General features: G+C 36.7%; 1 protein-coding gene across 1 annotated transcript; it reads right to left on the reverse strand.

Annotated features, from left to right (window-relative positions):
- Positions 1 to 8,538: 8,538 nt before the first annotated feature.
- Positions 8,539 to 51,555, reverse strand: LOC126248213 (F-actin-capping protein subunit alpha). Its single transcript, XM_049949037.1, has 7 exons — positions 51,337 to 51,555; positions 47,269 to 47,332; positions 34,449 to 34,500; positions 30,073 to 30,244; positions 28,337 to 28,515; positions 23,659 to 23,809; positions 8,539 to 12,384 (listed from the first exon to the last, which is right to left on the reverse strand). Exons 1-7 carry the CDS (start codon positions 51,376 to 51,378, stop codon positions 12,181 to 12,183), a joined length of 864 nt encoding a protein of 287 aa, XP_049804994.1. The 5' UTR covers positions 51,379 to 51,555; the 3' UTR covers positions 8,539 to 12,180.
- Positions 51,556 to 72,089: the final 20,534 nt, after the last annotated feature.

The following is a 72,089-nucleotide window of genomic DNA, read 5'->3' on the forward strand; positions in this document are numbered from 1 at the left end:
TGTCTCTCAGAACTGCTGAAGACCAATACAAATCTGTATTTCAATGTGGGTGTTGTCAGATGGAGACTGTTTGAATATAAGAAAGGCTAGCAGCACCCATACAATGTTTACTTACTGACAAAGTTTAGTTTAAAAGGAGCCTAAAAGATTTATTGGTGGCTAACTACTTCTAAAATCCAATTAATACATGTATTGTTAATAATATCAAACATGAGTGTTATGTAAAGCCTGACTTTGGAGATCCTCAGTTAAGTAATCTGATCAATGTAAATGGGTGTCACAAACTGATTTTCTGTTTGATGATGAATGGCAGAATAACATAAAAATTATGCCTCTCAGCATATTGCACGTTTACGTTCTGTGGCAATTTTGTTGCTGTCCCTTAGATGAACATTTTTTTGAGTTAGTTCACATCCATTAGGACCATTTCATCAGAGATCTCTGTCTTGCATGTTACCCTGTCTTCCACCTCTAAGCTCTCAGGTTTTCAAATCTCGTCCAGTGCACCCCCAACAATGAGTCTTTCCTACTCATCCCATCTGGTAAGTCTCCCCGACCCGCAGTTCTGGGTGACTTTCTCAAAATCTACCCCTTTTCCTAGACCTCTCCAGTCCTTTTCCTTCACAACTCTTCCATTCCCTTCAACCCTTCTGCCTGAAGAAGGAGCCACTGGCTCTGAAAGCTTGCCTAATTATAACCTCCTTTTATATGTGTGTTCTGGTGCTGCTTGGTGAGTAAGTTTTTTATCTGTTCAATTATATTACTTTGTAAAAAATTTATTGATTTTGTTGTTATTTTACCATATCATCAAGCACATTCCCACATGAGCCACTAAAACTGACCAAATCCAATAGTGCAGGTGAGTGGCACATCATTCTGAGCAATGATATGGCTAATATCAATTACAAAAGAAATATTTTGTTTCATTCAAATAATGCGGTGCATTACTTTTGGGCAACACTCAGACATCTCTCATTCATGTTTTCAGTGGTACAAGGATTAAATCTGGACAATAGTCATCAATTTTCCTTTGTAAAGGAACGTTTAAAAACTGAGTTAAGCGTTTCAGCTTTTGCTTTGCTACCCTCAATTTCAGTTGCTGTCTCATTTGCTAGAGACTCGACACTAATTTTGGTGCCACTAACAGCCTTTACATATGACCAGAATTTCTTGGGTTCTGTGAAAGACCACTTGATAACATTCTACTACAGTAATCCCTGATGGCATCATGCATTGCTCTCGACAGCCAAACATGTTTCATTCAACATCTTTTTATCTACAGCTCTACACTTCATTTTATACATATTATGCAGTAATATCTGTATCTTTAGAAGTTTCTTTACAGTGACTATATACCACGGAGGTTGCCTCCCATTATGAACTGCATGGTCAACTATTCTTTTAAACTTCAGTGAGAGTGCCTCTACATGCTCTTGTCCTGTGCTGATAGTTTCAAGTTCCTCACTGAGATCTGACACTACTGACTTCTTATCTAGTTTACTGAACATATATATCTTTCTGCTTGTTTTAGTTTTCCTTTGTACTTTCGAAATCACTGTTGCCACAACTGTGTCATGGTCACTGACACCAGTTTCGATGTGGACATCCTCAAATAGGTAAGGTCTATTTGTTGCCATTAGATCCAATATATTTCCATCATGAGTGGGATTCCTATCTGTCTGTTCCAGGTAGTTTTCAGAGAATGCATTTAGTAAAGGTTCACTGGATGTCTTATCATGCCCATCACTAACAAAATTGTAATTTTCTCAATTAATTGTTGGATGATTAAAGTCTCCACCAATGATTACGGTATGATTGGGGAACTTATGTACAAGTGAACTGAGGTACTTACATTGCCTTCTAATTTGTGCCACTGAGAGAAAACATTCTGGAAGCTAATCACTTAAAAAGTGGGTAAAATATAAACCACCATATTAAACTTCAAATTTAATTCAGAAATAAATGTATAGAAACTGATAATACGTGACAATGTTGTAGACTCTCTTCAAGCAATCTTATAACTGTATGGGAGAATCATCACATCATGGTACATTACAGGAAGTAACAAGAATGCTGTAAATGTAAACAGAGAACTTGCAAATTAAAGTACCTGACACGATTAGGACCAGTGAATTGTGTACACCACTTCAAATAAACATTTACAGCTGCTATAACAATCGTAAAGAAGTTTGCTTTCTGTTTTCAGATTGTGATACAACCGTATTTATGTGTTGAGTAAGGCTACACAATTTACAACTGTATTGGCAGAAATTTAACTTTTATGGACATAACATGTGAGTTAATAATGAGATACACAAGCATTGGTGATGTTAGAAGTATATTTAATTAAAGATTTTGTATCACAACAGATTTTTCTCTCAGAGGTACCGAGGTCAGTGAGCTGATTATTAAAGAATATTGGGCACCAAAAAATGCTTCTGTATCCTAAAGGTTTTAAAATGCATCCAATTGTTATACTAGACTTCAACGAAATTAAGCTAAATATTGTGGACCATAGCAAGTGCTCCTTAGAAAAACAACATGTTCATATGTGAAAGAAATAAAGATTATCAGTAATACAAATGCATATTAACCAAGTCTCTAGCCCACTAAATGTTGCCAATGAACTTTACCAAAATATATGGCGTGGTTCCAGAAAGTTTTTCACTATTTCTTTACATATCTCAAATATAACTTTTCACACATATATCTCTGTACTTTGAAATAAATAAAATGTAGTGACATATATGACCCCTTTGTTTCAACAGCTGACATTAAAAAAAAGAATGCCGCAGCAGTTGATTAGATCTACAGAGGTTGGACAAAAATATCGAAACAGCATGAGAAATTCATACTTCAATATAAATCGAAATAATACTCAGCAAGATATAGCCACTTTGACTTGCACACAGCGAGCGTCAATTTCCGATGACTGAGCTGTTATATCTCGGGCAACGTTCGGTTAAAAGAAATGAAATTTTGCCATCTTGTACAACTTCAAGCATTCTCTAAAGAATAATAATGAATCGAATTTTGTGAGCCACATTCGGCTATAAAAGTTTGGACAAGATCAACTGAACAAATTTCAAAGCTTGGCTTCTTATATCTCGGAGACTAAAGGTATGATGAACATAAAACCTGACATGTAGTAACCTAACAACATTCTCAAATGTAAAGTTTAATTTATGTACTGCTTTCCACAACTTAAGTGCAAAGTTGAAGATTTTGAAGAACGATCAAAAATAGGTATTTTTGACCTGATTTTGCAAGAAACTAAGTTTTGTAAAACATTTCAAACTGGGCTCATTTGAAAGAACACCATTTTTAGTCACAAAAAATTTGTATTTGATTATCTAATGTGGAATGCTAGGTAATTTGAATCAAAGTTGGGCACAAGAATCATGGCAACAAAATTAAACAACTTCAGATTCTTATATTTCGTATAGTAAATGCTTGCTGAACATGAAACTTAATACACAATAGGTTGGTAGCACAAGAATGTGGAATAAATTTCATTCACCTACTACAGATTTGTCAAAAAGATGACAATTTCTGTGATAAGGTGAAAATAGGGTATGGTATATTTGACGCTTCTTTTAAAAATACTATCTTTTATTAAACGGCTTTAAACAAGTCTCATTCAGAACAACGTCTTTTAAGCCCCCCCCCCCCCCCCCCCGAGCAGTGCGTTTAATTTCCAACATGGACTAACGATGCTATGTAAATTGAAGCCAACTACATAAAAAAATCTTGTTTTGAATAAAATTTTACCTTCGGCTTCTTATCTCTCATTGATGGTGTGATAAACATGAACTTTTGGACAACAGCAGCTTAACAATATAAGGTTTTCCAATACAAAGTATCATTCACATATTGATTTTTAAATTTCTCTCAGACAATGTCAAGCTTCACAAATTCTACAAAATCAGTTCAAACTTTTCTTTTGTAGAAATTACAAAAACAGATCACATTCAATTTGCTTTTAGAAGATTGTTTTTCATAATTGATTTCAATCTAACGACAGTTGAAAATAGCACTTTTCAAGCACTCAGAGAATCACGTTTGATTTTCCAGTATGTCCTAACAATATCTGAAAATGATGGACAAATTTGTGGGAATGTTATATGGAACAGGATACACTGGAACAACCTTGCTGCATGTGGTTTTTATTTTTAAATCGACAAGTAATAGCTCACTATACTGCAATGGTCCATGGTGATATTGTCACTACCAGTTCGAGAACAGGAACTGCAACACCATCGCCATAGGGATCAGTCAGATAGTTGTGCAATACCAATCAAGGGTGTATTTCTTCATCCAGGTTCCCAAGGCTATAATTTCGTTTCTTAATTTAGGTTTCAAAGCTCTGTGCTCATACTTGTCTGCTTACAAAACCCTCTGCTAAGTACCTCATCTCTAATTATCAAAACTGCAGTCTATATTTTTCAAAGTTTTTGAGCCACTTGCAGTTCATTTTCTGAAAATTGATGCTCTTGGTCAGATGATAATACTGATTGAATATAGAGCATGGAAATAAGATGATGTTCCGGTACCCAACAAGCATCCTGTCTTTGGGGTCAGTAAAATAAATGGGCCAGACATTAAAGACGCATGTATTTTATCATTGCATCACTTTGTCCTGTTGATGTGTCGACAAAACTGCAATGCCGAGTAGTTTAAAATCAAAACTGATTACTTTTTGCTTAATGCCTAAGTGAGTTACTCCTACAGATTTGAGAATCGGAGAAAAGGTACTTAGCGAATGGCTTTGTAAGGAGATACGTACTGCTACAAAGCTTAATTAAAAAACCAAATTACAAGCTTGCGAACCAATGATGAAGAAACTCACTTTTAACTGGTACTGCACAGCTGTCTGGTGTGACCCCTATGGCGATGGTGTTACTGGTTCTTCTTGTACTGGTAGTGACAATGTAAACATGAACCAGACCAACACAATTTAGTGAGATATTACATGTCAATTTAGAAATAAAAACCACATGCAATGAAACACAGGTAACGGGTTGCTAAAATGTAGCCCGTTGTCATGGTACATTCCCCCAAATCTGTCTGTCATTTTCACTTACATGTAGCACACAATGCAAAATCAATCACGATTTTCTGAATACTTGAAAACAATCTATTTCAAACTGTGATTTGTTCAAAATTAATTATGGAAAATAGATTTTGTAACAGCAAATTGAATGTGATCTAGTTCGTCTTCTTTTTTTTAAAAAAAAAAAAAAAAAAAAAAAAAAAAAAAAAAAAAAAAAAAAAAAAAAAAGTTTGAACAGATTTCGTAGAAATTTAGATAGCAGTTCGTGAACAATATTTTATACTGGAAAACCTTCTGCTGGTAAGTTGTATCCAAAGTTTTATGTTTATCATGCCTTTAATCAACAATATATGCGCAACTAAAGTTAAAATTTTATTTGTAGTCTGATTTTTCTGTTTAGCTTGCTTCAATTTATGTAGCATTGTTAGCCCATGATGGAAATTAAATCCACTTTCGAGGTGGGTGGGGCTTAAAACACAATGTTTTAAATGAGACTTGTTTTGAAGCTTTAACATAAATTGGTATGTCAAATATACCATATCCTATTTTCACCTTTTCAACAAATTTGAAGATTACTGAGAAATAGTTGGTGAATGAAATTTTGTATTCCACAGTCTTGGTGCTATCAACCTGTTGTGTATTAACTCTCATGATCAGAAAGTGTTTACGAGATATAAGAATCTGAAGTTCACATTTTTCCATTCCATGACTTTGCACCCAACTTTGATTCAAATTATATAGCAATGTTTGTCTGCACTAGATAATCAATCCCACTTTTTTGGCAGTGAAAACCATGGTCTTTCTAATAAGCCCAGTTTGGAAAATTTTACAAAACTTTTTTTTTAAAAAATCTGGTCGAAAATACTGCATTTTTTATCTTTTTACACAATGTTCATATTTGTATATAATTTATTCAGTAGTGGAAAGTGCTACATAAATGAAACTTTACACCCCTGCATATAAGAAGCCAAAACCTGATTATTATTATTATTATTTTCAAGGCGAGTTTGTCTAAACTTCTATGGTTGAATATGGCTACTAAAATTCTTTTCATTGTTTTTCTTAAGAGAATGCACAAAGTTGTTACAAGATGGCCAAATTTAATTTCTTTCAATAAAATATAACCCAAGATATAACAGCTCTAAGTCAGCAGAAATACACTCTTGCTCTGTACCATGTCGCACATGCAATCAAACAAGTTACTATATCACAGCCAGTATTGCTTCGATGAACATTAAACTTTACCAACGTTAATTGGGGACATGGGTGATTGTGCACATAAAATCTCCTCATGATGGTCGAGCAGGAAAATGTTCCAAAATAAGGCAATTGGAAATGGAATGACCCAAATGCAAAACAAGCTGGCAGGTTGCACTGTTGCATTTGACCATTAACAGCATCAGTACAATGTCCTCAATACATTGCCAGCGTCAGTCTTGGTCCTAACAACGTCGTGTGTAATTGTGAGTGCATTGCGTTGGAGCTAACTGAATTTGAAAGCGGACAGATTGTTAGTGCTCCTGTGATGGGTGCATCCATTACCAATGGAGCTGAAGTGTTTGGTGTTTCAAGGGGCACTATATTGAAGACTTGTACTGCATACATGGAGAGCGGAGAAACGTCATTCACTAAGTCATAACACAAATGACGGAGTGTTGAGCGATTTTAACTGCCAGTCATTGAAGAGGATTGTGACAGAAAGTAAGAGGACAGCTGCAAAAGTCACTGCAGAACAGAATGCCACACTGATGAGCCGTGTCAACACTAAAAACAACACAAATGGAGCTCCAGAAGCAGGGAAAAATGGAATTCCAGAACCACTGATCACTGACGCAGAAGCCCCTAGCAGGAAAACACGGTGCCAAAGCCATAATACCTGGGCTATGGAAGAAAGTAGTTTGGTGTGATGAGTCACGTTTCGCACTGTTTACAGCTTTTGGACGAGTTCACATCCCAAGTGTGAAAGATGGTGGAGGTTCTGTGAAGATTTGGGCAGCACATTCCATTGGCCCCATGGTTAGTCTATAAGGGCACACTACTTTGTCTGATCAGGCCCATCCCATGGAACAATGCTCCCCAATGGTAATGCTGTGTACCAAGATTGATAAGACCCCTATTCACACAGCTTGCATCATCCGGGACTGGTATTGTGACCATGAGGAACTGTTCCACCTACCATGGCCACAACAGTCACCAGATCACAATATTACTGAACCTCTGAGGTCTGCTTTGGAGAGTAGGGCACACAGTTTCTGCCCACCTCCATCTTTGTTACCTGAACTTGCCTCTATATTGCACAGGAAGAATGGATACTGTTTATCCATTCTGAAATGAATGGAAATAGTTTTGAATGCCAACAGTTTCCTACACTGTATTAGAATGGTAATGTGTTTAAGGTTGAATAACAAGTAAACTCTTTTCAATTAACAAAAACAGTTTACTTGTTATTCAACCTTAAATATGTTGTAGCAGTATTGTGGAAAAGAAAGTTGTCACTCACCATATAGCGGAGATGCTGAGTCGCAGATAGGCACAACAAAATGACTATCAAAACTAAAGCTTTCGGCCATTAAGGCCTTTGTCAACAACAGATATCTCTCTCTCTCTCTCTCTCTCTCTCTCTCTCTCTCTCTCTCTCTCTCTCTCTCTCTCTCTCACACACACACACACACACACACACACACACACACACACACAGGTGAGTGTTTCAGTTGACTGAGACTGCAGTCACGTGTGTGTGTGTGTGTGTGTGTGTGTGTGTGTGTGTGCTGCTGACAAAGGCCTTAATGGCCGAAAGCTTTAATCGTGAGAATTTTTTTTGGTGTACCTATCTGCGACTCAGTATCTCCACTATATGGTGAGTGGTAACTTTCCTTTTCATAATATTGTTACATTCTATCCTGGATTTTCCATTCTTTAAGTATGTTCTACCAAGAAGTGACGGAAAAATCTATTAAAAAATGGTAATATTTTGTGTTTGTGATGTTTCAACACCCTGTGGTGTTTCTACTCCCTGTATTTAGGCCTTCGTTTTACATAAATTATAGATTTATTCTTTGGATCCTAAAGCAGAATGCTTTAAGTCTGGAAATGAAAAAACACAATTATATTATAGTCTTATGTTACATATCCAAATAGAAGAGTTTGAACAGTGTGTTTCAGATGAAACATGACCAAAATTTTAGGACAGAATAGACAAGTAAGGCTTACTGCATCTCAACAGATATATTCTATGAATTCATCAAAATTTCGCTCATACTTTTGCACAACAGTTCACTTGACTATTATCTAAATGAACAAAGGTGTTCCCAGAAAATACTGCAGTTTTTCTATCATTTAAATTTAGAGTGCTGCTCTCGGCCAAAGTATAAGTAATTACAACAAAACAATTCATTATTAACTTGACAGCCATGCTACAAATATTTACAGAACTGGAAGCCTGCAACCACGAGAAAATACATTAAAAGAAGTTAGTGACACAGTAGTTGTGTAAATGTGCTTTATTTACTTTCTATAGTTGCACATTTCATTTACTAAAATGTCTTACACAGATGAAATGAAAGGCCCATGTTTTAAGTGCTTACAAAACGTGGAGCTAACAACGATTTCAACTTATAACAATGCCAACATAATTCCATTATTCTGGAAAAATATTAAAATTTATGAAAAAAACAAGTTGTAAAATGTTAATGGATTTTTTAAACTAACTGATGTACTAAAAATAGTAAGAAATCTTCACATATAAACTGAAAAATAATCATTAAAAAGTAATCCACGAATACAAGATTACAACTAATCTTTTATTTCAGAATCTGTCCATTCACAGCAGTCACGCATTTTTGCCCATCACCACATAAAAGTGGCTATGAATACAACACACTTCCCATAAAAATATTCAACAAACTTCAGACAGCTTTTTTTACAAACATCAAAACATATATGCAGCTTCCTAAATGTCTGAATGATATAGTCATTAAAAATAAGAACAAATGTCGATCACAGAGACAGAACCTGGGACTAAGGCCAAATTTTAGCCTATCATTCCTGTGAATCCACAAAATACTTTATTCTGGGAAAAACCACTGCAACATTAATAATGTTTCACACAATCAGTGGAAGGAAAGCAAATTCAAATTGTGTTACCAACATGAAATGCAGCAGCAACCTACATGATTCAACAACAAAAATATATCTGATACTTAGCACAGTCTAATATTTACCTTCACTAAACACAATATTTCAATGCTGTGTCACAAACACATTTTAAACAAAATCAATGTGGCTGATGTTGGCAACAGTTTTAATATTTGACAACACATGCCACAAATACATTGGACATAATTCATGGATTTGTGTAGTTCTTAAATTTACAATTAAAAGCTTGTTTTGTTAAAAAGTGGATTACAATTAACAATTTCAAATAAAGCATGATCAAATGATGACAATAAATATGAAGCTTCATGAAGAAATATGTAATGATTGAGCGAGTGTACTAAGAAAAGGACATTTAGATGATAATATTCTTATAAATTCAACATAACTGTCAATACTGATGAAAAACTGATTAATAATGTTATTAAACAATACACATTACACTTAAATAACATTATCATATTGTTCAGTTACATTTTCTTACAATTAATTGCTCTAAGCTGCTGCATTGAAGGAAAAAAAGTAATGACACCAAGGACACAACTTCAGAACAGTGTGCTTTTTTGTACTAGTAACAACACAGTTGTGATTTACATGATCAGGCCCATATGTAGCAAAGTGACTCAGTTGAATTGGTGCTGAATGGCAGTTTAAAAAACAATGTGATCAGAAACCAAATGTAAATTTAGTTCATACAGTGACGAACTTTATGTCATTTACAAAACCAAATTGCAATGAAAGAGAATGACACACCTGTTAAGCTCATGTATCTCAATGCATACAACATATGAAGCCTGAACTTGCAGACAGTTTAAATAAATCTGTCTTTACCCCTATATTTTTGCATAGTTATAACAACAGCAAGTAAACAACAATATTCGATTTTGAACTGCATAGGCATCTAGGCATAAGCAACCATTTCAAATACTTCAATTGCCTATGCCAAGGGTACAGGTTCAGTAAGTCCGCCAGGGGGTACAACTTAAAACTTAAATAAAAGAAGAAATATAACCCATACTGCACATGGTATATTTGTATTTTACTTTTTTCTAAAGTAAAGCCTTAGTTGTTATTAATGGTATTTATCAACTAAGTACTGTATGCAAAAAGTTTCTGCCCAAGTGTAACATATATAACATTAACATGGCAGCAATACTGCACACATCACAACACAGTCCATGGGATGCAACTAAATGACTTCACCAATTTATCTCACTTACAGATCTACATGGGATCTTCTTCTTAATTTTAGAACACACATCTGCTTGGGAATGACTTACTACACTATGTTGCAAGTTCATATTAACTTCAATTCAGACAGTGTCTGGCAGAGAAAAATTTCAGTTTATTGTGTCCCTTCACCAGAGATACACCATGTGGAGAGAGAGCTGCTGCACACTGACTGTGCTCAAAGCAACAGATTTGCTTTTTTTTTAACACCATATTCAAGTAGTAGTCTAAGGAATTTCCTGTGTATTTTCAAAACTTGGATGTGTAAGCCAAATTATGCATGTTAGATGATGACCATAATAAACAAAGGAATTAACGAGTAGGTAGTGCAGATAGCAATTTTAAATTGCATTTAGATATGCGGTTACGAGTTTTGAATAGCAATCATCACAGGGTATACTTTTCTATTCCCAGATATGAGATGCTATTATATGTTTAACAAATCATGAGTATGTACCAGCATTTTCACTACCTGACAACATAATTCACTGCTTGAAATTTGTAATGGCACAAACAAATGCAATTTAAGGGGACTCTATTAATCATAATCAATTTCAGGTCAAGTACAATGGAATATCTGACCACTGATGCATTCACCTCCCCCCTCCCCACACACAAGTGTACAGCTTTACCTCCAAGAAAAACAATGGTCTAAGAAATGGAATGAATAAAGGACATTTGCAGTATTTACTCTGCCAGAAATAGCATACACAAGTGTTACATCATCCAGTCATGCAAACTGTGTAACAATGCAAACAAGAAGTGAGAAATACGTTCCACATACGTTCACAGATAATGAGGTCTCTGTTGGGTTTGGATGAGAATAAACTCCAAGAGCTTTGTTCTGGTATTGTAGGCCTTCACACCAGGATAAGTTATTTTCTTGTGAGATTTTGATGTAAGAGCTCATGGATTTGATCCAACTAGGATCAAGAACCATATGAGATTAGGCATCAAGTATAATGATTTGAGAACTTGCAACACAGTATCGGAATTTTAGAACCTCGAGGGGGTCTCACTTTAGATATCTATGAATGTCAAGATGTTTGTTTTCAATGAACAGGATATATTTCTTCTTTACTGAACCTCTTGCATTCATGAAAAATGCAGTTTGGTTCCACATTTAAATATAGGCCACTGTCTCTCCTCCCTCTTTTATTGTATGAAGTGTCAAGTTAGCTTTATTAGGTACTTTTTACACTTTGACATCATAGTGATTATGGTTCTTTGTATTAAGATGGCAGTCACTTGCCAGATGTCAAGACATAATGGAGGGCAATGGTAAATAATTGAAATGGTGCAGTCATCGTAAACGGAAGTTTCATTTCATGGTACATGAACACTTGGCATTTCAAACAATTCCATGTATGTACTCAGCAACAATAAAAATTTTTCAAAATAAAATTAGTTGCATATCATACATGGAATCATCTCCATGCTATGCTGTTATTTTCTTGCAAATTAAAGCAACCTTATATTGCTGTAATATGTTAAAGCTCAATAACACAAACTCTTTTCTTTTTTAGGAAACATCAGTAGAACATTTGAAGCCAAAGCTTCTTCAAAATCAATATATTATGAAAACAACTTGTATATATAATTTTATGATTTCACGCATTCATTCAAACATGGTGCACTGCAATGGCAAATCGGACGCCAGCTGATCTGCAAATAAATGCAGATTCAAATTTTTGCGAACACCAAAAAAGCTATCTTCTCTTTGTGTGAACTAGAAAGTAAAAACATCACTGCATTTTTAACTCCTTTCCAATACTATATGAAATGATTTTATTCCAGTCTATTTTTGTTCGTGTAACTGGCAACTGTCGGCGAAGTGCTTTAAACGTTGTGTCAGACATAGTCTGATAGTTTTCAGATATGGCTGCTTGATATTCATTTTCTGCGTCTTCCACAATGCGGATAAAATCCTTAGCTGTTTGTTGCTCAGTCTGAAAATATATTAAGAGTTGATGAGAATAGTTTGACAAGAGGGAGGAAAAGGGTGATAGCTAAACACTCTGAAAACATGAACATAATATTTATGGACACAAATGAACATATTTACTTATCAACAGGAGCCCATGTTGACAGATATTTGCAACAGTTAAAGACAAATAATCTTGAGATTTAAAATTCAGAATCCTTCAATAACTACTTAAGGCATAACATGATAAAAGTGGAAGAACAGAAAGGATTTCACAGGTCAAATGAACCAGGTAAAACACACACACACACACACACACACACACACACACACACACACACACAGAGAGAGAGAGAGAGAGAGAGAGAGAGAGAGAGAGTGTGTGTGTGTGTGTGTGTGTGTGTGTGTGTGTGTGTGTGTCTGAAGTTCTGTGTAAATGAAAAACAGAGCAACCAATTTCTTTTCTTGTCTCTACAAAGCCATAACCAACAAAACAACAAAGGTTTATATGAAAAGGTACAACTTCTGAAGATATGCAACAGTATTACATTTAAACTATTTATTTGTCTCTCATTACTAGCAGAGACAGCTGGATTTCACTTTTACTCTGTACGTAAGCTTTCCACGCCATATTTACAGTATCTTTTTTATTTATCTTTATTATATCATTTATTGTATCTTGAAAATATCAACATGGATTGCTTCTTGCATTATCACCATAATCCAAAGCTGCAAATAATTAAAAATTTGACACTGTCGAAGTAAGAAATACATTTGTGTTCTCAAAATCTGTGGCACAGGATGTAGTACACACAGGGTGATCCTGAGTTTAATTAGAAGTTAGTCTATTTATTGTTAGGTAATTCACTATTTGACTTGGAAAACAAGAAACTTCATAGAACACAGGAAACTGAGCGCTGGCCTATGCATAACACTTGTGTTTAGTGTTACAAGGATTCATTACAATGATATTCCATCTTCTCTCCTTTGAGCTGCAACCAATATAAGTAAAATAACATTGGTATTTGGTAAACATTGCAGCAATTGTTCCTGAAGACCTTGCATAGGAAGTTCAGCTCAAGGAGCAGATTATCAGGATTGATACAATTCTTGCACAATGTACCAATGTTTGTAGCACAACGCACTTCTGTGCTGGCTAATGATGGATTATGAGAAGCAAGTAGATTGTTGTGTGCAGGTTTTCTCAAAATGGAAACCATTTCGACTGTGGCAAATGACGACATTGAGGAACGGTAATGCTTCATCTTTTGCTACTTCCATGGTGAACTGGACTGTTACTGTTAAGTCGAAGACAATTTAGCTAAGTTTTTAGTATGGCGTTCACAGTAACCCCACATGTGGAATGAGGAAATTTGCCAGGTACTTCACCAGTGGCATCCCATCCTAGATCTTTGGTAGAGCACAAACAATAGGAAGTCTAGATGCACGAGGGAGAAGAATCGTGACCACTTTGTCTTTCAACCTAAGAACACTGAAGAAACTGAAGTGTCTTTGTTATTATTCTCGATTTTGGGTTGTGTGGGAGTTTCTGGTAAGTATCTTTCTCCAACAGCGTGCAGATCTCCATATCATAGTCTGCAAATTTCATAATTACTGCATGTTGCACTTGTGAACAGGAAGAGCCAGAATACTTCCATCACTGCACTTGGCCCTGGTCATGTTGGATGCTGGAAGCTTTGCTTTCGTGAGAATAGCACTAGTTTCACGCCATATTTTATCTGCTGTTTAACTGGGGAACTTGCAGACTAACTGTTCAATGCCACTTTTTATTTCATAGACAGGGATGTCTCATTGGGAAGCCATGAATTTAAGTCCTTTTTTTAAGTGCTGACACTGCAACCGAGTCTATGTCTCTCGTTGTCAAATTGACAACAGTTTGTTCTGAGGATCTGTGGTCTGCACAGTGTTGTTGTTGTTGTTGGGAAAGTCAGATGAACTTCCCTTTCTGCTTCTATGCAGTTCATTTCTGTGAGGTCACTTGTTGGGAAACTGTAGCCTTGTCAACCAAATCCCAGCGCAGAGCTGTAGCGTCCTAGATAGCTGCAGATGCAAGACCATAACTCATCAATTAATTCAGCTGCTGCCTCATGTTGTGTATCCTTTCTCACAATAGGGCAAAGATGGCATGACAAAATATCTTCCTTGAGGCAGTAGTGTTCATGTGGTGGGATGCTATAGCAAATCGTGGAATAGTCGTCTTGTCAGAGTAGCACACTACAAAGGCTAGCAAACTCAATAAATTAGACTTCTTGAATTGCAGCTTCCCCAGACATTCATGCTGCACCAGTGGGGTGAAATTTGCAGCTGTTTGCTAATGATGCTATAGTGTACGGGACAGTGTCATCTGTGAGTGATTATAAGGGAATAAAGGATGACTTAGACATAATTTCTATTTGGTGTGATACATGGCAGCTTGCTCTAAATGTGGTAAAATGTAAACTAATGCAGATGATGTTTGAACACAATATCTATTAAGTATCTAGGCATATCAATGCAAAGTGATACGAAATGGAATGAGTAAACACAGTCATGCGTAGGGAAGGTGAATGATTGACTTCAGTTTACTGGGAGAATTCAAAGTGTAGCTCATCTATGGATATGAAGTCCCATACTTCTTGACAAGAGTGTAGGGGAACGATGCGGGAGACCTGCACCGCTGTACCAGACAAGGTCCTAATGGGGGTGATATTCTTCACGGGTTTGCAGCCGGATTATGTCATCGTCCAGACACAATATTTCGGCGGACCAGCTGGCCACCATCTTCAGGTGAGTTAATGCTCGTGCACTGCCTCGCCGGAACTGAATTCCAGCCACGACAGAAACCTTTATACACCACGGACAGGGCACCGCGCGTGCGCGAGGTGATGGACCGCGCCTCCTGGTAGCAAGTAGACATGCAGCGCGCTGGTGGGATAAGACTGCAGAAACAATAAATCGCAACAGCACTAGGTGGAAGAATCCAATGATTGAAAAGGAGACCGTTGTTGTTTAATGTCGGACAAAACTCAGAATCCATATCTAACTTGGAGGAAAATCTTTATCCCTGTTAATAATATTACTTGATAATCTAATTTCATCGGATTCTTTAAGAATGCATTCCCAATAGCAAGAGGAGAGATCAATTGTGTCTTGTCATCTATCATCCTGTGTCCTTTGTTAAGGCAGTGTTCTGCCACTGCCAACTTCTCAGGCTTAAACAACTGAGTGTGCCGATGATGTTCCACACACCGGTCCTGAATAGTTCGAATAGTTTGACCTCGAATAGTTTGCCCAATATACTTCTTTCCACAGTGACACGGAATTTCATAAACCCCGTGCTTCCTCAAGCCCAAGAAGGGCTCTAGTCTTGGCCACCGGTGTAAAAACACTTATATCATCATATTTTCTTAAAATTCTTGAAATTTTGGATGATATACTTCCCGCAAAGGGTAAATAAGCCACAGCTTCAAAAGTATCCTCTATTGGCTCACGTGACGGACCAAACTGAATAGCACGGCATATTTGTTGTTCCGTATACCCATTCTGTTTAAAAACAATCTTCAAATGATAAAGTTCCTCTTTCAAATGTTCCTTGTCAGAAATGGCGTAAGCTCTTTTCACCAAAGTCTGTAAAACTCCACTACATTGGTGTGGTGGATGACAGCTCGTCGCACGAAGATAGCAGTATGAGTACGTTTGCGATACATACTGTGTCCAAAGGTCCCGTCGTCCTTTATTTGAACTAAAACATCAAGAAATTGAAGTTTACCATCACTTTCAATTTACACAGTAAATTGAATACTCAGGTGTCAACAATTAAAATGATCTAAAATGCGATTCAAAGCATCAAGTCCATGTGGCCAAACCATAAAAAATGTCATCAACGTATCTCAAAAAACACTTTGGTTTAAGAAACGAAGTTTTGAGTGCCATGTCCTCAAAGTCTTCCATAAAAAGGTTGGCGACTATGGGGGAGAGTGGACTCCCCAAAGCCACTCCATCAGTCTGCTCAAAATATACATCATTAAAAAGAAAATACATTGAAGTCAACACATGACGACATAACTTGGTGGTTTCTTCATGGAATTCGATTTTGTCCGACATTAAACAACAACGGTCTTCTTTAAGGTCACTGGATTCTTCCAACTTGTGCTGTTGCTGCGATTTATCGTTTCTACCGTCTTCTCCCACCAGCGCGCTGCGTGTCTACTTGCCACCAGGAGGCGCAGCCCATCATCTCGTGCACGCGTTGTGCTCCCAGCTGGTACGCCGAAATACTGTGTCTGGATGACGACATGATCTGGCTGCAAACATGTGAAGAATATCAGTAGCTACTACGCCAGGAAAGTCTATGAAATCACATCGTAATGGGTGTGGTTTTCCGTTGCCTTCCTCCGACCATGATGAGGATGGATGATGATGATGACAATGACGACGACGTCAACTATGGTGGTGGTGATGGCGGCGACGACGACTATGGTGATGACGGTATTATATTCCAACAATGTAATGTAAGGGCGGCATCTTGTCTGTGTTGTCCTTACCTGCCTCTATACACAGGGTGTAAAGACTGTTGCCCTGGTCAGTACGTCCTCCACATCTCTCACCCTTTGTAAACACCCGGTCATGTTCTGTCGAGAGACTCACATGTCGCCACTCGTCAGCTACCGTGATTGATAACCTACAAATTTAAACCTCTCTCTGCATACACACAGCGAGTAAAATTACATTATTTTCTAGTCTTCCTAGTGCTAGAACTTTAATGGCCAGTAGGCTATGTGCATATATTCTTATCGTGTCTTTGTGTAGTATACAAAATGAGTTAATTCCTTTTGTAATGACAAACAAATTATTCTTTGGCGACTTCACATCAATACCATCTAGGACTGTTAGTTTCTTTTCACTGAGGTTGTTTTTTCTGAAGAGGTTTCCTTCCTTTGCTCCTTGTTGCCGGGTTAGCTGAATGGACGGACTCCTTAACGCCCTATCATAAAATCCTAAGTTCTAATTTTTATTATTTTAATAGAAACTTAATGCCCTGGGTATACTCTGGCAACTTAGGTACTGACCGTTGAAAAAATAAAAACTGGCTTGTATCTGTTTCAGCACTGATATCTGTTTGGCCACTAGATAGCATCCAGTGCTACTTTTGTATCCTGGCTGTCATGTTTTGGTTGAGGTGGTTGCTATTAGATATCACTTTTACTGTATGCAGCTTTGGATACTAGACAACAAAGTGTGTGCTTTCATCCTCTGTTCTGTACTGTTGTTCAGGCAGTGCTTTCAATCTGACATTGCATTTAGCAGCTCAAAAAGTGAAGAAGAATGATGGTACTTCACTAGAGAATGGAAGAAATGACAGTTTGTCAATTGACTAACAAGTCCTCGCTAGTAGTATGAAGTAATTACATACATGCCTCCATATGAGTCCTAATTTCTCGTATCTTATCTTTGTGGTCCTTACACGCGATGTGTGTTGGCATCAGTGGAATCGTTTGGCAGTCAGCTTCAAATGCTGGTTCTCTGAATTTTCTCAATAAGTTTTCTCGAAAAGAACGCCACCTTCCCTCCAGGGATTACCATTTGAGTTTCTGAAGCATCTCTGTAACACTTACGTGTTGTGGGAAGCTACTGGTAACAAATCTAGCAGCCCGCCTATGAATTGCTTCTACGTCTTCCTACAATCTGACCTGGTACCACCAGTTATACACAATGTTCAAATTATTTAGCAACTTTCATAACAAAGACTTACATTACACTTATTTGACTTTTTAATGTACCAATTTTAATGTAGTTATTTAATTTTCTTGATAACTCTCCCACTGATCTGCAGTAACATTATCTCATAATCTTTTCTGGACAGATGATAAATTGCCATTCCATTGGATGCTATAAGATTATTTTTCCTTGTTTATTTTATCCAGTAAGTAGAATGTTTCATATACTCTCTTATGCATCATGTGTGTTACTTTAAACGCAAATCTGTCCCGAAAATAATAATATAATACTTTTGTCTCTTCATTTTCAAACTAACAGTTCTCCATTTTGCAACATCTTGTAATCAGAACAAAATGTTTGAAGTAGCATTTTCACTTTTCTAGCTACAAAAATTTTTACATGAATTCTTCAGTCAATAATCTGAAATGTACAGTGGCAATTGCCTAAAATCACCCGATAGCGTAACTTTTTTTTACCTTCACTTAATTGTGTCACATTACTGCATTGTGATTTCTGTTTATTATCCTTATATTTCTTCATTATAACTGTCTTACTGATAACAAATTTTAATGCTGTATATATTTCCTTTTTTACTGTTTACATATACAATTTATAGTGCATACATGGAAACTAAGAGGTTGCACAAATGAATCCCAATCATCAGACCATGACAATTTTGAATCTGCCTTTAATCCAGCCTTCACCTCTCAATGATATGAGGTGTCACATGGAATAGTTTGTATTTCACGTTGAACAGTATGTCCCCTTTTCCTGGTTGGGTAACTGGGGTAGATTAGGGACACAGAAGTCACTGAAGTGGCAAGTGGCATCCAATGATACCTGGCCATTGAGACACAAAATTATCACCATCATTAGTAATGATTGCTGCAGCTCCAATGTGTCCCGTCAATCATACGACCCAACTGCCCTTCAGTCGTATCTCGAAAACTGAGAAGTCCAGTCAGTACACACACTGGTCGGCATTAATTCTACTTGCTTGTTCTGCACACTTGGATTTACACATTTATTAACATAATGATCATATGTATCAACTTAGAAACATGTACTACATTGTATTACTAGGGACATGAAAAAATAGTTTTATTTTATGGCCAATTTTGCTGTTACGTTTTACCAATTTCGGTGTTATTTTCTGTCAAATTTAGTATTTTTTCCTCCAATTTTGGCATTCATTTTTGACAGCTTGTTTTTTAAGTAGTGTGCATTCCTAATTTTGTCTTAGTTTTTTCAGTAATACATTGAAAATGAAACTGTACCAATCAATTAGATTGTATTTATTGACATCACAAATCATATTTACATACATTGTTAAAAAAAGAAATCATTTATATTGAATCCATTACACTTTATCAATTACAGAAAGAAAGAGCTTTGCAACCATACACGGTCAAATCTTTTTAAAAGAAGGTATTGCAATAATGGCAAAGTTGTTTTCTGAAACTTTATGCCAAAGACCTGATAATACTTCATTACAAAGAAACAATTGCCAGGAATCTGAATTTGAACATGGAACACAAACTGCCCTCAGCACAACATCAGACATTTTGTGATAACCTCCATGTATCCTGCTGGCATGGCAAGTTGCTTTTCCACTAAATTATAAAGGACTTTGACCCCATCAGATTATCTTAACACAGCTGAAACCTGTCATTCTAGATACATGTAATAGACTCTTTGCCATGTCAGCATTAACACAGTTCAATTGTCCCATGGCTGAAATGAGAACCTAGAGTTGTGAACACAAACTTCAGATATACATCTGTGGCCATAAGGGTCGGTCAAATTTGAAGCTGCAAGCCAGTGTGTTTCAGTGTTTTCTTCACATCTGGCTGAAGAGTAAGTCCCTTTGTGTATCTCAAAACCTTACTGGTTTAATCATCAAAAATTCATTTTCCCACAGTGATACAGAAGCCTTCATTCTTAACTTGGAATACAAGGTGATGTTTACTTCAGGTATGTCAGATTTCACAATATTTGTGTGCACAAATAGTACCAAAAATGATGTGGTATGAAGAGATTTTTAACATCATGCATCAGTTAAACTTCATATTTTCATAGTATGCAAGCATCAGTATGAGACTCACCAAATACGGCACTTTAGTTTCATGAACATGCAAAGCAACATTGTGCCAAGCTCGGTTTGCTCCCATCAACCAATCACAGTATCGGACATGTGATTTAATGCAAACATGTTTCTGAAAGGGGGGGGGGACAAAAATAAAGATTATTTATTTCATTATCCATTCAATATTATTTTCACTGTTTTGTGATTAAAGTTTATGGTGACAACATGATCTGTTGCATAGGGTGGGGCCCGTATTAGGTTGAAAACAATCACCTATAACATTGATTTACAAGTTGGAAAACCATATTTGGCAATTCTTTATATTTATACTTTCTTATTCCAATCACCATCTTCTTCTGTTATTCCAGGGGTTACACCTAAAGACTGTTTCAGACTCACCATATTATCCTTTGTCTTCCCACATTTCTCTTGCTCCATTGTTTATAACGAATTGATAGTTCAAGATGTCTCTGTGCTTACATACAAAGTATATTTTCTCCCAATTTTTCTTTGTATTGGATTGCCTTTTGGGTCACTGGTTGCATACTTAATCTTCCCTTATTACTTCATTCCTAATTTTGTTGTCCTTAGTGCAGCCTTTCACAGATCTTAGAAATTTCATTTCTGATGCTTCTAATTGCCACAAATCTTTAGTTCTCAGCACCCAACTTTCAACCCTATATACGAGGGTCATTCAACAATTAAGAGAGACAAATTGGTCTGGGGAAGAAACTGTTAGTAGGGTAAGTTGGCATCACTGGGCTGAGCCCTGATCAGCTGATGCACCAACATTGTTTTGTTTATAACCTTAAAAATACATTTCAAGATGGCAAGTCCTCTTGAAACATCCACATTACTTGAAGAATGTTCTGTTATTTGATTTTTACTTGCTGAAGGTGAGAAACCAGGGAATATATACTGTGGAATGTCTAGAGTTTATGGTGAAGGCTGTATGAATTGTGCAAATTGCTACAAGTGGGTAGAGCAGTTCAAAATTGATCACGACTTAGTGAATGATGAACACCATTCTGGCGGACCAGTTGCAGTTTCAACTCCCTCACTTGTAAGTCGAACTGATGACATGATTTGTGCCAACCGCCGTGTTGACTGTGGAAATGATAGTTGATAAGGTCCAAGTCAGTACTGGTACAGTTCATAACATCTGTAACAAGCGAAACATGTGCAACATGGGTCCCAAAGGAGTTAAAACGACTACACAGGGAAACAAGGTTGACGGTGTGCACAGAGCTAAAGGAACATTATGAAAGGGAAGGTGAGCAATTCCTCAACAAAATTTTAGCTTGTGGTGAAACTTGGGTTCACTATTGTGAGCCAGAATCAAAAAGACAAAGCACAGAGTGGAAGCACACCAACTCACCTGTCTAGAAAAAATTCAAAACCCAAGTATCAGCAGGAAAAGTCATGTTGACAGTGTTTTGGGATGCTGAAGGTCCAGTTTTTTGTGATTATCTTGAAGAGCAACATACAATGATCAGCCAATACTACTCGGATATGCTTTTAAACAAGGTGAAGCCAGCCATGAGGAAGAGACGTCGTGGATCTCAGAGGAGAGGTGTGATTCTCCAGCAGGACAATGCATGTCCTCATATTGCTCAACTAACCCGTAAAACCATGGGCTGGGAAGTACTGCCTCATCCCCCTTACAGTTGATTTAGCACCTAGTGATTTCCATTTGTTTGGTGCACTGAAGGAGGCATTACGGGGGAAGAGGTTCCAGGAAGACGAGGACGTGAAGAAGTTTGCGAGAAATTGGTTCAAACATCAAGATAAAGAGCTCTTTGCAGCTGGAATAAAAAAGCTTGTAGCCCATTGGAACAAGTGCATAAATGTTCAAGGGGATTATGTTGAAAAGTAGAAAAAGTATTGTTTTGTAAACATAAACGCTCTTTTCTCCAGACCAATTTGTCTCTTTGATTATTGAATGACTCTCGTAATAAAGTGGGAACTGCAATGATTTTACAAAATTTCAGTTGTCTCTCTTTCCATGTTTATGCTTGTTAAGTATTCCCCTCACTGTGCCACATATATGCTGACAAGTATTAGTTTTTTTTTCTGTATATCCATATCTTTACCATATAAAATGTCACCTCCTAGATACTTCAAATGGGCTACCCATTCTATTGGTTTATTGTTGAGGACTATTTTTGTTTGTATTGGATGAATACCTAAAAAGGAAATGGTTTTAGTTTTATTTATCTGTATAATGAGACTTTTCTTATTTAATTTATGTAAAGCCATTTATAATTTATTTTTGTTGTCTTTTATGATAACTTCACCATTATGAATAACATCATGCCAATATGGTTATTCCTCCCAGTATTCAAAAAAATGGCTCTGAGCACTATGGGACTTAACATCTGTGGTCATCAGTCCCCTAGAACTTACAACTACTTAAACCTAACCAACCTAAGGACATCACACACATCCATGCCAGAGGCAGGATTCGACCCTGCGACCGTAGCAGTCGCGCAGTTCCGGACTGCGCGCCTAGAACCGCTAGACCACCGCGGCCGGCCCTCCCAGTATTTGCGTCTTTTCCATACTTTGATAATATCATCTACATAGATATTAAATAATGTTGGTAACAAGCCACACTCTTGTATTTCAGGTCTTACAGTCTGGTGTCGGTAGTAAATTCACAGTCAGTGCATATGTCAAGAGGAATTGCTATGAAGAAAGCTCAAAGCAATTCACAAACAGTCTGTTTTTAAAGGCAAAGGAATGATAGCAACTAAATATTTATTACAATATGTGTTCCAATTTACTCAATTTTACCACTAAAATGGAATAGAATGCCTGGTTCATAAGAATTTAGAGACTTTTTTCAACTGATCTAAACATAGCATGCAGCCAATTATGTTCACTACATGTTATATTTCTGATTCTTTCCTACAAACAGGTTTATTATAAACTAGCAATATACGTGTAATGGCTTTGCACATATTATTCAGTGAAGGAAAACTATAGAATGTTAATGTCTGTAGGGTATTCTTGTAAGGCAATAGGTTTCCAGGGTCCTTCATGTTTTAGAAGTACTTCAAACAATGAAATATTTTCTTTTTACTCGCAGATTGTTTTCAATTTTTTAAACCGGTTTTAATTATCAAACTAATGCAGTATTTAAAATGTAGAGGTCTTCATCTGTTACTTTTACACTCAGTACTCATAAAATACCTTTTAATCTAGGCTTAAATTGTATTGCTGTAAGAGTAGAAACTGCCATTCTAATATATGGTCTGAAGCAGTATGAATGCTCCAGAATGGGATTTTTTTTCCAGCTTCCCCCCCCCCCCCCCCCCCAAGAGGATCTCCTGTTTGGATTCCCTTGTGATCTATATCCCATCTACTGAGCCTCGCCCCCCCCCCCCCCCCCGCCGCCCCCCAAGTAATTTAGTGCCGGTGACACCCATGACTGTTTATTACATACAGAATTGCACAACCTACAAGCAATGGTGGTAAAAAAATTACACTCACACTAATTATGAGGGATTCCTTGACATCCTTGGAACTAACTAGTTGAACATTCCCATCTTCATAATAATGCACTTGTACTTTCAGCAGGCCACGTAACTCTGCTGTACCAGAGGTAAATGTGACTGACCACTGTGATCGCCACCGTCCATTCCTGAAATAATTTCCAGATTATTACAATTAATGGTTGCTGTTAATGCTACACATTACAAAATGTATTACTTGTTATAGCAATAGAGTTACATTCAAAATGCCACTCAAATTTCTCATTATGCCATCTCTGTTACTATGAAATAGTCTACACTGATCTGTTTCAGATTGCTCGCCGAGGGCAAATGGCTCTGAGCACTATGGGACTCAACTGCTGTGGTCATAAGTCCCCTAGAACTTAGAACTACTTAAACCTAACTAACCTAAGGACAGCACACAACACCCAGCCATCACGAGGCAGAGAAAATCCCTGACCCCGCCGGGAATCGCTCGCCGAGGGCAGCCGGGCGGTCATGGACTTGGGGTGGGTAGGGATGGGCAAACAACTGACATGCGGACAGTCTTGCATCAGTCTTCACACACAAAGATCTTCACTTAAAACTTCCGGGCTGATAGGCCGTGGTCGACGTATAAAACTCGACCCTGACGTTTCGTCTCTGATTGCAGGAGACATCTTCCCAGGTACAGCGACGAACTGCTGTTTGTGCACACCACTTCTTCACAGACAGATAGTTGCATTTGGGCAGAAGATGTGTGCAAATCTGGAAGATCAAGCTGGAGGTCTGAGCAAAAGTGCTCAAATCTGTGAGCACCAACCTCATCTGCACAGACAAATCTTACTATGTGGACATGAGTTTGCTGCAAATCTGACATGAAAAACTTATTTGCCTCAGCTGTTTGTTCAGTCTATTGTTTCTTCTGTCTCTGGGCACAATGAATTTTAAAAGACAGATACATGTCAGTGCTCTAGGGAGTTCATTGCTGAATTTGTTGTTGGTGTCACACGTTTGTGGGAAACTAAGAGCAAGGAATACAGCAATCCAGATAAGAAGGCAGATGCTTATAATTCATTTAATAGAGAAATTACTAGCAGCTGACGCTACAGCAAAAAGGGGTGGGGAAGTGCAGTTGTGGACTGTTCACTGCCAAGTGACAAAATCTATTCGATCTGGCACTGGGAACAATGAAATATATAGACCAAGTTTGTGATACTTTTACCTCTGCTTTCTGAGTGATGATAACAATAGTAATCATTTCATGAAACAGAGATGGCACAACATGTTGATAACTTAACCAAAATTTTCAATTTTGCTTGCTTTGCACTAAGAATGTATCAACATTATGCAACTGTATAGAAAAAACAAAGGGTCCTATTTATTCTAAAGAAGAGTATAGTCAGAATATTGTGTTAAGCTGATAATGGAAAGTCTTGCAACAGCACCTTTATGGTACTTGGTTTACTTCTAATGTACCGCGTGGTTCATAACAAGAATGAATTAGAGGTGACATGTAGAATTCATTACCACATCCCTAGCAGCAGAACTTTCCAGACAGACTATGAATCACTGTCTAGAGTTCGAAATGGAGTTTTATACTTTGGCGCAAAAGCATATAACAAGTTCCTGGTGGAATTGAGGCATACGAGACTGGAATAGAAGGGAGAACCGATAGAGGTACTCAGGGTACCCTCCGCCACACACCGTCAGGTGGCTTGCTGAGTATGGATGTAGATGTAGAACAAAGTTCTGACTCATGAAAGAAACTAACCAACAGTTTGTTGCCCACACCAATAATATCTGACAATATACTGAGTTTCAAACATGTTTAAAACTCTCAGAATTGAGGTACTTCATTTGGGTTCATGAAATTCTCCTCATGGAAGGCGTAAACAGCTTCACATGTGTTGGGTAAGATTTCACTGAATTCTCACTTTGAAATTGCTGTAGAAAATTCTAGATCCTTGCAGCTTCTTCCTACTTCCAGGAATCTTAATGTAACCACTAGCCATTCACTTGGGGGAATTACTCTCTCATATAAGAATTTTTCTGTGTTATATGAGAAATTATGAGTGTCAAAAGATAATTGTTCCCAAATCCATCTGCAAATAAGACTTATGGCAGTCACTGGGTTTGCCTTGCAACTTACCAAGAAAGCTTCTGCATGAAAACTGCTTTTGGTTCAGCAGCCACTGCCTGGACCATTTTCTGTTTCTTATATTTTGTATACTTTTTTTGGACCATGGGTTGTGAACACAAGCCTTAACAGAATTTCCTCCATTAAAAATTTCAGAGTTTAGTCCTTGCTACTGAAATTTCCTTCATAGACTGATAGGTGACATGAGCAGTAGATAACAATTTGTGCTGTGTGGACATACAACATTTGCAGCAATTTATTGTCAACACAGATATCTGCGCAGACATATCATTGCATGCAGATGGGCCTTGTAGCATAGGTGATCATAGTCTGTTGACCGAGCACAGGTGGTCAGCAACGGCCAAGCAGCTCACAAATGCGCAAAAAGCATGCAATTTGGCTGTTTAGTGGCTTGCCTACACAACCAGTGCCTGCCCGCAGGTGAGCTGAAAGGCACTCGTGGGTGCTCATGCCCGATATGGCAGTGCTGGAACGGCCTGCTTTACACAGTTGTGGAAAAAATTAAAATCCCTCAGACAATGTTTCAATATTTCTGTCATTTTATGAAAATGCAACCAATAATATTGACACCAGCCAACTGGTTACCACATTTTTGGATTTTCTTTCACAAATTAATAACCAACAATATTTCACCCATCTCTAAAAATAAATTGGATGTACCCTTTTTACTTTCAGATACAAGGGCTGATAAACACACTTGAGAGAGTAATTTTTATTGGCCTGGTTTGTATCTTTCATCATAGTAATTTAAATTACACTGGCACATTAACATTCCAAGACCTACTTTTACACAAAATATTTTTGTTAAAAGTTTAATTAAGTAGGTGGTGGTGGTATTACGGCACATAACAATATGGTTACTAATGTCCTTGCTGAATATGGGTATTCACTGAACTGTGGAAAGAAGTCTTTCTTCAAAAGAAATAATACTGAGAGGGAGACAGACATACACTGAGGCAACAACAATCATAACATACCTACTAATATCGTGATGGATCTCCTTTCGCCTGGTGTAGCAACTTGACACGGCATGGCCTCAACAATTTGTCTAGCCATGCTGCCTCTATAGCCATCCATAATTGGGAAAGCATTGCTCATGCAGGATTTTGTGCATAAATTGACCTCTCAATTATGTCCCATAAATGTTCAGTGGGTGGCCAAATCATTCACTCAAATTGTCCAGAATGTTCTTCAAACCATTGGCGAATAATTTTTGCGCAGTGACATTGTGCATTGACATCGATATAAATTCCATCATTGTCTGCAAACATGAAGTCCATGAATGACTGCAAATCGTCTCCAACCAGCTGAACCTAACCATTTCCAGTTGATGATAAGTTCAGTTGGACCAGAGACTCCAGCCCATTCCATGTAAACACAGCCCACACCATTATGGAGCTGCCACCACAAGCTTGCACAGTGCCTTGTTCAAAACTCAGATCCATGGCTTCAAGGGGTCTCCACCACCACACTGAAACCTTACCATCAGCTCTTACCAACTGAGATAAGGACTTATCTGACTACGCGACAGTTTCCCAGTCATCTAGGGTTTGCCCAACTTGGTCACAAGCCCAGGAGACATGCTGTCTGCAATGTTGTGCTGTTAGCAAAGGCACTTGTGTCGGTCATCTGCTGCCATAACCCACAGACACCAAATTTCACTACACTGTCCTAATGGATACATTCGTTGTACAACCCACATTGATTTCTGTGGTCATTTCACACAGTTTTGACTGTCTGTTAGCACTGACAACTCTACGCAAATGCCACTGCTCTTCGTTGTTAAGTGAAGGCCATTGGCCACTGCATTGTACTTGGTGAGAGTTAATGCCTGAAATTTGGTATTCTCGGCACACTCTTGATCCTGTGGTTCTTAGAATACTGAATTCCCTAACTGCTTCTCAAAAGGAACGTCCCATGTGTCTAGCTCCAACTACCATTTCACGTTCAGAGTGTGTTAATTCACACCATTCGGTCACGATCACATCGGAAACATTTTCACATAAATCGCCCGAGTACAAATTACAGCTCCACTAAAGCACTGCCCTTTCATACCTTGTACATGATACTATCACTGTGTGTGTATGTGCATATCACTATCCCATGACCTTCGTCAGCTCCGTGTATATTAGCAGTTTTTATTTCGCTTATTTATTTTGTAAATAACAATGTCAACATATAGGGGACAAGAAAATATTCCTTCCAGAAGAGACCTGCAGAATGAGCTAACCAGCCTCCTATCTCCCCCCCCCCCCCCCCCGAACACACACACACAAAATGGAAGTACAAATGACAAAGATGTTGATCAATTCAGGTTAGCGCAATTTGAGACTACTTTCATACATCAGCTGTATTTGGAAACATACAGCAATGTGACTATTTTAAGATTTGGGGACAACAGCCTTAAAGCTAATTAAACTAAGAACACAGAATAAATTGAGATCACTTCTATCCTCGCTCATCTCTAATAAAATGTAAGTTACTCTACCATAATTGTGTGCATGACCTCATTCCAATTGAAATAATGGTTACACACCAGTAATTTTTGGGCTGGAACTGATGATCTTCTATACAAGCTGTGAGTGTAATTTCATCACCATCACTTTTGCCGAAAACACTACATACACCGTGTTTATAATGGCTGGCAATGTAGTGGCTGAACTCTGCATCCAAGGCCGCTCTCCAAGGCTCAGATACGGCATCTGGTTCCCAATGCTTCAAAAGTAAAAGTATGAAGTATTAATAAATGTTTACAACTGGTTTCATAATCATCGTAGAATACAGCAAAACCTGAAAAATGATAGAAGAGACTTAAGCTTGCTACTTACAATGTCTCTGTTTTAAAGCATTTAAAGTGCCAGAAGTTAAATATCTTACGTTTCCAAGAATACAGAAGAAAATTATCTTTCCTTTTGAAGTTACTTTTTTGTGCTATCTGTTTCTGAAATCATGTTATAGTATTCAAACAGACGAACTTTGTGGCCCATTAAAGTAGTTTATTAACTTTCACATACAAATTGCTGTGGCACTTTAACATTGTTGGACTTGCTTTTGCCTCTGATCAAATACTTCTATATGTATTTTATACACAATGACTAAGATTTATATTGTGTACAGCATTTTCTTTTGCAATGTTGAGGTATACCACATTTCATCTTTTTTATTTACAGAAATTAGACAACAGTGAGAGAATTTACCAATTTTTTTGTCCAACTTCCTACATGATTTATTACTGCTTTATCTATTATTTTATTTAAATTACATACACTTTATTCAAAAGAGGAAGAAGATTAGTGTTTAATGACAAATGACAACACAGTCACTGGAGAAACAGTACAAGCTCACACTGGTTGAGGAGGAGGCAGCAATTTGGCTGTGCCCTTTCACAGGAACAATTCCAGCATTTGCCTTAATCAATTTAGGGAAATCGTGGAAAACCTAAATCAGGATGGGCAGACTTGGATTTGAACCAGCATCATCCTGAATATGAGGCCAGTATGCTAACCACTGGCAACACCTAGCTTGGTATATTCATAAGAAGACTGAGAACATTCCATTTATCAGTAATTGGAATGTTATAGTATTGTCATACTAACTTTCTGGACAAAAATTAAGGTACTATAATTCAGATCACGTTTGGCACAAACTGTGGATCAGTTCCCCATTCACACCTTAACTAAAATTTCATTTCATGATCATAACAATGTGATAAAAATAATGGATTACAATGCCTCTACAAGCTGTTACACTAGTCACATTTAATGACAATTTTATTGGATTTTTTTACCTTACACACAGAGAAAAAAATATTCACTACCACTTTTCAAGGAACATCCTCTGCCACAAAGCATTGCTTCAATGTAGTGTGTCAGTAGAAAATCACATTATGTTTTATAATTATACCGAAAATGAAGGCTGGGATTATGAGTAATTAGAAAAATATCTCACAAATAGCTATAATTAAAATAGTCCTCTCTCATATTAATTTCTAAAGCATGCACTGAATATTTTATCAGTTTCTGAATCAATACACTATTTCCTTAAACCAATAAGGTGCTATCCAAGAATATTGTGACACTGCTACAAACAGGGCAATATTGTTAGCAATAAGTTGAATAAGTTGTAGTGATTAGGTTATAAGTGCTAGAGGTGGGCTGGGGTGGTGGGGAACAGGCTCTCCAACTTATAGCGAGAAGAAAGGGACAAGTGGAGGAGAAGGTGTAGGGGAAGATGGGCGAGAAAAACAGAGGGGATGTATTTATATATAATTACCTGATAGTCTGATGCTTCTTTCCTCAAGTGATCATATCTGAAACTCTGCCTTGATCTAGGATCATAAAATCTTGAAGAACCAAGGTCATTATGTTCAGTAATAAGGACTGCCTGTTCAGATCCTTCTATTTTCACTGGTGTCAGCTGATCCTTGTTGTAATGAGCAAATGCACTGAAAGGAGAGAGAAAGAATGAAAATAGCACAGTATAAGTCGGACATACTTAATGTAGATTTTATGCAGAATACATTACTGATACTAAAGTTTCAATTCAAATTAAAATGATAATGAAAATAAGAGAAACCACGAGTGTGTTATCAGGTATGGTTGGACCATGTCTTGTTGCTTGTATTTTCACTAAGGCCACAGAGTGTCATGCTGGATCTTAAAGAATAAGGATTTGCAATTGTAATTAGAAAAACAAATGGCTGCAGACAATCAGTTAAAAGCAGTCTCATTGCCTCACTCACATGGCAAAGTGGTAGCACCATCACTAACTGAAACTCTATAAAGGATGTTTGCCATCAAAAACTGGCCATTGGTAAACTGTAATATACAAGTGAGGCCCTATACTACATACTATTAGTTACATTTACCAACTTTTAATTAAGAGTAGGAGAAAAAAACTAAGAGATGTGAATCAAGTTAATTGGTTCCGTCCATCTCCCAGAAAACTCCTTAAAAGATAATTGTGCTCACCACTTTCGGTAATGAAAAAGAAAGAAAAACTAAAATCCAGCTCTAAAGTTGCAACAATATACCATAACACAGTGATAAAAAGTGAATTACATACGACGTTGTGACATACATTGTTAAGCCAACATCCTAAGCACTGTCCAGAACTTTTACATATAAAAAAATTACAACACTTACATACAAAAAATTACAACTTGCTATTGTAGTAACCCGCACATTACAGAACATCTTCCACCACTACCATGGCACGTGTCCATATGAACGCTCAGAGTAGTGCAACAGTTGGATGCTTCAGGCCTCCACCACAGGCTGCCAACGTTGGTCTGGCGCTTCTATCGCCCACAGCGGATAGCAAGCGGACATGGCTAGCAAATGCTTCTTATATAACCATGTACCAGCTCCTGCTAATAAATAGTTGGTTTCTTATGATTGTGTTCAGAGTCAGAACACAAGTGGCGGTAAGTAAAACTTTCATGTACTCAACTTCAGTGACTGATTTTTTGTGTAACTTATTCACGGAGATGTTACTTCAATCCCCTCTCAAGGCTACATTAACTGTTCAGCCTCCAGTGTCTCGGGTCTCTGCCATATGATGACACTGACGATGATTGGGAGGCTTATGAAGAATAGCTCTGCCAGTACTTCGTTGCATTCTGGGTGACAGGCAAAGAAACTTAAGGCTTCGTTTTTATCACGGATTCCTCGTTGTATGTACCAGTTTTGTCACTTAGCCCCTTTGTCAGAACTGGCCTCACTGTCTTTTGATGAAATGTGTAGTGTGTTGCCTTCTTACCTTGTTCAATGGTTTTGGACAATGGTCCTCAATTTTTGACTTAGTGCTTTGAAGATTTTTGTTCACACAATGGTATCCGCCACATCATGGCACTTCTGGTACATCCACAATCTAATGGCGAGGTGGAACATCTCATGAGATCCTTCAAAATGCAAATGTGTCACGGAATTTCCATCAGAGGAGGCCCTTACTTTTTTCCCCAGTTTCTGCAAAATGACTGCAATTGGAGAAACGAGCCCGAAAGAAATTATGCATGGCTGGTATCTGTAGACACTGCTCTATCTCCTGCAGCAGCACTGCTGGCACTTCTGGATACATTTGGTGAAGTGCTTGTACAGCACTAAGCAAGTCAGAACAGGCAAGTAACCTTGTACGGTGATGCCTGTGAATCTTCTCCAGTGCCATCAAAATGCCATGTAATTCCGCATCACAATTTGTAAATTGTTCTCGAAGACACACTTTGAAAACCTTATTAGGGAAAACAGCAGAACAACCGAGAACATTCTCTTGTTGGGATCCAACTGCATAAACAATGATAAAACTGTGATACATACATAAAATGGAAAAAAAGTTGTAAAAATGTAACCTGGAGTACAAAGTTTCTGAGAGATTAGTGGAGTTATAGGGTAATAAAAACTTTTTCTGTTCTTCATTTATGGTTCAGTCAGCCATGGCATGCAAAACTGCATGCCATGCATAAATACATACAGTATGTGGCTTGGTCATCTCCGTTTTGCCTGATCCTTCTCAGAAGTACTCCGTACAGTGTGACATTTCATTTAGCAGTGTGGTGCAGCATTTATCGGTTGGCACGACTTCCTTCAGTTCAGCAGAATTGCAGTGCCAGTGCTGTTTATCCTTCGCTATATATTCTGGGTGTAAAGGAATTCACAGGTCCAACAGCTGTTTGCACTAAATTAGGCAAGTCTAGCGATCTACTGTCAAAAGCTTTCAAAAATGAATGGAAATTACAGTAGAAAGGGATGAGAATTCTCAATTTCTATTATGCAGTTGTGTAGTTGACAGATAGTGCATATTTGTTACTGAATGATATAGTAACACGCTTCAGAAATAGCTTACAGGTTCAGTTGATGATGAAATGGCAAAAACTTAAAATGATCGACAGACGAGTTCATTGTTCCGTACTTCAAGTTGCACTTTGTGCTGAATTTGCAGGCATGAAGCATATGATTAAATTCTTAGTACAAATAGTAAATTTTCTGAAGGAACAGGCATTATTCCACTGTCAGTTGCAACAGTTTTTGATGGAATTGGATGAAAAGAAACTTACAAATTACTGCAAAGTACATTGGATAAGTCAATGGGCATGCCCGTAATAATTCGTTTTAAAACCATATAGTCGAATTTTTGAAAGAAAAAGGAAATCAGGAATGAAAATTAAAGCATCCTGAATGGATTGCAGATCTCTCAAAGTAGACTTTGCTACAAGCTGCTCACAGTAAGCCAACAGAAGGTGGGAAACAACTTATTTCTGATTTGATAGACATGCATTTAAAAAGAAAATTGTGTTTTGGCAGGAACAAATTCTGATAAAAAATATTTTACACTCACTGGCATTACAGAAAATGCGAATTCTGAAGAATTTGTTTAGGCAGTGAAGGAATTACAACAGTTTTCCAAACATTTTGAGGACACTACAAACTTTATATCAGTTTCCAAGCTGTTTGAGAGGCCATTTGTCTTTTCGGTTGAAAGTATCCCCGTGCTTGTGCAGACGGAACTGCACTCTTATTCCCGTTTACGGGGTGGCTATTTAAACAACTAAGACTCCCAGGTGTGAGGAGGAAGATGGTATCAAGAAGCTCCTGATAAATTAATGGCAAGTAGGAAGCAGGGGTGGGGGTGGGGGGTGGTAGCATACCACAATAATGAATCTTCTTTCTTCACAGATGAACTGTATACCAGCTATAAGCACAGTTTAATTGCAGTTTTTTAACACTGATAATTTATATGAAATAATATTCATACTATTAACTTATTTTGAGATATTAAGCATTTTAAAAGTTTTGATTTACAGAACTCAATAAAATTAATTTTCAATGCTAGGTTAAAAATGCAATTTCCTGAAATTTCCTCAATTTTTCCAGGTAAAATGTAATTCCCTGAGAATTCCAGGTTTTCCAGAAGAATTGCGAGCCTAGTTTATAAGACAAATTCTTTTCGTTTAAAACTGTTCAGGAGTTCAAAGTTTTTGTCCTTGGGAAATGAGGCTGCAGATGTTGTACAATATGTGGCTAAGGACTTTTTTTTTATTATGAAACTAAATCCATCAGGATTATGTGGCAACCTGAGTGACAAAAATCTGTGAAATTGTCTGCACCTGTCTGTAACACAACAGTTTGTACCAGATAAAAATTTAATTATGCATTTAGAGTGCCAAAAATAATTAATATTGAAAAGTAGTTTTGTTTGTGACCTATGTTGCTGAGAAATAGGAAATATGAAAAACCAAGCTGCAGGAAAGACATCCAAACTTCCTCGCATGACTGCACTGTCAACTGAATGCATCACTTAGGCAGTGTGGTGTGGTAAGTGCCCAGCCAGGTGACAGAGCTCTGCACACATGGTGAATTCTTGGCGGTCCCTGATATATGTCTTAACAAGATAATTCTGAAATAATAAGTAGGAAAAATTCATTTTCCATGACCTGTCATTATGGGTACCTTTTACAAATCAATATTAACAGCACAACCAACTGCACAATAAAGAAAGCTGTTCTTTTGCAAACAGTAGAATTTCACTATGCATCAGCACCCAGGATTCCAATGACAACTTTTTCTACTTCCAGCATAAATTAATGAAAAAGATCAATTATCTCGTGGAACATCTTATTTGCAATTTGCCAAGACAAAATGACTGTTACTTACACAGACGCACCCTCCTTCAGCAAATTGTCATTATTCAGTAGGATTCGTACATCTGAAACAAGAATGGAATAAATCTGAAACTCAAATTATTACACAACATAAAGAACACTGACTTACCAATTTATCATCTCTGAATATGTTTTTAATACTATTACAAGAACCAAAAGGAAACACTAAGAGTGGAAGACCAACAACAAAGTGCTTGGAGTAAAAAAATGTTGCAAGACAAGGCTGCAGTCTTTTGCCCCTACTGTTTAATCAACACATGGAAGGAGCAATGATGGAAAGAAGAGAAAGGTTCCAGAATGGATTAAAATACAGGATGAAACAGTATCAGTGATAAGATTTACTGATGACACTGCTATTCTCAATGAAAGTGAAGAAGAACCTACGGACCTGTTTAACAGAATGAACAGTCTACCAAGTACAGAATATAGATCAAGAGTAAACCAAACAAAGATGAATGTAATGAAGTAGCAGAAATAAGAACAGTGAGAAGTGTAACATCAAAATTGGTGAGCACAAAGTACACGAAATTAAAGAATTCTGCTAACTCGGAAACAAAAAAACCATGACAGGCAAAGCAAGGATGACATAAAAAGCAGACCAGCACAAAGAGGGGAAAAAAAAAAAAAATACTAGCATCAAACATCGGCCATAAATTAAGGAAGAAAATCCTGAGAATATATGTTTGGAGCACAGCATCGTGTGATAGTTAATCATGGAGTAGGGGAAAACTGGAACACAAAAGAACTGAAGTGTTTAAGATGTAGTGCTGCAGAGAAATATTTAAAATTAGGTGGACTGATATGATAAAGAATGAGGAAGTTCTCCAGAGAATCTGTAAAGAAAGGAACATATGGGAAACACTGACAAGAAGAAGGGACAAGATGACAGAACATGTGTGTAAGGCATCAGGGAATAACTTCCAGGTACTAAATTGAGCTGTGGAGAATAAGAACTGTAGGGTGATACAGAGATTGGAATATATTCAACAAATGACTGAGGACATATTGTGCAAGTGCTACCCTTTAGATGAAGGGGAGAAGAATTCATGGCAGGTCACATCAAGCAAGTCAGATGACCGACGACTAAAAAACACCATTACCTTTGTGATAAATTCAACAGTAAGTAAATTTTTTTTAGAAATGAATGAAAATTATAGAAGGTGATGAGCAATAGAGTCCAAACAAACAATCAGAAATAAAAGTGGAAGTACACTGAATATATTAGTGTACGATCTACAAAAATTCTAATTACATAAGGCTTTTAAACATTTGTTTACTGTACATATCAGTTATAATCTTGGTTCTTGCTCAACACAATATGTAAAAAAAAAAGTCTATATCTCCTGTTAGTAGAACTTCACCAATTAGGTGGAACTGCTCTCTGCTACACCTCTCCGACAGTGGCAAAGCAGAAAATGATTAAACTTCCTGATCTTGAACATTCATGTGACATTAGAAAGATGTGGGACACAATTTCAGCCAGTACCATTGTTCCTATTGTTACTCTTAAAGGATTCACTACGCTGAAGCTTGTGTAAAAATTTTTGGAGACCAAGTGCATCATATGATGCAAATGATGTTTCTTAGCACAGATGCTATCTTTCAAGATGAAAAGGCTTCAAATTCTCAGTGTCGCACTGTGGTGTCACAGCCAGACACCACACGTGCTAGGTGGTAGCTTAAATCGGCCGCGGTCCCGTAGTACATGTCGGACCCGCGTGTCGCCACTGTGTGATCGCAAACCTAGCGCCACCACAAGGCAGGTCTCGAGAGACTGACTCGAACTCATCCCAGTTGTACGGACGACAGAGCTAGCGACTAGACGTACGAAGCCTTTCTCTCTCATTAGCCGAGAGACAGAATAGCCTTCAGCTAAGTTAATGGCTACGAACTAGCAAGGCGCCATTAGCCTTACAGTGATTGTAATTAGAGTCTCACTTGTGTTCACCATAGAGATGTACAAGAAGAAATTAAAGATAAGTATATGAGAAACTCCGTTCTTTTCTTCATAGCATTAATTACGTATCCTGTTCCAGTACTTCACGCCCGTCTGCGTTAGTCTCGCGTGCCTTTTTAAGCCACCTCTCTCTACAAGGTGTTGGCCCAGCTGCTGACACATCACGCACAGTTCTGGCAAAATGTGAAAAATGTGTATGGAACTCAGCACCTGATACAAGATGTGAAATCACCAAACTTGCATTCCAGCATCTACCATTTGCTTGAAGTACCCAGTCTTCTGGTATTTCACTCTTCTATCAATTCTAACAGAACTATGAGCTGCAACAGAAGAAAGTTCCTCTACAAATAAACAGTATTTCCTTGTGCCCACTGGATGAAGAATCACAGTTCTGGCCAAACATGTCCAATACTTGCTAATCTTGTTTGTTCAGACATTTCCATTGATACTGATAAGCAACAATAAATCTCTTCAGCACAGTGCCACTGAACTCTTTTACTGAGTCTAAATAGCAAAGCAGGTTACTTGCATACCACATTGCTCTGTAGGGTTGCATGGTACTAGTACTGCAATTAGTCACGTGTAAAAATGCCTACCAAACTAGGAGGGGGGGGGGGGGGGGAATCACATGCAATGTTCATTAGGTGTGACTGTGGAATTTTATGTGGCGCCAAACCTACAAATCCAAAGATCCAGATAGTAAATTTAACTCAGTAGCTTGCTGGGTGCCAAACTACAAAAAAGCTGTAGTTCAATCCACAGTTGGTCCTAATTTTTTTGCCACTCACTGTTCCTTTCACCCCTGACAATGATATGGATACGCGAAAATTGCCAAGTTGTACCATGGTTCATCTCCACATTAAACAGATATTCCTCTATAACCATCTGGATAAGTCAGTTCAAAAATTGTAGGAAGGCAAGGATATAACACCTCCAATAGAACCCTGACTACAAAAGCACTGTGATGTCCAAGTCAAACTTTGGGCAAAGGACATCTTTAACTTGCCTTATGAAATTTATATAAAAATCAATAGCTTGTGGTTAATGTAGGAATAAATGTGAGGCATGTTACACAGACCTATAATGCTATATTACTATGAACAAGAAATCTGCATTTCTGAAATAATCACTGATGTTCACAGACTATCACAATTCATAATCTAAATAAACTATTGTTTCAAACTCAAATATTTATTAAGATATTGCAAAATTGATATCAGAAAAAAAGGAACTCTAAGCAACTAATGTGTCTCCAAGAAAATACAGACATATATTGCATCTAGCTAACAATATAAGTAGGAGACTGTGATGGCTTCCTACACTTTCAAAGTGATTTACATAAACATCCACCACAAAGTTTGTGTTCAATAGGTAATAATAACACACTATTAAAAAACTTCAGCTGCAAAATCCAAGGGAATATTGATTAACACCACTGATTTTCGATAAACTGCTGTGGCGAGGCCAGCAAAACCTGTCATAATCTAAATCTTCATTAGCAAATGACAAAATTTCCAGTTGGACAAAAACTATATTTTCTACAGAATTTTTCAAATCTCTACCATACTGACTTTCCTTGGAATGAGACACAATCTTTCGACTGTGAAACAAATCTTCAGCAGTGGTGCACTCCATTCTGGTACTAAATCACATATTAGTCTAGTAACAAGAGTTAAAACATTCTCTTTTTTTAGTGTTGTATTTATTTACATTTTTTTGGAAGCATTCACTTGCTTCAGAAGTTTAGGTATCACAAGCAACATAGCCAGAATTATGCCCATCTATAAACAAAAGCATCCAAAAGTAATTTTCACTTTATAAGGCAGAAAGCTGTATAAAGTGCGGATACCAATAATCTTGTTACTCTTGCTCACAGAATGCCATTGTTGCCCATCAAATGTAACTGTTAATGTTCAATGCCTCTAGGATTTTTTATCAACAAGCATATGTGAAAGAATGTCAGATGGACACATTTTTCGTGTTGTTTCTGAGTGGAACTATAATGTGCACTTTCTCGTCTTTATCCCTATATAACCTATACTTGTGCAGCAATCTTTTTTAAGTAACAAAATGAAACTGATTATCCTCTTAAAACGGCTTCTGAATATGGGATTTATATTTTTGGCTTTCACTGCACATGCTTCAGTTTCACCAAGGATACTTTTCTGTGTCTCATTAAAAAGAAGCTTTTAAGTATACACATGTTTTTATGTTCGTCATTAACACACAAAATGTATCCCACATATACAACATGAATTTACATTTTTCAGGCAGCTTCTGGTCAGCATATTTATTATGCTTATTGGGAGTCAAATGTTAGCAGTGACTCTGGCCACTTATGATACACCACATTACTTACATGACGGAAATATGGGGACAATGAACTCCCAGTTATAAGTACTGCACAGTCAAAGGAGAGAGCATATGATAAATTTTGCTCCAGGTACTTCAGTGTGTGGAACTGTAAATGCTTCCAAAATTTCACCATCCTTATGCAAACTATCAATTCACCCATTTACGACTTTCTGGCAAACTAATTCATGGCCTTTTCCATTGATCCATTTTATCTCAAATTCATGTGCCCAGTCTCATTTATTTTACTCTAAATCAGTAGCTTACTGCATAGATTTTTCTTTATTTGCTTCTTAGTGCAATGCTGAGATGGTACGGGAGGGTAGGGGGGGGGGGGGGACTGAGCCAACAAGCTTATGACTGGGAGAGAAATTTGCCATTGCTTTAAGACTAATCGGTAAATTTTACTTCAATGCCTAAAATAACTGTAAAATGAAAAACATGAATTTTATTTCTTTTTAATAAGAATTCAATGTTCTATCTTGATTTTAAAATCAGAGTCACAAAACAAGAGCCCTAGAAGTTACAAATTTTGACTGGTCTTAGGAACAACATCAGGGACAGGAAAGGGAGGTAATGACAGTGGCACGTAAAGTGCCCTCCGCCACACACCGTTGGGTGACTTGCGGAGTATAAATGTAGATGTAGATTCATTATATAATCTACCCAAACAGAGACACGTGTTAGAAAAAGGATTTACCCTATTTACATTGGTTTCTGGAAGGAGGCAAACAACTTTTTGACCACATATATAAATTATCAGCAGGAAAAAAGTGGACAATAAGTGTGACCTCTTTCCTATCACAGCTCTTCTTCAAAGTACATACAAACATTTTGACATGGTTCCCAGACAACTGTTAGCAATTAATGTCTCAGCTTCAGGACTTCTATAAACTCATGGAAGCACTACTCACTGGCTTAGAATTTATTATCAGTGGGCTGTGCCTCACATTTTTTTTTTTTTTTTTTTTTTTTTTTTTTTACAGTCATTATGCAACACTATATGCTATAGTGAATATTAACTGACTTGCACATGACTCACCACTCATCCTATGGCAAAAGCACACAGTCACACAAATTGTAGTAAATGAATAGTAATAATACAAGGGTACAAAACTTATCTTAAATTTTAAGTTTATGGTGTCAATCTTGCCCATAAATAGTCCATGTTACTGATGGTATGAAAGTTGCCCAAAACATATTCACATCAACTGACATTATTCCAGTTATTTGTAAACATTAGTTCCTACAATAAACACTATAATTTATAAAGAAAGTTAAAGGCTCATGGCACAAGCTCTTACAAATTGTAGTGGTTTGAAGAGTTCTGTGATTGACTAACATCAAACAAAATCTCACATCAATTGAATAATTGTGCCTGGTAAATATACCTCCCATCCCCCCAATTGCTAATGTGTTATCTGTGACCCATTATCTTAATTATTCATTCAAAGTTTTCAGACAGACCTTTTTAAAACTATTCTGTCCTTGAAGTAAAACAATACTTCCTTCGTAAAAATATGTTATTGAATGATTGTTTACATCTTTGTGTGTGTTAAACCACTTTTAATTATTGTGGCAACAATAAAATTAGAACAACATTTATTGTATTCTATGTTAGTGAGTCATTACCTGGTAATTTGTAACTCTGATATTGTATACATACAAGTCAATATATATAAAAGTATCTTCTTTTTTAACAGATTACTTTCACTGGTTTGGGGTAACAGTTTATTTACTGAATGAAATATTTTCTGTTGAATTAAGATTATTTATTATTGTGACGTAATTCCATGTACATGCTGACACTCCCGATGGAGTGTTTGCAGTGCAGTACCCTGTAAGTGCACACCAGGAGATAACCACTGTAGAAGTTCACTGACTGTATAAGCTAATTTTAGAAACACGTGTAACTTTCTTAATTTATTAACTAGCAACACATTGCACCATTACATGAATTTGACTATAAAAATTGTCATTTGCATTGGTACAAAAATTAATATTTTATACCATGGCACACTTATCATAGCACATTACAGTTACATTCATGGCGGCTTACACACACAACCACTTTCCATGATACTTAATTGTGCATTCAAGTAACCAATAATGGTGCTAATTTCATAGCTTATATTCTCAAATTTTAGCTGTCAAATTCAATACATATTGACATTTCAATCTGTTGTAAATTGCACTTTTGCTTCCTTCCAGGCACAGATGAGTTTCTGGAAGTAAATGCCGATGTGTGCACCTCTGAATATCTTCTCTATTTTCTTTTCTTATAAGTAAGTAATTTCTTACCCAGAATAGATTGTAATTACAAACATAATTTATTGACTTTGGCAACTGATAGAGTACCCAATTAAAACAACAACAAGCAACTTTGCTGGTTAAGTCATATATGCTACAATTTCACTTGAGTCAATAACTGTCAAAAAGACGAGCAGTTCATACACTCCACACACTAAAAAAAATTAGTAAAATTTGAAACACAAGTTAGGATTAGGTGAGGTTTTTTATTCCAGCCACACAGCTTTCTCAGTACTAGTTAAAATCGCAATTAGTTTGGTGAACACAACAGGATATTTTGGCAGTAATGGTGATGGATTGGCACCCGTTTCTATTATACCATATTGGTGGTGGTGGTTGCAACAGTGCCAATAAATATCAGAAGTTACACATGTGGCAAGTAGACAAAAGGCATCATGAAAAACATTACACTAATTCTCATATATCATGTAATTCATTAGCTCTAACTACCATGTTATTTTTTAGATAAATGTTACTGCGAATTAACAACAGCTGCTTTGTAGCAATAAGTAATTTATGAACTGAGTAACTACTAAAAGTCCAATAGACAGACAAATATGGATACACATTTACTGCAAAACCTTTTTATTTGCATTACACTACATTAATAGTTGTTCCATAAATCATGAACACAACATTTCATGATGATGTGGAACGTATCAGTTTAACACAAGTTTTCATTACACTATGTAACCACCTCCTCTTTTTTCCTACTGCATATCACTGTGTAGAATGAACTGTCATTCAGAAATTCTTTTAATTTATTTTTAAACGATGGCTGGCTATCTGCCAGACTTTTAATGCTATTTGGTAAATGGCCAAATATTTTAATTCACCCCTTTCTGTGCTGAAGTCAAATTTAACCCAGAATAGTGAAGACAATCTTCAAGTGTAGTAGCTATGCACTTTGCTATTATCTTTGAATTGGAAAGGATATTAATAACAAAGTCCATATGTGAATATATTTATCTCCATATATCAATATATGGTGAAAACACTGTACCACGCCTCAACAACTGACATACTTAACTTTTAACTTCTTATCATTTGGAGATTTATACTGAATAATTCTGCTTGGCATAGAGTTCAAACTTCAATGCTGCGTACACTCAACATCACACACTAATGATGAGAGTGAACAGACACTTTTGAGAAAGGGAGAACAGGGGAATTTGGCAAGAGGTGGGAGATATTAGACCAACAGTTACGATCAGCCTTAAAGTGAAGAACTAGAGCAAAGGTCAGTCAGGCAATATTAGGAGCTGTAAATCCAGGTAGATTAGTGCACGGAGTTACTGGGATACACAATTCTTCCCCCTCAGTGAACATGTCAACATGCAGGTACATTCTGATGCGCATGATGTCTGAGTATGTTGACTCATTAAGTAGGTATGTGATTTTCAAATGAAACAGTGAGCTGGTTATACACCATGAACACATGACACCAAGAAGCAGATGATAAACTGAAAGGCCAAACATTTAAAAAAGTATAAGGCAATTTATTGATTTGGGAAGATAGTGGGCAAGTAAATTCAATTTTGTGACAGTTCCTCAGAATTACGTTATTCATGCAACAGATGGTTAAAGATTTCTCGCAAAAGTGTCATGGAGTGAGTTAATAAGACACTTTGAGATCTTCTAAATTATAATCTTTCTGTTTCACACAAGAAACAACAACACGTTTGTGTTAATTGAGGGTCTATAATGGAGAGAGGTAGAGTAATATTATTTGTGGATACTGGAATCTGGAAGGAAGGATCTTGAAACTAAAGTTGACCACAGCTAAAATGTAAACATTATTATTCACTGACTACATTTACTTATAAGCAAATACGTAAAATAACAAAATCCAGTATTACTCAACAACACCATCTTGCTGAGAAAACACTACTAATTTCTGCTCTGTTACACATGCTAGACATTCCATTACCTCAGATGTTCAACCTCTACGAAAGACAGGCTCAATTCATCACGCCCCCTTTCTCAGTTAATCCTCTCATATCTTAACTCCTGTACACACTTCTCTCTTTATTTATTAATTTATCTTTTGCTAAATAGGTACATCACCATTTTTGTTTAGATGATTTGATTATTGTACTTATGTTAGTTTTCATGCATTTTTTTGATCAACTTTGTCTTTTCAGATAATGGTGCTACTTGAATGTGCAGTTAAGTTGCCCCATATATGAATTCTGCCAATGATATTTATTTCTTTCAATGACATCATCCTTTCCTACATGTTGAGATGTACAAGTACAAACTCAAATTTTGCAGATCACACACACTAGGAACCAAAGTGACTAAGTGTGTAGACGAGTTTATTCTTGTATGCTAGGTTATAACTTTGGCATGGGAAGGGCAGAACATACTGACTCCATACAGGCACTACTCTTTTTTTGAGTACACACCAAATTTATCAATCAAAATAGCATGAAAATGTGGCTGGGGAGGGGACCAAACAGTAGGTCAATCCCATTAGATTAGGGAAGGATAGGGAAGGAAGTCAGCCGTACCCTTCCAAAGGAAACACACCAGCATTTGCCTGAACTGATTTAGGGAAATCACAGAAAACCCAAATCGGGATGGCCGGATGTAGGTTTGAACCATCGTCCGCCCGAATGTGGGTCCAGCATCCTAATCACTGTGCCACATTGCTTGGTTACAAGTGCAGTTAGCATATAAACCCGACAACATTTTCTCTATTACAAGGACATTAACTTCCAACATGTTGCAAGTTTCTACTGGAGATGTAACAGCCAGTATTCTACCCAATGGAGGGCCTTTTCTATGATAAACAACAGAATATCCCGTCCCAAAGTACATTGGCAAGAAATTAGAATCCAAATAAATGCAATGCATACCATTTTATCCCAAAGCAACGAATCAAAGTAAAGATTTTCCTCTGTAAAAAAATTGTACATTATTTTACACTTACGTACAGTCATGGTAATTCATACATGGAAAAGGTACACTCATAAAAATGTGACAATTAATTAATTTGGGTGGTTTGTTGTTTCAAGCACTATACTGGATTAGTAACATTACACACATATCAGGACAGTGTTAGCGAGCACAATTTGTGCACTTAACTGAATTACAGGGCCCTATCAGTGCAAGTATAAAATATTACAGCTCCAGGCAGCAAGCGAATACAGATTTACACCTTGAATGCAGTGTAACATAAGCTGTCATTGTTGATCATACCACAAACACAATACAAATTAAGACCAATTTCTTCATCCAGATTGTCAGCGAAATCAGGAACAGTTTGATGGAAATTAGATTATAAACATGGGAATTACCTGGTTTTTCACTTCCACTCCACGATCATGGCATCAGATAAGAGGAGGAATGAATGATGTAAAGTTGTGTTTAGTAAAGAGGTCAGATTGTACTGGGGAAATAGTGTTAGTCATTTGTGAGAGTAACACCACCCACTGACCAATTATGAGATTGGATTAAACTACACAGGACCAACCTGAACTATGTGGAGAGTCCTAGCCTCTCGTGTTTTTGGGAGGACACTGAACATTGTGTAATCAACCAACCCGTTATACCACTTTTTCAACACTAGTGACGTGTGTTCTTTCGGTAGGGCATTGCCTGTGCACATACATCTCTCAGCACCCAAAGAGCTCTCCAAGATGTTCATCAAATCCCCCAACCTGTCACCCATTTTGTATTTACAGGTAAATGACAGGGCAGCATGTGCTCCAGTCTGTTTTACCAACAAGATCGGATGCATCTCCACAACACATGGAGCACTGTCTACTAAAATGACATCCTACGTCTCTATGATCATCTTCCCCATAATTGCCAGAAATATGAAAATTTCATTTAAGTAATAATGCTATGAGTTAAAGGCAATTTCCAAGAACATTCACAAAATTTTTGTTTTTAGTACAATGCAATAATTTGTTTGAGCAAGGATCAGGTCAGGATGGACAGACAGAGCAAGAGTCGCCACCCTCCTGAATAAGAGGGCAGTATTTTAGCAAGCGCACTACCTATTTAGTTTGCACCTAGTGTATGATGTGAACGCGATGCATACCAAAATTTTACATTTCACTTGTTGAGTAAGCGAAGCAGCTACTTCATTTGGCATGAAATATTAAACCTAGTCATACATTTTATGTGACTACAGCGAAATACATTCATCATATCCCATGTCATTCCATCTTATTCAATGGGTCTGTGAATGAGGCTTCTCTATCAATCACGGTCCTTTATAAACTTCTCTCCTTCTCTGATCCTGCTTCCAAGTTTGTTCTCCCTGGACAGTGGCACATTTCCCCATATCCTTTCACCTGAGTCATGGTTGTCCTTTTACTCTTTTGTCTCCGAGTTTCAAATTCTATATTAATCTTGGTAGCTTGTTAGCAGTCATTCATCACGGATGTCCATGTTATTTTGTCTTGTATTCTCACAACTAGTGCATGTTTACTTTGATTACCTCATTCCAGATTCTATCCCCCCCCCCCCCCCCCCCCGAGTCTTTCGAAGTAGCTGTTTCCTCTCCATTTCACTATGTTCTATTGGTGGCCCATAGTTTTTCTATGACCATCACCTCACTTTTCTCCTGGCTGTCTTCTTGTGCATGTCACATACAATTTACATTAAACAACTGATCAATGTAAGACAACAAAGCTATTTTTGTCTTACTGTCAACGATGATAAGATTTCCATTCCTGTCTGTAATCATTTGGTATGTTTCTTATCTCTTTTCCTATTTTTCATCATCCCATATACAAGAAGCATTTTCTTATTTCCATTTACATCCTCTCTGAATTCATCACTCAACTTGTTCAGGCACTTCTTTCATTCTTCTGAAGCAACTAATTTTGCTTGTTTCTTTGAGCACATATAGTTCCTTTTTATGGTCAGTTCAGGCTCTGCAGCAATTTCTAAACTTGTTGTTTTAGTCGAGTACACCCGTTCTTGTTCATCATTTTCCTTGCATTTTCTTGTGACATTGATTTGAAATCCAGCTCCAACTTTGTGTGGTATCTATCTTTCCAAAAGATAAATAGACAAAAGAGAATGTTAATTTATTGTATAGACCAAAATTTCCAAGCCAAAAAAATTGAATGGAAAATGAAACCATTACACATAAACACAGCACCAATACAATTTCAATTAAATCAGAATCCATACAGGAGCTTGATTAATACTAGACAGATAACCAACGAGACCCAAGGTCAAGCATTCTTGCAAGTTGCAAGGCATGTAAGTAGCGATATTCAAATCTGCCGTCAATGAAATGGGAAGATCAATGAGAAATGTTCTTGACGAGGCTATTTACATGCCGACATGGTTGACAATAGGGCAGTTGGCGGTGGTCATACAGGCCTGCAACTCAGCCTAGACTTTTAATATAATATTATGTGTAGTGTCGTCCCCCCCCCCCCCGCCCCCCACCCAACAAGGGCATCTGGGATGCAGAGTGGGGCATTTTAATTTCTGCAATATTATATTACATATAAAGCAGGCTACATTACGTACTTGTGGTTCTCAGATTGTGGTAATATACGAATCATCAAATATGACACTAGTACCAAACTGATGTGAGACCACTGCTCGAGCACTTCACTGTTATTTTCCACTTGCATATGTCAACAGTACATTACATAAATGAGGTACCTTCGGGTGTTGCAGGCAACAAGAGTCTGCAGAATGGAAGTGGGTCATTGATGTTAAACCCCCTCTGATTTTTTATGAAGGGTTGTCCTCGTAAGCTTAAGTGTCACAGCTAGGCATTATTTTATGAAGTCAAGTCCACTACTTACTGATTTTATTGTTGTATGCTCTGTTAATGGCAGTTCATCACAGACAACAAAAAAATTACATAAACAATAAGACATAGTATAATTTTCTTCCACAGAAAAACAGATATGATGAGTAGTCTGCTGCAAGTTTATCAGCAAACTTCATGGAAGACTTAGAGCTATCAACTAAGTCACAATACACATGGCAGTTACTGCAATCATTTGTTGTACGACTATTTCCTAACAATAAATTTCTCTCATCAGAACGAGATGTTACATTTTTCAGTCCCTATTACAGTTACAAGCAGGCAAGCAATTGTTATTTTCACAAAGTTAACACTTCTCAATAAATATGCCCAAAAAATGTCACAAAAAATATTATATTATGGAACTTTATGTAACATTTAAAAAACTTGGTGCAAGCTTACCATTGAACACTTCATTGAATTCTCCTGGTGGTGAATGCAGGATAAAATCGGAAACTATGCGAACCTGAAAGAAGAATGATGACTGTAATAATAAAACTCTGGTTAAAATTAATTATTTTGCTAAATGTAGTAATGAATATGCAAATAATTTTATATTCACATTTTCAAAATAAATTCCATGCTACTATTATTTGCTTATTTTTTAAGACAAATTAAGAACATCTGAACTATTTTTGCAACTGCTACTTATATGAAGATTGCCCTTGGCAAGAGTCAAAACTGGTACTCAGTTAAACTGTTGTCTTATCAATATGCATTATTATTCTGAACTTAATTTCATACTGAAATGAATTTTAATATGCAGTGTAGAGTATGCGATTATGAAACACTTCCTGGCACACTGAAACTTTGTGCTCGACCACAACTCAAAACTGGGACCTGTGCCTATCTCAGGCAAGGGATGGGGTTGTTTTGGGGGAGGAGACCAAACAGCAAGGTCATCGGATTAGGGAAGGATGGGGAAGGAAGTCGGCCATGCCCTTTGAAAGGAACCATCCTGGCATTTACCTGGAGCGATTTAGGGAAATCACAGAAAACCTAAATCAAGATGGCCGGCCGCGGGATTGAACCATCGTCCAGTGTTTCTCAGGCAAGTGCTGTATCGACTGAACTATGAGACCACAACTCATGACCTGCCACCACCACCTCCAAGGTACTGGCAAAAGTGAGGCTGTAAGGGCTGACCACAAGATATGCTTGGATTGCTAAGTTGATGTAGCACTTGCCACAAAAGGGCAAAGATCACAGGTTTGACTCATGATCAACAACACAGTTTTAATATGCCAGGACACACTAATTTCATAATACAGTGAAACTGGTACCAAGGTGCATTTTTTTTTTTAATTTATAGGAAAATGTCATGGAAACTACTATTTCCTAACAACTTACCTTCAAATGCATTGTACCTCAAACTGTGTAAATAAGTAAATGCACCAATTCAATCTCTCAAATCATCAATGACAAGTTTGCAATGCACTTCCTCAGGAAAGTGTATGCCAGGTTGCATATGTTTTTGTAAATTTTAAACAATGGGTGTATTTCTCTTTAGGGAGAGATTGATACCACTGTGTTGGGTCTGAATTGCACTAGTGCCTTATGGGGACAAATTAAGGAATAACTGCTTGTTATGACCACACTGAAGTCTGTCTTCATTTGAATTCATTTAAAAAGTTAAAGGAAAAAACATCAATGTTTTGAGGCCACTATCCCATTTCTTGAAATCTTAATATGTATTAGACAAACTATAGTACACACATCACAAAGGAACGAACTAAGAAATTATGTATTATTAAATACAAACAAACATATCATACCACTTATAGCATCTTATTGATCTTGCCAAATTTAGTTGGAGCAAGTTTAGTTTTGCTGTTTTTTTTTTAACAGTTTGTTTTACACTTGAAAGATAAAACTACAATACAAGAAACTATGACTGTTGAGGGTATACTTTATTGACTACTGTAAGACCCAATGAGATGCCACCTTAACAGTAAAATCTGTTATGTTATTACCCTATAGGAAATATGTCTGAAATCCTACTACTGTTTGTTGCTGGGTAACAGTAATGGAATGGCATGTGGTCTAACTACCACCCTCTCTACCTTATTTTTCAAAACCAGAGTTTCTACTTTTAGTTTAAGTAGGTCCTTAACTGTCCTCATGTCTGGGTGGGCTTCATTCCAGTTCTCACAGCAAAGTAAATTCTTTAATAGTACTTAGGTTCAAACTCCAGATCCTCGAAGTGACAGTCTAACATCACAGGTGCAGAAGAAAATAGCTGCAGAGTCAATCAAACATGGTTAAGGGCATGAAATGGCATGCATTTTACATCTGATGAGATCACACCACCCACTGTGAAAAATTTGCTTTAGAAATTTAACTTCTTTCAATTGACATTGCATTTGTATAACAAAAGTCCCCAGACACTCTTAGAGCCTCAATAATTTTGGCAGTGAAAACACTAAACATTCCATTATTTGCATTCCTTGATACAATTCAGCAGATTTTCACACAACATCAAATATTTCAAGAACAAACAACGTGAAAAGTTAGCAAGGGGATGGCCAATGTTTCTCAGAAAGCATGGAGATAAAGCCAGTTTGGTTTATTGTAATGTAAGCCTAACAAATATGACTTAAATACTCTTAGAATTATGGAGATGCTGAAAATAACATGATTTATGCTTGAAAATAGCAGATATGATGCACAACTGCAACAACACTGCACATGCAGGCTCTGCAAATTCACCTGTTCCTACATATTACCATCTCCCCCATACACTGCACAACTTTTTTGGAAGTTACATAACATGGAAGTTTGCAGTGTAACTGCATAATAATGGAGCATACTTTGAATGGTAACATATGTCCTCACATAATGAGTAAAACAAGAACAGCTTATACACAATCCATTTAAGCTGCTACAGAATATAACAGCTTATAGTATCCCCCCCCCCCCCCGACTCAGAGTGAGTGAGTGAGTGTTTTAAGAATGTTTCATTTGTAATATGAATAAAGTGACAGCTGATCATATTTCCATGAGCAATATCTGGTAGGTCAGGCCGATGTTTGTCGTTTTCTAAAAAACTGGCTGCAAAACAAAAATAAACATTACTCACATTTTTTGAAAGACATACTGAAAACATGTAAAGTTTGACACATCCAGAATTTTGGGATTTTTGGGTCTGGAAGACATATATTAGACTGGAAATTTTGAATGAGAGAATTTCTTTAAGGTTCTGTATCACGATGATGCAACACGCCCTTTAATCATATGTACAGGATGCAGTATTTCACTATGCTATTTTACTAACATGATCTAATTTTATGTAAGCCCTTTTCATTATTTTACAATGACACTGAAATTCACATGCATCTATCACACTAAGTAGGTATTTACAAAAAGTTAAATTGATGATAAAACACAATTTTGTTCATAAATTTATGATCGGAGTGTACAATAAAGCAAAATGTTCTGCAATAAAGGTTGCTTGTTGCTAGTGTGCATGGTCTAGTATGTCAACACAGCAACTGTGATAAAGCTTCTAAAACAATTCAAACACGTTCAAATGAGGAAGAATTAAATGCTGTAAGCCTAATATACTAAACCCATCATCTCAAAGATATGTACTGTACTCGGAAATCGGCATGAATAATATGCAAGAGTTAAGAAGCAGTTATTAACAGCTCTTGCCTGTCAAGCAAAGCAGATAACTACGTTAATTACATTCATCTCAACTAGAATATTCAATACTTAGTCTATGCCTGGGCATATTTTTATCCTAATTTGAAAGGTTTTTGTCAAAATGACTAGAGCTGCAACTAAATGTATCATTTGACGCAAACAAACTGCTGAATTTAATATTTGGAATACGCTACAGTGTGGTAGTATCAATTAGCACAATGTACTATATCGTTTGGTTCATATCTCCTGGGTGAAAATACCATAATACATATTTGGCTGCAATTGCTAACACGAACCGTGGTATGGAGCACGGAAATCTAGTGCTGATAAATGGAGGCGGAACATAGCGGCACCGCCCAACTGTGCTTTCAGTGTGTTACTACAAACAGTGCGTTAACAAAACAGTTACAGGTTCGTTTCACAAAGAAACCACCATGTTCCAAATTAATATGTCATTTTTCATCAGTTAAGTCATCTGGATGTTAGGGCATGATCACGTTGACATTTAGGTCACTGAAGTTGGGCACTGCTGTTCGCAGTGAAGGAAAAAAAATCGTTATATGCTTTTAGGAACAGTATTCACGAAGAGTCGATGAGACTAAGGGAAACTGAATCATATGTCTGTATAACCAGACACCAAGACAACTTCGTAAAATGAAAATTAGTCGTCAATGAAGAGCGGAACCTACGACGGCATCACTCGCGATACCGGAAGACAATAGAAGAGCGTAATTCACAGGAACCACACCGAAGTACAGGGCAGCACTATATTTCTTTGTCCCGAAATAAGTTCAATTCATTTGGAAACAACTTTCAACTACAAACCTTCTCTTGGTCTGATATTAGTTCATCTCCATCTGCTGCCATCTCCTCCAAAATACGAAAATATCTACGTACTTTTTCTGATTTCCAACGTGTCACTAACAACAGCTTGGAAAATAACGAAGACACACAAAAAAAGAAACAAAATATGTAAATAATATTTAAAGCTTCAACTCCCTGCCACAACACGAATTACGACTACGTCGACATCTACCGGTACAATGTACCAACTACTTTGCTCACCAGAGTTGCTGCTTGTGAGCCGGTGACAGTCGTAAAATTTCGACATGAGATTACAAGTGACTCACACGGAAGCTACTACTTCCTGGAATCATTCTGTTGTAAGCTGTTAACCACGCCCTCCGATTTGATAGTTATGAACTGCTATAAATATCAACAGACGAACCAAATTATTGCTCACGTGTGTTTCAGACGGTTACATTCAAATAGTAGACTTTAGTAACCACATAAAGAAAAACGCAATGTGTTGCACTTGATGCAGTAATAATTTTCCGAGGTACATGTGCACTGAAGTTAAATATAAGTGTAAATATCAAAACTATTTCCAGCGATTTTGCTATGTTTCTACTACGTTGACAATATGTATCCCTCTGTGAAAAGTAAGTCCAAAGGAAGAGAGGAAAGAAAATATTTCTTTTCAAGCAGTTGCGAAATTGTTTTTAAAATTCTAACCATCTCTTGTAGTTCGCGATTTACTCTCGCATTAATCGACTGTAGCATACTGGGCTACAGTATTCGACACAAATCATCGAAATGTTGCGTCATTTCCAGTACTCGTTATTCGCTGAACCACTCAAACCTAAATCCAGCGTTCCAGATATTCGATTTGCTAACAGCTACCAGATACTGCCATCACAGCTGTTATTATTGTGTGACAGATCCGAAATCGAGGAACAAATGCTGAGTAAACGAATACCTTTTGAATCTTATTGCAGTTGTTATTATTGTTAATAGACAAGGGCACGATGCGCTTATTGAAAACTTTGGCTGTATTACGGGTAATTTTAGTGAAAGAAAACACGAAGTACATGCGCTATAAAAATGACGACTACGATTTTTTGTAACTAATATCAACTTCCGGCTGGGTCGGAGATTTTCTCCGCTCAGGGACTGGGTGTTGTGTTGTCCTTATCATCATCATTTCATCCCCATCGACACGCAAGTCACCGAAGTGGCGTCAACTCGCAAGACTTGCACGAAGCGAACGGTTAACCCGACGGGAGGCCTTAGCCACTTTATTACCACACTAATATGTATCATCAGCCAAGAAGTTTTCCAGTTTCTGGTGAAATCAATGAAAAATAGCATTAACATAAGGATAACTTAATATAATATACAATCAATGAAAAAACAGCCTAGATCGCTATGGTACTTTATTAAAATTACCAGTTTCGGCCTAGGCTTAGGCCATCTTCAGACAGCGGCATCAGCTGAAGTTGACGATGTTCCCTTTCTTTATTGTTATGAATTCAAAAAGTTATGAAGCATAGTTAGCAATAAGCTTTTTATTAAATTTTCCATCATACATTCGATAGTAATTAATGTGACGTTTTTGAAATCACCTGTTAATGGGACAGTCAATCTTTTTCTCAGAGCCACTCAAACACAAACAGTCTACTCATTTATAAATAAAAATTTCAGGTAATTAAGTGAAAATTAATATGAAACCAAATATAAGACTTCCACAGAAGTAGTCAGAAAGTAAGTGTAGTATACTTCTATTAATCTCAATACGACTTACAGCTATTAGTCTAAGATGATGATGAAAAACAGATCTAATGATTGCTAACTATATTTTAGATCCAGGGTGTTTAAACTGGTATAAAATCAATCATTTATATCTGTATTAAAATAGTTTGTATCAATCTAAACATCAAGAATTTTTTAAGAGATGTAACAAAACTGACTTTAAGACACATGCTAGAATAGCTTCAAATGATGAAATTGTTTGGTTGGATCAGTGGTTCACAGTCTTTCTGAGATTATTACCCCTGAATGAGATGATATTGAAACCAACACTACCAAAGGAATTTATTATCTAAACGGTGGTAAAAAATATTTGAAACATCCCTGTTTATAAAATCACAGGGCAACCAATGAGATGGTTGGTATTGTTTATTTCTAACAATCTTTTACGGATTCGGTTTTATCCCAGTCAATGCACATCATAAATGCTTTTGTTTTCGAGGCTATCACAGTCGCAAACCCACTTTCACACCTATAAGTTGTGGCAAATTGATTTATTTTCTGTGTCCAGAGCACCATACATTAAAATATGGTATAAGTCAACCATAGTAAAATTGAAAGTTTAAATATTTTTGCCCAGTAATCAGCTACACAGATGGCCTTATCATTAGCTAGTTGTAAATCTGGTGAGGTGCAGTATGTGCTGAGATTTGGGCATATCAGTAGCAGTGGCGGATACAGATAAACCTCAAGGAGGGGGCACTAAAGATATCTCGAGCTACCTTTACATTTACCACAATAAAAATTAATCAAGTCACATGCAAAGTTTAAGAAAGTTTTATTTAAACTGATTATACACATATACAAGACAATGCCATCTTATGACATAAAAAAGGTACAGTTGCGTTTCTCTTCCTTAAATGATGAGTTCTGTGCGCCTAATCTTCCTGGCAAATTGGTTAATTACATCGTCAATAGGAGAATCAATGTCAGGGTGAGGGTTCAACAGAGGTAAGCCATTAACTCGATCATCCTTCATTGTCGACCTGAGCCATGTCTTTGTATGCTGCAATGTTGAAAAACTTTTTAATTATATCAAACACATATATGAGACATAAGATGCCAACTTTTACAATAAACAACCATAATCTTTTTTGTAATCCTGGAGTAGAAATGCACCTATGACACATATCCAAAGTGGAAGCTGTTATTGTGTCTCATCCTAAATGCTTGAGGAACAATATCTATTCCATACAAAATTTTGGCTTTTGCAATCCTCTTTAGCAGCTATATCTACTGTCAGTTTTGTTTTGAGAATAAAAATACCTGTTCTGAAATCTGGAAAATTAGCAGAGATGTAGATGGTGCTGCTTCAAAAGTAGTATGACAAGAAACAGAGAAGGGAGGAAGAACTGTATTGGTTTAAAAAGAAAGGGCATAAAGTGCAAAATTAGGATCAGATAATACAAATTAAACAAATGATTTCAGAATAAAAGTATGTAATTCCATACACATATGTTTATTTTATTTTCACTTAATTATATCAGACAACTGAAGTAGTTAGCAAAACTACCTCGTGTATAAGTTGTACAGTGTCATACACATCCTTTGAATAATGCTGCTGGCTGTCCTCTTCTCAATACAAATGAAGTCTCTAATGGACAGAGAAAATTACCAGAGGCAAAATAGTTGAGTGTCAGTAGTAGCTGCTTCATTGGTTGAACAGTCATTTCTGAAAGAACAAAAGCAAATGACATGAGATAACTTGTTTGACTATTCAAGAGAAACTTAAAAACACAACTAGCTAGCCTCTCCGTCCACTGTTATGATTATGTAGATTCAGTAACTAAAAATTCCCTGTTAGCTGAGTGACAAGCACCTCTGTTCTTATGACACACTGATAACAGTTATTTTATGACAGATGTGGATGTGATTATGTAGATAATACTAATAAGTGAGAAACACAACAGCCTCATCCTACAGCTTTCTTAAAAAGAACGACTACCCTGTTAATTTCACTGTGTTAAACTTAGCTTGAGGAAGCACAAATAATTTATATGGTTATAGGAATAATTATAGGTAGCGTATAGTTTTTTTGCTCTGAAGCGTTCACTAAAAGATGGAAACTTGTTGTCCCAATGGGAGATAAGAGTGAAGAATGTTTTCTGCTATAGATGTGGCTGAGTGAACTCTGATTAAACAGTTGTAATAAGCCATCAATTTCAGAAAAATGGTACTTCACAGACGTAAAATATACGATATTTCAGTTTAAGTTACCTTCAGCTAACTACAATGTGAAATAAAGGAGGGCACTGAAAATAAATTGACATTCAAGGAAAGATAAAAACATAGAATTCCAGGTACTCCTTCCACACATTCTACAACTATGTTGATTCATTGACTAGATTCCTGTTCTGCTCCTATAACATACATATATATAGCTATTATTGTATGATAAATATGGATGTGCTTATGTAGATAATACTGATACTTGAGAAACACAAGAGTTATGTTGTGTAGGTGAGGAGGGCACCGTATTTTTAAATACTGACTTTCTTGTTAATCTTACTGTGTGAAACGTAGCTTGAATAACCACAGATAGATCACAGACTTCAGTGAACAATAATAGGTGGGAGACAATGTTGTTGCTCTGAAGCACTAACCCTAATATTTTCGCTATCATGCAGAAGTTGTTCTGACACTGCTGAGATGTTTACGAAAAGGATCATTCTACTAGAAAACACAGTGGAAAAACATTTTCTGCTATTGAAGTAATGTGGCTCAATAAAGTTGGTACACTGCCATTAATCAAAACGTTTTACTACGTAAAAAATCAATGTTTTTGTCTAAAAGCTGTTAATACAAATAGTACCCATATCTGGCGTGGTTCTTTGATTTGGTAGAGTCTACTAAGGCACTGCTAAATTAAATGAAACACACCACACCACATAAATAAGACTATTTTTGCACGAATCGTTATTTTAATGTACTTTATTTGCACAAATAACACGACGAAATTCGCGAAGTACTGAAAACAAATGCATACTACTGCAAATAAACAGTATTATTTTAGAAAACAGAGATATTGTGTCACCTGTCCGTCATATGGTGCAATTTCTCACGTACAGAACTGAAAAGACGAAGTATGGCTTCTTTTGATAAGCGAAATCTGGCTATAAATTGGGAATTGACGTCGTCTCACTTTTTTCTTCTTCCTCATTGTCATGAACAGTTCAGACAAAATCTCGTCATTGCTGTTTGCAACTACATCTCTCACTGTTCCTGCCATCTTGAAAACTTACTGGTTAAGTTCGCTAACTGGCCAAAAATCGCCTGTTAAGTTATCCCGAGTTTGTTCTCTGGTTGGGCGTTATTCCCGGTTCGTACAACGCGTTTATCGCGCTATTCCAGCAATAGAGCTTACCCGGCTGTTAACCGTAGATGGCCCTATGTAAGAGAGCAAAAGTTCTTCAGTGTTAAGTGAAATCATTTTAAGGCTAGTTCTGGAAAGGATTTTTTGTTCACATTATGTGCTGGCTCCATGCCATGTTCCAGGGCACCTGATCTTTATTCGATTTTCTAGGAGTACCCTTCCGTGTTCCCTATTGTTGTTGCAAATGGAATCCATATCCTTAAGGCTTTTTCTGATCATAATGGACACTCCACACCAATCTTTCTCCTAAATGTTGACATTTATGTTTTAGAGAAATCTATTTTCAGCGTGTTGTCTTGAAGTAGTCCAAGAAATTCTGCTTTGCCTTGTTCTTCTCTATCTGAAAATACTCTTTCATTCACTGAAAATGGTTTTAAAACCAAAGGATTCACTTGTTGATTCAGGAAACTGGTTGCTGATAGAATTTACTACTAAAGGCAAGTGCTGGCTTATTTCACCGTTGGCGTCGAGCATTATATTAATTTTGGCGACATCGAAATGCATTTAACTTAAAACTCAAGGTGGTAAAGCTTAAATCTATGAAGAAAACTGACAACTTTATCCTGTGCTGTCAAAATATTCGCCATATTGCCTTACAAACTGAGGTTAAGCGTATTTATTTCTATCAAGAAATCCATGAGATATGGCAGTTTGGGAATAAATATATTATATGTTATTTTGCAATGTAAATCTATTTCCTTTTCCGCCTTCGTCCTTTACAGAAACAAAGCAATCTTTTGGCGAAGCTCGAGCACTTTATGCAATACCTTGCCACATGACAGCAACTGTACTTCTTCGTGGAAGAGCAGCACATCGAATTAGGTCCCTGTCTCTTCGCACAAGCGTTTGACAATTCTTGTATTTGTTGCACTCCTTGCATGTGGTTTAAAATCTTCCTTACCTGAGTGAATACGTTCAACAAATCAGGTAGAAGTGTTTTCACTGCCAAAACATAACGTTATGTACTGCACTTTGTAATGGTCGCCTAGTCGTAGATATTGCTAATTGCTATAATCGCACTATTTCACTCCAATTTACGGAGCTTGTTAGCACTTGATGTTAGGTTGGCGCCATTAAAATGCATTGTAGTAATCGCTTCTGCTTGCTGGATCGCTGCTGTGTCTCTGGTTGTCTAGGGTAAAAACATGAGGTCCCGTGCTTTTGATGATAAAGAACGAGCGAAACCAACACATATGTAAACATCAAATATTTATTACTCTGGTGGCCATCTTAATTCCACTGTCCACCAAAGACCATAACACAACACAAAGTAGTACTTCCTTTACATGTTGTTTGCATTGTTTATCCATCTCAAACAATAACACAGAAACACACTTTACCAAAGTGACATTCCGACTGCCTCCCGACCCTTCTTGCTGCTTGTATTTATAATATTGTCAAAGAACTACTAAAAAGAGGTATAGTTTATAAGTCACATGTACATCTGTTATCATAATTTGTGCAGAAAAGTTATTAATTTGCATCGAGTGACATAATTTAACATGTTATTAAAATGACAGACAGATTTGTTGACTTGACAGAATAATTCTTTGTTACATAAAGGCCGTTTTTTAGAAGTTTGTCAGTTGACTTCTCTAATTTGCATAAATAAGTAAGTAACATGAATTATTAAGAATTACATTGGTTTTCGTCTAAAATAGGATTGATTACGTGAATACTGAGTGAAAACGCTCCTAGTGAACAAATAGGTTTCACTGGGTGATTTTTATTTAAGGAGATCCAAAATACTTAAGTTGGCCACTATTTTTCGTACTTCATATTAATTATTTAAGATGAACTTAGTGTTTTTACATGATGACATTTGCTGTATCAGTGATCAAGTGATATTAACTTTTGTGTGGGTCAGTTATTCAGTATAATTTAATGGGTTGACTGTTTATGGAGACATGTTGTGCAATCATTGTTAACATACACAATAACTTTTCTATAATCATAAATACTCGTTAAACTGGTTGAATTTGGAGGGTATTGCATACTTCGGTAAAGTAAAACCTTTAATATGTTCTGTTACAAGTTGCTAAACGTTACGTTTGGAGCAACCTCTCTCGCCAACAGAGCGAATACACAATATGTAAGGTGCTTCGGCCGTACATATACCTCCAACTTTGAGCAGTGTATTTCATTTTTCTCAACAAAATTCTTTACTGATCGGTAAACATGTTAATCGCATATAATAGTAGCCAGTGATTCCAAGATCACATAGTTTTCCTTCTGGCTGTCATCTTTCATCTACTGACAGAGACAAGGAGCAGGGAACAAGATGCAACGTTGGCCTATTCATACAACTACAGTGCAAAGAAATAGCCTGATCTTATTTTGTTGGGTATCGTGAGTGTGTGACCAAAATATCCAAACTCATGTCCATGATATGACTTCTGATTTTGTTGTTGGAAGGAAATATCTCGTCTATCTTTTCCATATGTTGCTGTCCTAGAACCAGCATCACCAAATTTTGTAAGCAAAGGTTGACGCGATTCTCTCCTCCTGAACGAGGTTTTTTGGTTGATTTGAAAAGTGATTCAGTGCATCCTCTTTGCATTTGAAGAATTGTGTCCTTTCCAGCGAACTCTACGAGACTTCTTTAAAAGTGGCCTTTTAATTTGCTGGTATTCATAATCTGCATTAACACTTTACTGTAGAGAACACACTGGGGCTTTTCATGACTTTATCAGCTGTCCGGTTAAAACCCCATGGCAAAAACGCTTCCTTGTATGATCGTTTCTTCGAGGTAAGATGGCTCCTGAAAGGAACAAAATTTTCTAAAGTATGAGTCCTTAAGAGCAAGAAGCAAATCATAATGTGCTTTTGAGTAAAAGTGGGGTAAAAACGTAATATTATTTCCAAAGAAAATAACGCAACTGACGCTTACTATATTAATGACCCCGACTACAGATTGCTCTCCAGTTATTTGTGGGGACTTCAATGTAGATTCTCTGAAAGAGGGTAATAGGAAAAATGACCTTGAAGTATTACTCGGCTCTTTCAATTTGACACCCGTTATTGATTTTCCTACTCGGGTGGTAAAGGATAGGAGCTCACTGATAGATAACTTCTTTATAGACCAAGATAAGTTTAACCAGATAAATGCTCAGCCTGTTGAGAATGGTCTTTCTGATCATGGTGCACAGCTAGTTACAATATATGACATAGCTCCATTCAGCAATACTAAACAGTCCTCCAAAGTAGTACGTTCAGTCAACGATTTAACAATTCCAAATTTCAGGGAAAGCCTACAGCAGTTAGACTGGCATGAGGTGTACCGTGAACCTGATGCCAATTTAAAATATAATTTATTTCATAACATTTTTGTAAATGCATTTGGAAACTGCTTCCCCAAGAAAATAGTTAAATATACTCGTAAGAAACCTTGTAACAAACCATGGCTTACTAAGGGTATAAAAAATCTTGTAACCGGAAAAGGGAAATGTATCTGACAGCAAGAAGGAGTAGTGACCCAGAAACTATCAAAAATTATAAAAACTACTGTGTTATATTAAGAAAAGTTATTAAAAAATCCAGGAGTATGTGTATCATGTCTGAAATCAGCAACTCTGATAATAAAATTAAAACAATTTGGAATATTATTAAAAGAGAAACAGGTCAACCAAGAGCAGAGGAAGACAGTATTACCATCAAATTGAATGAAAACTTTATGAACAAAAAGTCAGAAGTTGAAAATATTTTTAATAATCATTTTCTAAATGTTGTGGATATAGTAGGATCCAGGTATTCATTAGAAGATGCTAGGCTGTTAATGGAAGAGGCCATACCTATGCAATTTGATACAATTGAAATCTCACCCACTTCTCCCTCTGAAATTAGGAAAATAATAAACTTGCTTAAAAGCAAAAACTCACATGGAATTGATGGCATTTCCAGCAAAATACTAAAAGCTTGTTCTCAACAGATAAGTAAGATTCTCAGCCACCTGTGTAATAGCTCTCTGGAACAGGGCAGCCGGCCGCGGTGGCCGTGCGGTTCTGGCGCTGCAGTCCGGAACCACGGGGCTGCTGCGGTCGCAGGTTCGAGTCCTGCCTCGGGCATGGGTGTGTGTGATGTCCTTAGGTTAGTTAGGTTTAAGTAGTTCTAAGTTCTAGGGGACTTATGACCTAAGATGTTGAGTCCGATAGTGCTCAGAGCCATTTTGAACAGGGCATTTTCCCTGATAGACTGAAATATGCTATTGTTATACCTTTGCATAAAAAGGGGGATAGATCTGATGTCAACAATTACCGTCCAATCTCCCTTCTAACAGCTTTATCCAAAATGTTTGAGAAAGTAATGTATTCAAGAGTAGCTTCACATATCTGTAAAAATGAAGTACTAACAAAATGTCAGTTTGGTTTCCAGAAAGGTTTTTCAACAGAAAATGCCATATGTGCTTTCACCAGTCAAATTTTGAATGATCTGAATAACCGAACACCACCCATTGGGATTTTTTGTGATCTCTCAAAGGCTTTTGATTGTGTAAATCATGAAATTCTGCTAGACAAGCTCAAGTATTGTGGCATGAGTGGGACAGTGCACAAATGGTTTAATTCGTACCTAACTGGAAGAGTGTAGAAAGTAGAAATAAGTAGTTCTCCTAACATGCAAAGATCAGCACATTCCTAAAAACTGGAGAACTATCAAGAATGGGGTTCCACAAGGGTCAGTCTTGGGTCCTTTGTTGTTCTTATTATATATTAATGACTAGCCATTCTATATTCATGAAGAGGCAAAGTTAGTTCTCTTTGCTGATGATACAAGTATAGTAATCACACCTGACAAACAAGAATTAACTGATGAAATTGTCAATACTGTCTTTCAGAAAATTACTAAGTGGTTCCTTGTAAACGGACTCTCACTGAATTTTGATAAGACACAGTACATACAGTTCCGTACAGTGAATGGTATGACGCCATTAATAAATATAGACCTTAATCAGAAGCATATAGCTAAGGTAGAATATTGCAAATTTTTAGGTGTGTCCATTGATGAGAGATTAAATTGGAAGAAACACATTGATGATCTGCTGAAACGTTTGAGTTCAGCTACTTATGCAATAAGGGTCATTGCAAATTTTGGTGATAAACATCTTAGTAAATTAGCTGACTACGCCTATTTTCACTCATTGCTTTCATATGGCATCATATTTTGGGGTAATTCATCACTGAGGAATAAAGTATTTATTGCACAAAAGCGTGTAATCAGAATAATAGCTGGAGTCCACTAATCCTGCAGACATTTATTTAAGGATCTAGGGATATTCACAGTAGCTTCTCAGTATATATACTCTCTTATGAAATTTGTTATTAACAACCAAACCCAATTCAAAAGTAATAGCAGTGTGCATAACTACAATACTAGGAGAAAGGATGATCTTCACTATTCAAGATTAAATCTAACTTTGGCACAGAAAGGGGTGAATTATACTGGCACCAAAGTCTTTGGTCACTTACCAAATAGTATCAAAAGTCTGACAGATAACCAACAAGTATTTAAGAAGAAATTAAAAGAATTTCTGAATGACAACTCCTTCTACTCCATAGAGGAATTTTTAGATATAAATTAAGAAAAAAAACCAAAAAAATATAAAAAAAAATTTTAAAAAAATAAAAATAAAAAATAAAGAAAAACAAAAAACACAATAAAATAAAGTTGTTATATTAACTTAAGTATGTTGTTAAATTAACCTAATTATGTCATGTATTGGAAAATTCGACTCGTTCCACATCATTACGAAATATCGTATTCATGATCCATGGAACTAGTATTAATCTAATCTAATCTAATCTAATCTACACGAATTGTTGCCCATCACGAGCAGATACGACAACGAATAGATAAACACGTAATAATTAGATAATAAATAAATAACAAACAAGTTAATGCAAAGGTCTATATTTTCTAAGTTGATTTTGTCTTTTACATTACATTATGTGCTGAAAATGACCACTTTGCACTTCAATGCAGTTTTGCGCGCACTCTGACATGTTTATATGAATTTCGCGCAACTCTGCCGCATCAGTTCCCAAGATTTCATTATGAATATTTTCCTTCAGGTCTTCTAGCGTTATTGGGTTATTTGCGTTCCTTTGACCTTTAAACTACCCCAAAGATAAAAGCACAATTGGTTAGGTCCGACGAATGATGAGAGTCCTTTCTTCTGTGAATCTTTCATGAATTCGTGAGACTGACTCGCGTGAAGTGTGACAGGTTGCCCCATCCTGTTGGAAGACAGCATACTTACATTCATGGTGGGGTCAACTGTCCGTAAAATTCCTCAAAGATTCGCGTATACGCGGCAATGTTTACTGTTGTTTCAAAATAAATCGGACTCACAATGCGACTTGCTGACATAACACACCGCACTCGGATTTTTTCACGGTGAGGAGGCTCCTCATTAATCGTATAGGGAGTGTTAATTGACCATCATCTGGTGTTCTGGGAGTTCACATGTTCTATCTGTTGGGACCAGGCTTCATCACTCTTGAAATACAGCAACAGATTCAACATTTCACTCTCAACTATTTGTCATAGCCACTTACAGTAATTCACAGGTTTTGCCTTATCTTACTCCTTCAGTTCTTATACACGTGTCGTTTTGTAGAATTTCATCCCTATACAGTGTAATACAGATTGACAAGACCTATGCGGAAGGTTCACTTGTTGCTATACTTCACGTGTCGATTTCCTAGGACTCTGGATCACTCGTGCTCAAATATCTGCGATTATAGCAGGTTTACGAACGGACTGGGCTCGATTCCTTTTTACGTTTGCAACTGACCCTGTAGTACGCCGCTTTGTCAACAAATCTGGAATATTGCTCTTTGCAGGCATGGAAACGCCAGGAAACTTCTTGGCAAAAATGTCCCGCTTTTCTGTAAATGAACTGGTAGACACGTACACCTCCAATACTGCGGTTCTTTCTTGAAGAGGATACATCTCACTGAGATATTTAGTTCACACGTCTTAACCAAATAAAAATGGGTTTCGTACGACAACACAAAATGTATTCGCAACAGCTTCGGAACAATAGATAACAACTGGCGAGCTACAATGAACAGTCTAATAATCGGAGCCAGTTTTTCGTGTGCCACCGTGTATTTGCAACTGAAATTATATCTGTTCATACACGTTTTGTCTCGATGTATTATGAATTACCTTCAGTGGCCTGTTACGTATAAATATTTACGTGCTGCTCATGTCATTTATTTAGCTGCACATGTACGTAATCTCCAAATCATCATTATAGTATTTTGTATATTTTTCATTGCTGTTTTCACACAGATGGCAATACTGGCCTATATATTACCTTGTAAAGGAAAGTGAAGCCCTGATTAGGGTAGCAGTACCATATTTGCGTCAGAGAAGCAGAGAGGAGGAGGAAGTTAGTGTTTAACGTCCCGTCGACAACGAGGTCATTAGAGACGGAGCGCAAGCTCGGGTTAGGGAAGGCTGGGGAAGGAAATCGACCGTGCCCTTTCAAAGGAACCATCCCGGCATTTGCCTGAAACGATTTAGGGAAATCACGGAAAACCTAAATCAGGATGGCTGGAGACGGATCGAACCGTCGTCCTCCCGAATGCGAGTCCAGTGTGCTAACCACTGCGCCACCTCGCTCGGTTAGAGAAGCAGAGAGATCGAGATTATAAGCGTAGTACATGCTGGGATGCAAAGCTGCGACTCATTGTCATAGAGCTGCGTCTGGACTGCAACTCAAATGAGTCTGCTACATATGTCTCGAGTCGGTGACACAGGGTCTTGAATCTGGTGCTTGCGGAGCAATATTTAACTAGCTTTTTGAATCCTACTCGAAATGGGATTTTAAGACTCAATGTTGTGGAACACTGCCAGTGTGAATATGACTCAGCGACAAACAACACGTTGTTATTGCACTGCACTGCGTTGTAGAATACAGCGTGACAAGTCACTACGTCTCACACAATTTATAAACGGTTTTCTGTTCACAGACGTGGTAACCAGTGACTTTGTAATAGTATGCTCTTATTAAGTATGGAGTGGAAGTGCAAAGGAACTGAACAATTTGTAGACTTTTATGGAGAAAAAAGGGAATTGCGGGTCCAAAAGGACAATATTTTCCATAAAAGCAACAACAAAGGTGATGAGTGATAATGGGCCACACTTGGTATCGGCTGTGAAATCGATGGAGAGAAGAGCAAAATGCAAACTTTGATAAGAATCATAGGTGAACTCTGGACATCTTGAATAGATACATCAAACTAATAAAGGAATCTCCAGTTGCTAGAAAGCACACAGTTATTGCTAGGCCCTTTTTTCGAGATATTGCAGCTCTACAATTTGTGTCCAATATTCGTCTTTTAGGTTAACAGATATTCAAAGTCGTCGAACGGCATCTGACAAAAATTTTCGACCTGTCGTTCTTGTCAGAAAGAAATTAACTGGAAACCTTTTTCGTCTAATATTGCCGTTTTGTTAACACTGGCTTTAGTCACTGAAGATGACTTTTTCCTCTTTTCTTTTCAGTGACTGCACAGCACAAGGAATGTGACACTCGCAATTTTGACTGCATAGAGCAGCCCTGTCCAAACTGAGCATGCGTGACTGTCCTGCTTCCTTTGATGTACTGACAACAGATGTAACTTGTTTGGTGTGGTGTGCTCAGTGTTGACCCGCCTTCACGTACCATATTCAGATATTATTTATTTGGACACTGACGTTACACATAAGACAGGTAAATTAACATTCACTGGCGAGAAAGACATAGAGGTCATTTATAATGATAAAAATTTTTTCAGTACATAATATACTGACTTGAGAAAGTAAGTTACACTATGTCTATTGCACAACGAAAGTGTCACATTGTCAGAGGAGAATTCATGTTCCACGTGTCCTGGTGTCCTGCAGACGCTGTTCTTCTATGTTATGGATAACAGGTTAATCACAGTGTTTGATTGAAATGGTGTGGCAACTATAAACATATTCCAAATTGAAATATGTGGGACAGTAATATTCTTGCCTTCAAAGCTTCTAAACCACACGCAGACTGACTGTGAAATTGTGGCAGTATATGGATCAGATGCAATTCCTTGTCCAGCCATAATGATATGGTGTCAACAATTTGACCAAGGCAGAGCAGATACGAGTGATGCTGACTGGGTATTTCAGATCTCACACAATACAATATCTGTCTTTTCAGTAAAGGATACTCACACAGTGTGTCTAAAACGGCTCCATGACTAAGATGCGGATTTCAATTGTCAAAGAATTGAATGACTGGTATAACATTCTGACCATTGTTTATAGAAACTTGGTGGCTACGTTGAAAAATAATTTTATGTCTCTACATCACTTTGAAGTGTAGTGCAGCATTCAATAAAAGTTACTTGGCCTGTCATAATAATGTGTAACATACTTTTGAAGACATTGCATAGCTACATTTTGTAGGCAGCAACGAATGACCTAAGGTGCACGAACTGGAAAGTAGCAGCATTTCTCATAAATGTTGGTGGAGTCATGAACTCCTTAAACAGGAAAACAGCCATGGGCACAATCTGCTTCATACCTTAAAATTGCAAAATGGAATGAAATTCAGAAATTTCTTGCAAGTGACTTCACAAGATTTCGAAGATGGTTTGGGGGGACGCATTTCAAAGAAAGAGGGCAGTTTGAGACTACCAATTTCTGCTTCCCTGAGCTTAGCAATCTCCTTTGTAACCTCCCTTTCCATATATTTTTATTTTTCTGGCGATAATTAACAGAGAGAACACATTTTGTTGCCTAATAAGAAACTGTGTCTCCTTCGCTTAAAATATTACAGTCCATTAAATTTAGATGGAAAAATGTTGTTTTGGAAATGTAGCAGTACATAACATTTTTATTTATTTGCTGGTTTTTGTATGCACCACACTCCCTGGCAATGCATATATGCAACCATGCTTGCACTAACAGTTGTCATATATTTATTGCAATTTCCACACTGAATTTAGCCATCGCTCTATTGCTTTTCCTTACACACTCCCACCTCATTATTCACTGCAAATTTTCCAAACAAGGGCAGTGAATTACTTAACTTAGACACTTCATCACCAAGCTGAAAAGCGAGACAATCAGATGTGAAAGAATCAAATATTTTTATCAGATAGTTTCCCTGCAATTGTATGAGAACGACTGCATAGCGAAATCACATGCAAATCCGAAATCTATTATTTTTATTTTTTTGAGCAAGAAGTAAAATGTTTCCAAAAAAACTACTTTAGAAAGGGATACAGCTTTGCTTGATTTACATCAAGAGAAGTTTCCAGTGGTTTCTTGCTTTCGTTGAATCAAAACTAAATGTGGACACGATTCTTCATGTGGCAGGGTGAAAATGTCTGCCACAAAGAGACCATGCCAAGAAAGTTTGATAATGTATACCAACCCTTGTATGAAGAGTGCTGTTACAGGCTACACGTCTTGATCAGGCACGTTTAGAAGGCGGCAGCTTAGTGAGCAGGAGTATCATGATAAAATGGGGCAAGCAGACAGATGTCTTCTGAGTTATGGCTGGATGTTAAGTTTGTTGTCATCTTGAACACAAGCAAAGTCAGTCACTGCACTGTGATTATAGCCCATATTTTCTCTTTTATTATAATGACAATACTGTAACAAAATATGTCTCAGATTTATATAAGGATTTCCCCCACCATAAATTTTCTTGAATTCACAAGCTTGCAGCCCCAAATATGCCCATGCATGAAATCATAGAACTGTGGATGCAGCCTATTATTCTTCAGTAAAAAAGCTGATTTGAACTCCATGTGACATTGAGATCTGTCCTTAAAGTGAACTAATTTTTAGACTGTAACAGTATATGTCATTTACAGTGATCTATTTGTGATTACTGCTCAGTGGCACCACAGCTACAAATAGAAGACAAACTAGTACACCTAAGTTATTTCTGTCAAGTAGTAAATGAAAGTCATTGCAGTAAATTAGCAATTTTCTACCCAGTAGGTGACACTTGAGTAGGAAAAAATTCACTCAGCTGTTTCCATTTCTCATCTAAGAATTCAAAGTACACTGAGAAGGTTACCATATCAGAGGCACCAATAATAGATTCACTTAATGGGTCTATCGACCTGTTTGGCAAGCGACAGTCTGACTAACAAAAGATGAACAATGATCTAGCTGACAACTTAGTGCTGGTAATAATGAACCTGCTTCACCAAGCAGGTGGCTGGCTGTGGCTGGTTGTCATCTCTGACTACATGTGAATTTCAGATAATGCCATTAATACATTCCTTATGGCCTCTACTGCTCTGTGTCATGTGTTAATGCTCCTATTTGATAATTTTAGAATTAGTTACATATCCAAAATTTATTAGACTTAAGAGGCAGTGTTTTGATTTTTTAAAAGAATTAAATTTTTTGTTTGAACTGTAATCAAATCTTTCCTGCTTTTACCTCCCAGAAATTTCATTTTACCCCTCAGGGTGTAATGAATCCCATCTTGGGAACCACTGCTTTAGGTGAATATGAGGACAATAAATTTGTGTAATTTGATAGTATGATTTTTGGAAAAAAAAAGACTTAGTTTGAGATAATCTTAATTTATTGAATGTTATTCAACTACATGATACAAATTTAAACCTTAACTTAAAATTTTATGACATTATAGATATGTGTATTCAATGATGGAGTAATTAATTTCATTTTCTTACAGTAGATTTGACACAGAAGCATAACAGAAAATGTTAAAAAAGGTTAAAGATTTTATAAGAATGAAAAGGTTAAATGTAAACATTAAACATTAGTCTTTAACCATTATCACTGAGTGTTAATTGTAATGTTTCCAATAGAAGCAAAAATGTTCCTGAAATTCTTAGTAAAATGAAGAGAAGCAGAAAGATAAAGAGTTAATAGAAGTTTCTTGAGTATAGAGGGAACAATCAGGAATGGGGAATGAGAAATACAAAATGGCAAATGAGCCAGTTATTAACACAAATTCATGAGAAAACGAAGGAGTATATGATAATCTGCTGGAAACAATTAAAAGAGAAGCAGCAAAGGAAATGTTTACTTACCGTCATCTTCAAGAGACCTATAATCGTATAGTTCATATATCATCAAGGGCACCTTAAACTACATTTGAAAAAGTTTATATTTTCAACTAAAAGTAGGTGATTGATTAGAGTCTGTAAATACACTATTAAACAGAAAAGTAGAAGAATTTAAAGGAAAAAGAAAACAGAGAAGAGAATGAAAAATATGTTAAAATACACATGTAAGTCATTGTATTAAAGTGCATAGGAGTCTTTAAAACTGAACCATTAAGATTGAAAAGTGTGAATAGTAAACACTGTACTGGCAATGCAAATGTTAAATTTGATGATGATACCCTATCTATGAGTCTAGAATTTATACAGCTACACATGGTTTAATGAAACTTTAATATTAATCCATTAAGTGAAGCATGCAAACAACATGACACTTCCTATTATGAATATAAAGAACAATAATGAAGGTATAAGGTAGAGAAAATGTTACAACTTAAAGCAAACTACAAGATTCAGATACCAAGTGCTAATTTGAAAAAGAAAACGGTAGCAACTGCTATCGGCGGAATTGTGTACTGCATAAGAAATTTCTGAATGTGTATTTAAGTAGATGGAAATGGTTTTGGTTCATAAAGTTTTTCATATTACATAAACGAATTATTGCCCATATTATTATTCCTGATGGACAGACAAAAGCAAGATCTGTAAAGATAAAATTTCTAAAGACTGAATTAACGATATGTTATTTCATTGATACCTATCCAGCTGATGTTTTAAAGAGACGAAAATCTATACATGTTTAAAAGGGTGAGTCATTAATTTTGACATTAAGTGTAACTGCCATAGTAAGTTTTTGAATATTTGATGCATAAAAATGCGTTCTGGATCAAATCAGCATAAAGGAATTTTCTTTCATTACTGTTCATTGCATTTGGAGTACTGTGATCTTTAGATGGTGAAGCAACAGCAATTGTAAGTGCTGTTCATAAGATGCAGAAAGAGGATGCTGAATTAGCTCAACAAAAGAGACATAATTTAGAAATGGATTAAAGGAATATGTCTGGTCTTAAAAATTTTTAAAACATAATTACAGTGCACATTCATACTGTAAGGGATTTTGACATTAAAAAATTGCCAATGAAATAAAATTCAAGAATTTTAGAGATGTTTTCATGATTCATAGACTTAAAGTCACATTAAGTAGATATCAATACTATCAATTTTGATTTTTTAGATACTGGCATGAAAAGAATAACAGTGAGACATTTGTGTATGATGAATTTGAGGAAAATATACCAGAAGCAATGGTTAAATATCTTGGATGAGATAAGTTGTATTACAATGAAAAGAGAATTTAGATCTGTACTTAATAAATTACTTGACATCTATGTCTATTTTCAGATGTGTTAGTTTGAAGAAAATTTAAACATAATAAATACAAATTTGAGGAAATGATCCATCTGGTAGTAGCACTGATGATTTAGATAAGCTGAAAGATGCAGAAAAGAGATTTGTCAAACTGGAAAGATATTTCCTAATTCGAAGAAATCAAAGCATTTCATCAATTTTCTTGGAAGACAGTTAGTAATATTAATGATGCAGTTGATGATATAAATGTAGTCAATAAAAATATCTACAAACAACATTAGCAGGAACTAATGGCTATCTGAACTATTATTATTCAAAGAGTTGGACAATATTTTTTTAATTATTTCACAAAAGAAGATCTGACATCTTGTGTTAATCAAATAGATAACCTTGAAAGAGTAAGGGGTACGTATACTACTGAAAACACATTTTCGACAGGTTGAAAAATGATGTACACTTTTGACTGTAATGATTGTAATTGCTAGTAACCATAAATGGTGATATATTAGCGCAAGACTTTGAAATTGCTATATTACATATTTGACAAAGTAAGTTTATTTAACTCAGAAATCCAGTCTTTGGTAGGCAACTTTCGCACTAAGAAGTTCAAAAATACTGGTGAAGCTCTGCATGTAGAAGTCAAAATATATGTATTTGGTGAAATGCACGATGACTTATAACAGGAAGAATGATATTTTTATCTTACGTATGAATACTGTTTCATTGTGTTTGAAGTATAAGACATGTTCAGAGCCTCCTCATGATCAACAACGAAAAATAACTGAAAATGGGAGAGAGTGAACTCAAGAATTTGTACAGTATTAAGCAAAAAAGAATATATTACTTACAAAATTAAAAAATGGTTCAGGATTCCCTCCAATTGTCAGTTAAGAAATAAGTGAATTGCCTGTAATAATGAGAAAGAATTTCTTAGAGCAAATATTACATTTATTATTGATGACTTATGGTAATCAGATTTGGTAGAGGTCTATTCCAAGAAATTAAATGTAATTTCAAAAATAAATAAACGATATAATAGCATGTTGACTGTCATAGATCTTCTCTCATGATTTGCATTGTCTTTTCCACTTAAAAATATGACTGGTAAACGTGTACCTGTGGCTTTTGAAAGTTATCTTGCCAGCCAGTGTGGCCGAGCAGTTCTAGGCGCTACAGTCTGGAACCATGCGACTGCTATAGTCGCAGGTCTGAATCCTGGCTGGGGCAAGGACGTGTGTGATGTCCTTAGGTTAGTTAGGTTTCAGTAGTCCAAGTTCTAGGGGACTGATGACCTCAGATGTTAAGTCCCATAGTGATCAGAGCCATTTGAACCATTTTTTGAAAGTTATCTTAATAATAACTGTCAAAGAATTCTTCAAACAGACAATGAAAAAGAATTTTACAACTATGAATTTAAAAAGGTGCTTATAATTTAATATGAGATTAATGATTTCTTCAATTTTACAGGGGTTAATTAACCTCTTGGTGAACAGTTTAACAAAACACCCAAAGAAAACATGTGGAAGTGATTGGCTATTCAAGATACCTACAAGAGTGTAGATTTAGTTCAAAACTGGTTGAAAATATGACAGTACAAAACACAGAACAATAAAGATTGAGCCTAAACATATAAATAAGAGTAGGAAGAAATATATCCAATTTTTAAAACTGTAATGTATGTACATTTAATGCCAGAGACAAAGTGGGAGAAGAATATATTATAAATTGGTCAGTAGAAATATTATAAACATATGATGGTGTAATATCTAATCCAGTTATATACAAGTTGAAAGGCATAAGCGAAAATGAAAGTAAAGGACATTTTTATGATTAGAAGTTACAAAAGACAAAACTCCAGGTCATAAAAAGGAAGATGATGAAGCTTGTGTAAAATGGCTAACACTCATAATAGTTTGCTAAGGAAAGATAAAATATAACATAATTTTGTAAAGTATTTTACATGCCTCCTACAACTTGTTACTCAATTTATCCATTATCTACATCAAAGAAAGAAATAAAACAATCATTTTCCATTCAATTGTTCTCTTACTGTGTTGCAGAAGTTAGCTTAACTTAGGTTTTATTTAAGTTGTAACATATCTTTGATGGCTAATCACATATTATTCATATGAGAGTTCTTCATCAAATAATTGTAAAACAACAAACAGGGGACCCAACTCAACATTTTCAGTTCATGGAACAGTATGTGGAAATATTTGTTGAAT

This window comes from Schistocerca nitens, chromosome 3, assembly GCF_023898315.1.
Source record: "Schistocerca nitens isolate TAMUIC-IGC-003100 chromosome 3, iqSchNite1.1, whole genome shotgun sequence".
In the NCBI taxonomy this organism is placed as follows: Eukaryota; Metazoa; Arthropoda; class Insecta; order Orthoptera; family Acrididae; genus Schistocerca; species Schistocerca nitens.

Coding starts and splice junctions, on each gene's coding strand:
- LOC126248213 (XM_049949037.1), bottom strand. CDS start 51,378: ATGGCAGCAGATGGAGATGAACTAATATCAGACCAAGAGAAG. Junction 34,501..47,268: donor ATTCAATGAAGTGTTCAATG/GTAAGCTTGCAC, acceptor TTCTTGTTTCAG/ATGTACGAATCCTACTGAAT. Junction 23,810..28,336: donor TTCCAGCCCAAAAATTACTG/GTGTGTAACCAT, acceptor AAATTATTTCAG/GAATGGACGGTGGCGATCAC.